We start from the raw sequence: 71,771 nt of genomic DNA, 5'->3' as shown, positions 1-71,771 counted from the left end.
TGCTCTCTCTCTTTCTCCCTCTCTCATGAATAATGTCATGGTCTGTTCGGAACATAACGGTCTACAGATAAGGTTGGTTTGTTGGTCTGTGAGCCGCAGATCAAAGTTGTACTGCAGTACAGAGACGGTTGTGAGTTCATGTTTCATATTTTATAACACACACGTCACTTTATGTATATTTTAATGAGCAGAGATGAGTACTCCCGTGTGTACTGGGTAGTACTTTACTAGTTAATGTGCAGATAGTGAAAGGATGGGGAGAAGCCATTTAAATATAACAGTGTGGAGTAGCTGTCATCTCTATCTCCAGTAGTTTTTCTTCTCTATCTCTGGTAGTTTGTCATCTTTATCGCTGGTAGTTTGCCATCTCTATCTCTAGTAGTTTGTCCTCTTTCTCTCTAGTAGTTTGTCATCAGTATCTATCTCTGGTAGTTTGTCATCTCTATTTCTGGTAGTTTGTCATCATTATCTATCTCTGGTAGTTTGTCATCTCTATGGTAGTTTGTCTTCTCTATCTCTCTAGTAGTCTGTCACCTCTATCTCTAGTAGTTTGTCATCTCTATCTCTAGTTGTCTTTCATCTCTATCTTTAGTAGTTTGTCATCTCTATCTCTGGTAGTTTGTCATCTCTATCTCTGGTAGTTTCTTTGTCACCTCTATCTCTAATAGTTTGTCATCTCTATCTTTGTTAGTTTGTCATCTCTATCTCTAGTTGTTGGTCATCTCTATGGTAGTTTGTCATCTCTATCTATATCTAGTAGTTTCTCATTTCTATCACTAGTAGTTTGGGTTCTTCATATCTATTAGTTTGTCATCTCTATCTCTTGTAGTTTGTCTTCTCTATCTCTCGTTGTCTAATCTCTTTACTAGTCCTTTCATAAATGTGTTCAATGTGTTTTGGATATAATACCCAGAAGGCAAGCACAAAGCCACTATATTAATACAAATATATCTTCAATTTAATTTCATAATGGAGCTACATCTTAAACTCTGTCACCATTCACAGAGACACTGTCTACCAGACTTTCAGGTATCCTGTGTAATATATCGACACAAACGCAACATAATGATTTAGTTTCATGATACCCTGCAGCATTCAAATCTCATTCAATTCAGTTTGAGTGTAATTCAAACTAACGGCCAGAGAAATACCAGAGGGGCCTTATTTGATAACTAAACAGCTGCTCTCACGCTATAAAGCCAATAAGCCATACTTTAATTTCATTCATAAAGTACTTAAACCTAAACACGGTATTAAACCTCAGTCAGACACTTTAAACTGTATTTTAGGTTATATTACATATACACTGTGTATGGATATACTGTGCTGAGTAGGACTGAGTTAGCTTGATGACGCCATCTTATGCTAGCACCGTAGCATAGCAATATATCATCTCACAGCAGTCTAGCCATACATCAGAACAATATTAACCCAAATATGAGCACAGCAAGGAAGTTCATTAAGATATTGCTTGGCACCGCGTATCCCAGAATATGCATCACCGTTGCCAACAAATATTCATAGAAGTGTATTTATAGAGCAATGTTAAGTATTACAGAAGTACTTGTATATTTATATACCATGTGGTCAGGTGGGTGGGGATGGGGGAGGGGGGGAGGGTTGACCGTGATTGGACGTCACCAGGCAGTTCAGCAAAGTCACGCGGAGGTCGCGGCGTGCTTTATGACCTCATAAATCATAACCCTATTGGCAGAGCCTCATCTCCATGACGACGGGAGGCGGAGGCACCCTATTGGAGGAAGAGAATGTGAATGAGTCACGACGGTTGAGTGATTTAGCAAGCGGTGCACGAATTTTCCTCTGATTAGCGTCTGTGTGTATTTAGCATGTATAGCATGTAATGCTAACATTGGAGCATTGCTAATTGCCAACTTCTGATGTTTTAGAGTTGATCAAGGAGAATATCTTATCTGCAACAACATTTTATCCCTTTAAAACTCTAAAACCATTATATAACATACACTACTTAGATACTTTAAGTGTGCTGTACTGTGTACTATGTATGTACTGTACCATGTAGATTCTTACACATTTAGTTAATTCAGCGCTAGCGATGAGATGATGAGGAACCCATCAGCTAGTGGGCGGAGTTACGTTATGATGCACTGTGTTCATTGGGTGGTGTCTAACGGCATTATTTAAATTTGAGAACTAAGGCCTTCCAGCTCCAGCTCCAGAGCCCATTGTGAAAGTCCTTTAGATTAATCTGAAATTCAACCAATTACACGACGGCAACGAGAGCCTGAGCCGTCTGTGATCCCCAAGCAATTACCGGCGATTACGTTACAAACACTCTGCTCGGAAACAATACATTCACACAGCTGTGTTGTGTTGTGTTCGCCAGAGGAATACACACAAATACAGCCTTAACCATCCAGAGTTAGCTCCACATTAGCCCAATGTAACTCTCATTATAGCCTAGCATAAGCCTGGGTGTTAGCATGGCAATAGTGTGGCATTAGCCTTGATGTTAGCCTATCGCTTCCCAGGAGGTTAGCCTGGAAGTTAGCAGGGCATAAGCCTTGAAGTCAGACAAGCGCTTCCCGGGAGGTTAGCCTGGAAGTTAGCAGGGCATAAGCCTTGACGTCAGCCAAGCGCTTCCCGGGAGGTTAGCCTAGACGTTAGCATGGCGTTAGCGAGAGGACAGACGCTTCGCGGGAGAAGTAGAACAAACTTTATTGAACTTTCCTGAAGTCTTAACCTTCGTGACCTTAATGACATTAGTACATTTTCATTTTACATTTAGGGCACAGATTACATTTGTCAGAAGAAAGACAAACGGGGGGAGGGTATACAGAGTCTAGTCTGGTTCAGAGTCTGAACAAGTGAGTCTTGAGTCTTTTGCGGACACAGGTGACATTACACCTGTTCACCTGTAACCACCTGTATAAAATAGCATTTGACCAGAAGTTTAAAGACCTGGTGGCGTCCCGGGTTAAAGCTCAAACCATATAGGCACAGTCCTGAACGCAGCAACCCGGGTTCAAATCCTGCCCGTGATCATTTGGTGGATGTCCTCTCCTGTCCTGTCTCCCATACCTTCCACTCTATCTCTCTCTATAATAAAGCATAAAAAATGCAAAAAAATAAAACATATAAAGACCTCTCATAAACTATCTATAAGAGTAGCTCAAAGAGCAGCAACTGTAGCAGGACTACAACAACAACTACCTCTGAACTACAACTCCCAGCCACCCAGTTTCACTGCTAGTGCAACCTGAGATATTTCTCTATGCTCAACGAGGAGTGAGGAGAGGTGGGAGAGAGGGGAATCATCAGACGTCAGGACCTCCTCTTGTGAGGAGACAGATGCTCTGCTGATGAGACGACCTCATTATACCGATCCTGCATAACATCCTACCGCTTCTGCCGCTCCTCACTTGCTCAAAAACACACACACACACCCCTCAATCCAGGAGGACACATTGAAGGCATCACTTCTCAAAACTATCATTAAAACCATGAAATCATATAAACCATGACATCATTAAAGCAACGACATCACTCCTCAAACCATGACATCATTAAAACCATGTCATCATTAAAACCATGACATCAGTCCTCAAACCATGACATCATTAAAAACACAACATCATTAAAAAATGACATCATTAAAACCATGACATCACTCCTCACAATCTCACTTGACTGCTTAAGCGCTGCTGTTGTAGCGCACCCAATGGGCTATCTAACTAGCAGCTAGCCTCAGCGGCGGGCTAGCTAAATAGCTGCTAGCCTCAGCGGCGGGCTAGCTAAATAGCTGCTAGCCTCAGCTGCGGCTAGCTACAGCTAACGGTGTCGTCTGTTTCAAAGAGTGGAGAGGAAGAGGAGTGTGAGGAGAGGTGGGAGTGAGGAGCGGGCAGGTCCTCCTCTGATGAGGTTCAGATGTTCTGCTGGTGTGTTGTACCGCCACTAACTCCGCCCCCCGCCCCCTTCCCCTCCCCCGCAGACCGGCCGCGTGTCCTTCATCGGCCACCAGCTGGGGGGCGTGTCCTTCTCGCCCAACAGCCGCGACCAGCAGGTGAAGTTTGCGCGCGCCGTCCAGATCACCTACTACCTCCGCAACCATGGCCCGCCCGTGCAGGACGCCATCGCCGAGCGCTGGGAGAGTGAGTTCTGCGCCCTGGTGCGGCGCCTGGCCCGCCTGCCGCCCCCCCACGCCACCGACCAGCTGCAGGTGCAGTCGCTCACCTCAGGGAGCCTGTGGCGGGACTTCCACCGCACCGGCGTGCTGGCCAAGGGGGAGGTGCTGGTGAGCCTGGGGCTGGTGCTGCTAGCCGCCACCGTGTCCTCCTCCATGCGGGACTGCCTCCGGGGGAAGCCCTTCCTGGGGCTGCTGGGCGTGCTGACCATCTGCATCGCCAGCGTCACCGCCGCCGGCATCTTCGTCATCTCCGACGGGAAGTTCAACGCCACGCTGCTGGGGGTCCCCTTCTTCGCCATGGGTGAGTCAGGGAGGGTGTGTGTAGGTGTGTGGGTCTGTGAAGGGGTGTGTGTGTGTTTGTGTTGGGGTGTGGTGTGTGTGTGTGTGTGAAGGTATGTGCACGCGTGCGTGTGTACACTAATTATCTGGCTGTGTTTCCTGCGAGCGTGATCACAGCGCCACGTGGTCATCATCGTCCGTTACTATGACAACCAGGCACGTTGTTAGCATGTTGGGGCGGTAGCCGAGGGTTGTCTTGACGATGGTGACCGTAGTAAGGTCTGGGAGGAAGAAGGTCAGACTCAAAGTGGAACTGACAACACCGGTCTCCAGTGGCAACGGGCTGACACCGCGACAGGGGGGGGAGGGGGGCTGGGGGATCACCATGGTAACGGTCGACGAGGGTACCAAGAGGTTAAAGGTGGCGACGGCGAATCATCACAGTTCAGTAGCGGGCCCGTGTCCGTGGCGACGGCGAATCATGACAGACAGTTCAATAGCATGCTGGTTTCCATGGCGACGCTGAATAATGACAGCTCAGCGGCACGCCTGTCTCCATGGGGACGGCGAATCATGACAGCTCAAGTAGCGTGCTGGTCTCCGCGGCGACAAGGAACAACCCTCAGAAGCTCCCTGGGAGGGGTTCCTTCGAGGGGGGGGGGATTCATGATTGAAGGATGGGGATTAGTACCATGGCTGGGGAGAGCCCAGATCAGACTGACGGACAGCTAGGAGTCTACCGTAGAGGAACACACTGTCTACCCAAAGAGGGTAGACAGTACAGAGACAGGTCATTAAGGAGCAGGTAGGGGTTAGACAGTACAGAGACAGGTCATTACGGAGCAGGTAGGGGTTAGACAGTACAGAGACAGGTCATTAAGGAGAAGGGAGGGTTAGACAGTACAGAGACAGGTCATTAAGGAGCAGGTAGGGGTTAGACAGTACAGAGACAGGTCATTAAGGAGCAGGTAGGGGTTAGACATTACAGAGACAGGCCATTAAGGAGCAGGTAGGGGTTAGACAGTACAGAGACAGGTCATTAAGGAGCAGGTAGGGGTTAGACAGTACAGAGACAGCTCCTTTAGTGGGTTAGACAGTATACACTCTAACACGCATACACACTCTGCTGTACGAGGGGGCGGTGTGTGTGTGTGTTAGTGTGTGTGTGTTTGTGTTTTTCTCTCTCCATTTCATTCTGCCATCACCAGCTGCTCTTTTCTATACTTTCCCAAATAAAGGAAAGAAAATGTTGCTTCATTGAATGTTGCAATATTGATCATTGACGAACAAAGCCAAGCATTCATTTCATACGTCTGTCTCCTTCTCTCTCTCTCTCTGCCAATCAGCTGACAGCCTAATACAACTAAAAGCTTTCCACTCGTTATATTGGCCTAATCTATTTATTGGCCTTTAGAGTTGATTAACTCATTAACTTATCTACTTCCTTCCCTTACCTTTATAGTTAATTCACTTTGTACATCCAGGAAATTAACAACAGTGTAGCAGAGGGTAGAAGCTATGGAATATTTTTGTAAGTGTAAGGATACCCTGCCTGGAAACATGTGAACTCTGATTCTGACAATTGAATGTTGTCAGTTGTCTGTTAGTTTATTGGGTTGTGAACTCACATCCCGATCTTTACAGACAATGTCCAAACCCAGAGAAACCTGTAGTTGAATCCCGGTAACAGCTCTTTACACACACGTTAAATACGCCCTTTAACCCAGAACATCCTAGGAAACTTGCAGAAACAGAAATCCAGTAGAGAACTCATCTATTGTAGATTAGATGTACCTGACCATCGGTCCAGTGTTCTACGATGTGCTGCCTTGACCAGAGGCTCAGGCCAGCAGCCAGGCTAATGCAGAGCTCCACTCACATCGACTTCCCTCGGGCGGTCGTTTCATCATCCCCCCGATCGATAGCGTTTCCCATACATTGACTACTTTTTAAAAAGTCAGTAATATGTCATTTCATTGTAGAGCTACATTCAACACATTAATTCACTCTCTCTAGCTGACCCAATGACAGAGGGCCGTCTCTTAATCCCCCCCCTCTCTGTGAAGACTCAGAAGGAACGTTGTTTGATTCTTTTACAGTGACCATTGTAGCGGATAGGCATTCCAAATTAGCCACGAGGGACTGAACGTGTGAGAAGACACTATACATGACGCGCATAGCCAAAATAACTCTGTTCCACTTCTTGGATACGTTTGATCCTTTATTCTTTCTTAGGTCACGGTCACACCTTTTGACTGAAACTGTGTACGAGCGTGACCTAATATGGTCACTGTAAAATAATCCAACAACGTTCCTTCCGAGTGTGCAAGGAACCCCTAACGACCTCTGACCTCCGACCTCCCTGTGTTCCAGGTCACGGGACTAAAGGCGTGTTCGAGTTGCTGGCGGGCTGGAGGCGGACCCGGGAGAACCTGCCCTTCAAGGAGCGCGTGGCGGACGCCTTCGCCGACGTGATGGTGTGCTACACCATGACCAGCTCGCTCTACATCATCACCTTCGGCATGGGCGCCAGCCCCTTCACCAACATCGAGTCCGTGAAGATCTTCTGCCAGAGCATGTGCGTGGCCGTCCTGGTCAACTACTTCTACGTCTTCTCCTTCTACGGCTCCTGCCTGGTGTTCGCTGGCCAGCTGGAGCAGAACCGCTACCACAGCGTGTTCTGCTGCAAGATCCCGTCGGTGGAGTACCTGGCCCGCCAGCCCACCTGGTTCAAGACCATGATGAGCGACGGCCACGATCTGTCCACGCACCACGACAGCGTTCCCTACCAGAACCACTTCATCCAGCACTTCCTGCGGGAGCACTACACCGAGTGGATCACCAACACCTACGTCAAGCCCTTCGTGGTCATCCTGTACCTCATCTACGCCTCCTTCTCCTTCATGGGCTGTTTGCAGATCAGCGACGGCTCCAACGTGGTCAACCTGCTGGCCAGTAACTCGCCCAGCGTCTCGTACGCGCTGACGCAGCAGAAGTACTTCAGCAACTACAGCCCCGTCATCGGCTTCTACATCTACGAGCCCATCGAGTACTGGAACTCCACAGTGCAGGAGCACCTAAAGACGCTGAGCAACGGCTTCAACAAGATCTCCTGGATGGACAACTTCTACCACTACCTGCGCGTGGCCAACGTCAGCGCGTCCACCAAGAACGAGTTCATCCACATCCTCAAGGGCTCCTTCCTGCGCAGCCCGGAGTACCAGCACTTCACAGAGGACATCATCTTCTCCAAGAACCGCGAGAGCGACGAGTACGACATCATCGCCTCACGCATGTACTTGGTGGCGCGGACCGCGGAGAAGAAGCGCGAGGAGGTGGTGGAGCTGCTGGAGAAGCTGCGACCGCTGATGCTCATCAACAGCATCAAGTTCATCGCCTTCAACCCCACCTTCGTGTTCATGGACCGCTACAGCTCCTCCGTCATCTCGCCCATCCTCACCTCAGGGTTCAGCGTGCTCACCATCCTCATCCTCACCTTCTTCCTGGTCATCAACCCGCTGGGGAACCTGTGGCTGATCCTCACCGTGACCTCGGTGGAGCTGGGCGTCCTGGGCCTGATGACGCTGTGGAACGTGGGCATGGACGGCATCTCCATCCTGTGCCTTATTTATACTCTCAACTTCGCCGTGGACCACTGTGCGCCGCACCTGTACACCTTCGTCCTGGCCACCGAGCACACGCGGACGCAGTGCATCAAGCTGGCGCTGGAGGAGCACGGCGCGGCCATCCTGCAGAACGCGTCCTGCTTCGTGATCGGGATGGTGCCGCTGGTGTTTGTGCCTTCCAACCTGACCTACACGCTGTTCAAGTGCTCCCTGCTGACGGCCGGCTGCACCGTGCTGCACTGCTTCGTCATCCTGCCCGTCTTCCTCACCTTCTTCCCGCCGTCCAAGAAGAGGCACAAGAAGAAGAAAAGAGCCAAACGGAAGGAGCGGGAGAGGGAGCGCGAGAGGGAGCGGGAGAGGGAGGAGATCGAGTGCATCGAAGTGCGGGAAAACCCTGATCACGTGACCAACGTCTGATCTTGTCAAGCGGGCGAGGGATCCGTCAGTGATCGGGAAGGCTGAGAGGCGTTGGCCCCTCCCAGGGCCCGGAAACGTCCCATGACGTCACAGGGGCGGGCACCACTGTGGGCCCCCAGGCAATAGGAGTCAGGCTGGTCAAAGCGAGGGGCCTCATTGGCCAGTCCTTCGGTACAGAGGGTGCATCTCATTGGCACAAACCTCCGACTTGCTCGCGGTTCACAGGCTGAAGACCGAGCGACGATCCACATGGAAATATTAGCTTCAGCATCGTAGAAAACAAAAACATATGTTAAACCAAATAATCACAAGCAATTCATAGCCAGCCTCTGACAGAACGACGGTCAGACACGCCTCCGAAGGGGACGGACAGCCTCGTCAAACTCTTCCTCAGACATCGATAGAGGATACCATCTTGTTGTGGAAGGTGATGCTAAAGCCTGTGATGGAGGAGAGAGCGGCACACACCAACCCGCCCATGTCAGTGCTAGGTCCAGGGGTCACTTTTGGTTTTCCAAAGAGAGACGGTGTGGGTGAGCTCCCTTCGCAGGCCACCAGCGAGGGGGAAGCGGTGTCTGTTATTCAGGGCATGGAGTGGAGTCTCCAGACGAGGAACACCGCCGTGTCCCCCGAGGTGGAAGGGAACAGCCGGCTGGTTCTGTCACACGATAAACGCATGACCTACCTAGATGAACATATAACCCTTTGTGTTTCCCCGCTGGGTTCCCTGTCAGGATCAGCTCTGTTGTGACCGGTGAGAGGACTGGACTCTTCGTCTCCTGAGACGAGCGGCGGGATGTCTGAGCGCATGAACGTTAGCCTCCTCCCGGACTGGCTCTGACCTGAACTCATGAAGGACTGCGTGGATAACCTGAAGAAGCTGGCTTCAGCAGAGAGACTCATTGACGGACATTAGTGCCAACTGTGTAGGATTTCTGTGACCATTTGTGCATCCATTCATTATGCAGAATGATTTCAAACCAAACCTTGATCTAAAATCATCATTAAGGGGGGTGAACTGTTCACACCAGGGGGGACAACGCACGGGGCAAGCAGCAGCCATTAGGATCCCATTGTAAAATTGGTTAAGGTCTAGAGGCTCATAAAACGAAAAATATGGCGAACCAGCTTGTTGCTAGCTCCTAGTTAGCATATAGCTAGCTTCTCCATCTTAAGTTTGAAACACTGTATCCCAGCATCCAGTGCTCCTCATTATAAGTGACCAAAGCAGTCCTAGATGGAGTCCCCGCCCTAGAGGGTTAACAGTATAAGCAAGGACAGCTGACGGCGGATAAGACAGTAAAGGCTGCTCAGTGGCGGTGCCCGGCAGATAGCGACACAGAGCTGACGTCTGGAGAGCTCCGCTGGGAGACGACGATAGTGGTGATCAGATTGGTGGGGCAGGGTCTGTCCTGGACCTCCCTATTGGTCAGTGGGGATGGGGAGGGGCGGAGCTGACATGTCAGAGCTGGGGGGGCGGAGCTTTGGACTGAATCTCAGTGGAGAGCAAATGAAAGGGGTTCATTCCGTCCTGATAGGAACGGTTTAGGGGATCACTGCCCAGATGAGAGGAACCATCTCTTCCCATTGTGGTCCACTGAAGCAGGAGGCATCTCAGTCTTTAGATAGGTTGAGACAGCGGTTCTGTCCACAGCACTCCCTCATCCCGTACAGATTCTGTTTCCGACGTTGGAGATGTCCTAGCATTCTCCAGCCCAAATAGACCAGATGCTCTCTATAGAGGAGGCTAGGCTAAGATAGGCTAGGCTAAGCTAAGATCAGCTAGGCCAAAATAGGCTAGGCTAGGACAAGATAGGCCTGGCTAGGCTAGGCCAAGATAGGCTAGGCTAGGCTACACCATGATAGGCTAGGCTAGGCTAGAGCATCACGTAGACCCCTGCCAAGTATGTACAGCGAGAAGGCATGACAAATCTCAATTAAAAGGAAAGACGTGCGAAGGTACCAGCTAATGTACTTTGCCCTAAGTGGACTGTGTATGCATGGCACTGTATCGTATGTATGCATGTATTTGAGTTTTTTGTACGGAGTCTGCGTATTTCCTTGGTTCCTTGCTACGGTGTAGTGACCTATATCTGTTGTTTTGATGCATACCCTGTAACACCACATGTATGTTCCACGACAAAGCCAGAGCACTCTCCCGTGTATTATAAATGTACATTATTCTTTTATATATTTTCTAAGAAAAACTCCAAATTATAACGTTTTCTATCACATAGTTTTCTTACAAAAAGCAATAAAAAAACAGAGCCAGTTGAGCACAGTAGGCCAGTAATAAAGAGTGGACTGTGAACATTAAATTCAAGATGGTCGCCTTGCACACCCCGTGTCCCTTTGTTGACGTTGAGGACAGAGAACGTTTGGATTCTCACGTCTTTTATTTATGTCTCTATTTAACTCGTTCTCCGACTGCCACCCGGTCGGTATAATACAGGGAAATACTTCACAGCCTCTTTTTTAACCAGACGTGTAAATCAGGCTTGGTGATCGTTTTTATTGGCGGAAGGCTGCAGAACTATAAATATCAATAAAATATACATTTTGAAGTCTTTAAGAGTGTAAGCAAAGCGTTGATATCGTCACAGCTCTGTACTGTCCTGTTCCTCATGAGCAGGTCTGCTCTCCTCCTCCACCTCCACCTCCTCCACCTCTCTCCTCCACCTCCTCCCTCCTCATGGAGGACCCCTCAGTTCCCAGTACCCCAGCCATGGAAGACCATGGTGGTGGTGGTTTGGGTGGGGGTTGTATGGCTCTGGAGTCACATGGTCCTCCTGGGTTCTCCTACCCATGTGGAGCAGGAGGAACCCAGTGGATTAAGTCGTACTCTCAGACGCGGAACATCCTGAGATGCCCTGGGTCATGTTCCACGGTCCCTCTTCTGGTTCTAATGTTCTCCCCCCCCCCCCCTCCCCTCCCCCCAGTCCACAGAAGTGTCCACCAAATCAACATCTCAGATGTAGAAGCGGGCCGGAACTGAAGCTGAAGGATTTTTATTTTGGGAGCCAGGAGCTTTCCACCACGGCCCATTCATGCGCAGGAAGGTTTTCCATGCAACTGTAAAAATAAAAGCCCCCTGGACAATACATTTAGGCAATTCCCGCATGGTGTGTTGAATAACCTGCTCCATAACAACAGCCCGGAGGAAAGTTTTACAGAGATATTGTTTCCCATCTCTCCTGCACGTCCGCCAGCCAGCGGAGAGGAGCCATCGCTCACTGTCTCCCTCTAGCGGCAGCACCAGGTAATGAACGTAACTAACATCAGTGGAGGTAACGGGAAGGCCCGCCGAACGACTTCGGCTCCGTCGTGTTTCTGTCTCCAATGCAATATTACCTCCCTCTCTCTTTGATTCCTCTGTATTAAATACAAATGAGAAAATCATTTGTTCTTCGTTGAAACATAAAAATATACAAATATATATACTCTGAGCCTTCTCTTCCTCCGCCCATGTTGAGATACTTTTGAAATAGTATTTTATCTTAACCATCTATGTGAGCCTGATATCAGAGATTATTTTGAGAGGTTTATTGGGATGTTAATGAGGATGCGTCAGTGTGTCACAGTAATACAGATCTGTCCCAGCGTTTTGTGTTGACATTCCATCTGCTCTCTATGAAAACCATAAAGCTGGGTTTGGATGGAAGAGTTAAGGTAGCAGGTTTAGCTGACAGTCTTTAGCTAGTAGGTTTAGCGAGCAGGATTAACCAGCGATGATTAGTTAGCATGTTTAGCTGCCGCTGTCTTATTAATAGGTAGGCTATAGTTGGCGGTGTTAAGCTAGCAGGTTTTACTGGCAGTGTTTAAGTCGTGTTGTAGGACCAACGTACACCTTCCTCGATTGGCTTACTCAGATCAGGAAAGGATTCCGGAGGTTGTGAGGTCACAGGTTCGGGCAGGGTGTGTGTGTGTGTGTGTGTGTGTGTGTGTGTGTGGGGGGGGGGGGGGGGGGGGGGGGGGGGGGGCGGTTGCGTTACTAGTCAGAGTCATTGACTTAGTGCCGCGCGATGCAGCGTGACCCCAGGGCTCAGGGGTCACCTGGTCCAGAGGTGAGTCCACCTGGCCAGCAGGTCAGTCCAAGTCAAAGAGAGCAGAATTCTGAGGCTAATCATGTCATCAATACCCATCAACCAAAGTCTCATCACTACACAAACATAGACCTAAAACTAGAACGACTTAACTAAACAACACACACACACACCTTTTAAACCGGACTACAAAATAGGCAGAAACCATCGCCAAAACAGGTGGTGAAGGATACAATTGTGATATAAAATAAGCATCATTATGCAAACAAGACAGCATTTCTATAAATCCTCCCAGGCCGGTACTACTGATCTCTGCATCACTCTGCCAAATAAGGAGCTGAGGCGCCCCCTGGCGGCAGAGCGAGGTGACGCACCAAACTAAAGTTAAAGTGCTACAGCAACTTACAGCTAAGATCCAAAGGTTCACAAATCATCTCCTTAACGCTCTCCGGTGATTCAATATATAAAGGACGTTTTTTATTGTTTCAGCACAGAACGGTAAGACACAGGTACACACAAGATTCTCCCGGCCGGGTCCACACACTAACCCGCTCACACACCCATTTAGATTGACTTACTTGTTCATGTCGTCTGCGGGAACACAACTTCCACCCGTTCACCTATCGCATGTGTTCCGGATTCACTTCCCTGGGATAAATCCTGTGATCTTTTCGGATGATACGATAATGTTCACATTGTTGATCTTGTGCTGTTCGTATCCGTCTGTCCACCGCAGACCATCAGACATGTCAGTCCTTTTGTTAACCAAGAATATGCCTTCCACATTAATGAGATCGAACCTCAAATTACGAGTGAATCTGAATATTTACCCAGGTAAAGTCATGAGCAAATCCTAAATGCACTTTATATCTATTTATTTCCCAATGATACACTAATGCAATGAATCCCTGAACGGATGTTGATATAAATTCCCACCCGTGTTCCATATTCCTACCACAAGAGGGCGCCAGAGGCCTGAGCCGGCATAAGGCCGACCATCACCCGTGTCTTCTCCTTTATTTGATTTATTATATGTATACGTTGCAGTTCCGATTGTGCAGTAGTGCAAGAAACAAAGAGTTCATTATTTGTTATAAATACTAGTGTCTAGAGGCTATCGCAGTTGTGTTCAAATGTCAATAGTGGTGAAGCGGTGAAGTAACGGGCACATAATTGCAGTTCCACTCAAGGGGAAGGAAAACTACGCCACCCAGCGTATGTTCCGGTTATTGCAGTTCATTCACCATCTTCCAAGACTTCCACTGACTTCGTACATATTGCAATAGTTCATCCCTCAGAAGCTCGGCGGCAGGTTGGGGTCTGAGATGAGAAACCATCATCCACTACAAACTAAAGCCTAAGGCCGTGTTCACATCGCAGAAGCGCAGAGAGCGTTTTTTCTATCGCCTAGCAACGAACCCATTCTAGACCCGACGTTACTCGCCTACTACGTATCCAGGCTAGAGCCCATTAGACATGTCGTAGATCTCGACATGTTCTGTTATTTTCTTTCACGTTTAAGGACTATTAACCGCTCCACCGGCACTTTCCCGAGTGATTTGTCCGCCATTGTTTCTTGTTTTGACAGTTGAGAGTTTCCTTCGTGACGAAGTGTCAATGTTCCGCTTGTGATTGGTCAGTTGCCAAAAAGACGCCTGACGTCGGCCGCTTTCTTCCTGAAAGTTGAACTTTTTTCAACACTCCGTACGGCAGAAAAAAACGCTGGGAGAGGCGTTTAAAAAACGGCCCTGACTTTTTCCAGAAACGCTCTGCTCCATAGGAATATAATGTAAAACAAGCACTGGCAGATTTAAAAAAACGCTAGATGTGAACACGGCCTTAACCGTGAACCTTGAAACCTGAACCTTAACACTCACCTGAACTCTGACCCTTGACCTGCAGCCTGCGATGAGGCTGTCGTTGAAACGTCCGCCCCACCTTAACTTGACCACCAGGGGGCAGGCTTTGTGCTAAAGTGTCTGTTTGTGCAGATATATCCTGGGCGTCTCCTGGGGTGTAGTCAATCACATTTAACAAAAGTTTTATTCTGATCTTCGAACTTGGAGCAGTCGAACGAACACAAGAGGTTTAAATGCCTCCTCAAGAGTCCCGCTTCAAAACAGGCCTTGAGCCGATCCGTCACATGACCTTGAAAAGAGCATTCTGGGTAGAGAGGACTGGCAGTGGGAGGAGCCAAGAAGAGACTCGCTGCTGATTCGCTGCTGGTGTGAATAGGCAGTTTGTGTGTGTGTGTGTGTGTGTATTTGTGTGTGTGATGGTGTGTGTGTGTGTGTGTTTGTGTATGTGGTGATGTGATCAAGGTGTCTGGTCCGTAGTCACGCCTCCAGTGGCGTTTCATTGGCTGGGGTTCGGCCTTTCAGGGAGCAGGACACAGCATACAGCCTGGGGAGAGAGGGCGGAGTCAGGACTCACAGACCACTGAGAACCCTCAGACCACTGAGAACCTACAGACCACTGAGAACCTACAGACCACTGAGAACCCTCAGACCACTGAGAACCCACAGACCACTGAGAACCTACAGACCACTGAGAACCCTCAGACCACTGAGAACCCTCAGACCACTGAGAACCCACAGACCACTGAGAACCCTCAGACGACTGAGAACCCTCAGACGACTGAGAACCTACAGACCACTGAGAACCCTCAGACCACTGAGAACCTACAGACCACTGAGAACCTACAGACCACTGAGAACCCTCAGACCACTGAGAACCTACAGACCACTGAGAACCCTCAGACCACTGAGAACCCTCAGACCACTGAGAACCTACAGACCACTGAGAACCCACAGACCACTGAGAACCCTCAGACCACTGAGAACCCTCAGACCACTGAGAACCTACAGACCACTGAGAACCTACAGACCACTGAGAACCCTCAGACCACTGAGAACCTACAGACCACTGAGAACCCTCAGACCACTGAGAACCCTCAGACCACTGAGAACCTACAGACCACTGAGAACCCTCAGACCACTGAGAACCCTCAGACCACTGAGAACCTACAGACCACTGAGAACCCTCAGACCACTGAGAACCTACAGACCACTGAGAACCCTCAGACCACTGAGAACCCTCAGACCACTGAGAACCTACAGACCACTGAGAACCCTCAGACCACTGAGAACCCTCAGACCACTGAGAACCCTCAGACCACTGAGAACCTACAGACCACTGAGAACCCTCAGACCACTGAGAACCTACAGGCCACTCAAACATGAGGCTTCCCATCTCAGGAGGCTTCAGGACCAGTGAGTTCTCCCAAAGAGCTGAACCAGGAGGTTTAACCGGTGTTTGACTGAAGGCCTGTGGTTCTTCATGGTTCTTCAACCATCAAACTATATAACCAGCTTACTACCTAACCAGCTAACTCTCTAACCAGCAGCTAAACCTTGGGGAGGAGTTAGGGAGGAGGTACCTGGAGGTGTTGAAGTGCGTCCTCTTCTTGACGTTCTGGAAGCAGGACAGCTTCTTGCAGGAGATCTTCAGGTCCATCACCTGGTAGATCATGGGGTTGTACATGGCCGAGGACTTGGCCAGCAGGGTGGGGATGACAGAGACGGCGATGGGGATGGAGTCCGGCTGTCCGAACGCCGACACCACCGACACCACGGCGTAGGGGATCCAGGTGACCAGGAACGCGGCGCAGATCAGCATCGCCACCTGGTGGAGAGACGGAGCAGCAGCACACAGTCACACTGCTCTGCACTGAACACCACCCTGAACTCAGGCTGAACACCACCCTGACCTCCCACCTTCAATGCGAAGGATTAAAGAGAACCTATTGTGCTTTTTCGACTTTTATGACCTTTAAACGTTGTTACAATGATTTATAGTCATGTTTAACCTACTAAAGTGTTAAATAATGACATACATGCATTTAGACGTGTTCCCTGCTGGCCGTCTGGGTCGGCTGTGCTGAGCGCTAAACACTAGGGACGCCGGTCGCCATTCACATGGTCAAATTTCCGGGATCTATCCACGTAGAACAATCCGGATTTTCCATGTATGGTAATGCTGCAACCTGCTCTTCCGGAGGGTAACCAATCACAACGGAGTGGGGTTGGCAGGAGGGGGGCGAGGGGGCGGAGGAGGACGAAGCCGAGTGTCGACGGAGAACGCTGAAAGCGCCAAGGTGAGAGGAAGAGTTTCCCGAAAATCGACATCGTTTTTTGTGCTGTGATTCGTGTCAGGTTGCTCTATAGGAGTCATTAATAAGAAATTAAGACCAGAAAAGTAGTATAATAGGAGATCTTAAGTTAACCCTTTAACCCTTAATATTGATTCTATAATATCAATTCCTCAACCTTTAATTAAATATTGATTATATATATTGATTCCTTGTCCCTTTATATAATATGCATTATATAATATTGATTTCTCAACCTTGAATATAATATTGCTTACATAATATCGATCCCCCGTCCCTTTTGTGTTGTGATTGTATCATATTGATCCTCAGACCCCAGAGGACCTCCGTGTTGCAGTTCCTTCAGAAGCCCCTGACCCTCACCTTGGTCAGCTTCATCTCAAGGACGTTGCTGGACTTGATGCGGGCGTCGAAGCTGGACACCTCCTTGATGGACGCCTTGACCTTGATGATGATGTTGACGTAGGAGAAGACGATGATGGCGGTGGGCAGGACCAGGCAGAAGAAGAGGATGAACAGGACGAAGGTCTGGCCGGACAGCGAGGCCTGGGCCAGCCACCAGTCCAGGGTGCAGGAGGTACCGAAGGGTTCCGGGGCGTAGCTCCCCCAGCCCAGCAGGGGCATGGAGGCCCAGAAGGCCGCGTAGAACCACACCGCCACCAGGACCAGGAAGGTGTGCTGGCGCTTCAGCCACGCGCCTGAGGGAGGGACCGGGTGAGGACTAGATCTAGAACCTGAGGAACCAGGACTACATCTCGAACCCTACATCTAGAACCCCTAGCATGGACTAGATCTAGAACCTGAGGAACCAGGACTACATCTAGAACCCTACATCTAGAACCCCTAGCATGGACTAGATCTAGAACCTGAGGAACCAGGACAACATCTAGAACCCTACATCTAGAACCCCTAGCATGGACTAAATCTAGAACCTGAGGAACCAGGTCTACATCTAGAACCCCTAGTATGGACTACATCTAGAACCTGAGGAACCAGGACTACATCTAGAACCTGAGGAACCAGGACTACAGATCTGAATCCAGAAAGTGAAAGAAAATTCTGAAACAATTCTAAGTATAGCGCTTAGATCCTTCAGTCAGGGCACTGAACCGTGCTCCTAGGGTCCAGGCTGACCGTAGGACAGGGTACAGTGGTACTATGGACCTGCTGACCGTAGGACAGGGACCAATGGTACTATGGACCTGCTGACCGTAGGACAGGGTACAGTGGTACTATGGTCCAGGCTGACCGTAGGACAGGGACCAATGGTACTATGGACCTGCTGACCGTAGGACAGGGTACAGTGGTACTATGGTTCAGGCTGACCGTAGGACAGGGTACAGTGGTACTATGGTCCAGGCTGACCGTAGGACAGGGTACAGTGGTACTATGGACCTGCTGACCGTAGGACAGGTGGCAGATCTTCAGGTAGCGGTCCAGGCTGACGACCGTCAGGGTGATGAGGCTCCCGCAGCCGAAGAAGAACCCTGCCCAGCCGTAGCACCAGCAGCCCTGCCACCCGAAGATCCAGCGGTGGGAGAAGCTGGACACCATGAAGAACGGCTTGCTGAACACTATGGGGTCAAAGGTCAGGGGTCAAAGGTCAAGACACCATGAAGAACGGCTTTCTGAACACTTTGGGGTCAAAGGTCAGGGGTCAAAGGTCAAGACACCATGAAGAACGGCTTGCTGAACACTGGGGTCAAAGGTCAGGGGTCAAAGGTCAAGACACCATGGAGAACAGCTTGCTTGTCACTATGGAGACGGGTCAGGGGTCAAAGGTCAAACATCAAGACTAATGTAATTATTATAAATCATGCTCGTTCTACTCTTATAAAGCAGATAGGTGTGTTTAGTTACCTGTACAGGAAGGTGTTGTTAGTGTTAATGTGTTTAGTAACCTGAGATGCCGAAGTCAAAGACGGCGAGGTTAACAGTCATCATCTCTGGGGGCTTCAGCTTGCTCTTGCGTCTGAAGGACTGGTAGATAACGTAACCGTTACCTGTAGCTGACAGGATACCTGGTGGAAAGAGAGAGAGAGACAGAGAGAGAATTAGCTGTCTCTGTACCCCCTGTCTGCTCCTTAATTACAATTACAATTACAATTACAATTAGGGTATTTGGCAGACGCTTTTATCCAAAGCGACTTACATCGGTTAATTAATGACCTGAGGTTCTGCTCACTGAGAGGTCAAAGCTCAACAGGATGTTGATGGATTCTCTGGGTTCGTTAGTCACCTTCAACTCATCCCTGGTCCACTCTGAGCCGTTTCCTCAGTGACCAATCAGCCAATCAGGGGCCATTAAGTAACGATTTGCTGGAGGCAATCGTTACCGTGGTGATTCATGATGAGAGTCAGCCGGGGATTCCTGAAGAGGCCACAGGCCTATCATAGCTACCTGTGTGTGTGTGTGTGTGTGTGTGTGTGTGTGTGTGTGTGTGTGTGTGTGTGTGTGTGTGTGTGTGTGTGTGTGTGTGTGTGTGTGTGTTGTGGCAACCCGGCCCGGGCCAATTAAGGACATGCAGAGCACCTGAGGAACAGGTGAAGAAGCAGGGCTTGAATAGCCTGCTTCTCCACTCATTCGGGGCTCTCTTAGCCATGTGGCTCGGGCAAGGAGAGGGATACGACCGTCGATTCCTCCCAGGTTTTCCGTTCTTTGTGTTTTTTCAGTGGGAGACTTTGTTTGATTTTGTGTTCTTAAAACGTGCCTTTTTGGTTTTTGCCCAGCGAAGTTGTGTCCTGTTTGGAAGGAGGTTGTTCGCTCACCGTGCCAGGGTACCACAGTGTGTGCATGTGCTTGAGCTTGTGTGTGTGTGAGTGTGTATAAGGATTCAGGAAGCAAGCTATTTGGGGTAAACAGTGATATTGTCTGCTCCCCGTTCATCACGTGTGTGTGCGTGTGTGTGTGTGTGTGTTTGATATCGCCATGGTAACCCTGAAGAGCTTGCTTCCTCCATCCTTCTACGGAGCAACAGCTTCGACCCCCGCCCCCCCGATGATGATGATGGTGAGGATGATGATGATGATGATGATGATGGTTATAATGATGATGATGATGGTGATGATGATGATGATGATGATGATGATGATGGTGAGGATAATGATGATGATGATGATGATGTTGATGATGATGATGATGATGATGCTGTCTTGATGTTGCGTCATGATCAAGGTGATGATGCAATGCAAACTTAAACGGGCAAAACATCTCGGAACAACAGACCATAACACAGAGAAGCCTCTGGCCTAGTAGCAACATCGTCATAGCAACCGACACAACATCTCATAATCACACCGAGAGGTCATCAAGATAAAAGCCTAGATATACCCACACACACACATTATCCCCCAACACACACACACACACACACACACACACACACACACACACACACACACACACACACACACATCCTGTGTGTTACAGTGCTGAGCCGTGTGTGGAATGCCATAGCATGTGACCTGTGTTGACATTTGACCTCTTATGGCCACCGTCTCTAGAGCGCTGTAGGGCTCCGCAAACAAACACACGCATGCACGCACACACACACACACACACTACACACCATACATGCAGACATCTGGATATGTAGCTCATATATCATGAGTGTTGTGTTGAGTAGACTCGGCCCCACTGAGACCACGCTGCGAGACGCTCCGGGCTGGGGGAGGAGTCACCATTAACGGGATGGCCATCTTAACGAGGAGCAGGGGGGGGGGGAGGAGCAGCACATGGTCAATGAGGCCAGGTTCTCATGCTCCTATTCTTCTTAATTAAATTATGAACTGATAATCACACAATTAACAAATTATTGTTATTAATATTCTATCTTTCCATCCACCCTCCATTCATCGTCCATCTCTCTATTATCCATCCATCCATCCATGACTCGTCAGTCTCCACAGGCCAATAGCCTGAGCTCTGACTCCCTTCAGAAATAACATCCTGATCCATACCCGTGGCCCTGTGTGATGGAGTGGTGGTTGAGTTATGAAGTGGTGGTTGTGTGATGAAGTGGTGATTGTGTGATGGAGTGGTGGTTGTGTGATGAGGTGGTGATTGAGTTATGAAGTGGTGGTTGTGTGATGAAGTGGTGATTGTGTGATGGAGTGGTGATTGAGTTATGAAGTGGTGGTTGTGTGATGAAGTGGTGATTGTGTGATGGAGTGGTGGTTGTGTGATGGAGTGGTGATTGTGTGATGGAGTGGTGGTTGTGTGATGGAGTGGTGATTGTGTGTTGAAGTTGTGATTGTGTGATGGAGTGGTGATTGTGTGATGAGGTGGTGATTGAGTTATGAAGTGGTGGTTGTGTGATGAAGTGGTGATTGTGTGATGGAGTGGTGATTGGGTGATGGAGTGGTGATTATGTGTTGAAGTTGTGATTGTGTGATTAAGTGGTGATTGTGTGATGGAGTGGTGATTGTGTGATGAAGTGGTGGTTGTGTGATGAGGTGGTGATTGAGTTATGAAGTGGTGGTTGAGTTATGAAGTGGTGGTTGAGTGATGAAGTGGTGGTTGAGTTATGAAGTGGTGGTTGAGTGATGAAGTGGTGGTTAAGTGATGAAGTGGTGGTTGAGTTATGAAGTGGTGGTTGAGTTATGAAGTGGTGGTTGAGTTATGAAGTGATGGTTGAGTTATGAAGTGGTGGTTGAGTGATGAAGTGGTGGTTGAGTTATGAAGTGATGGTTGAGTTATGAAGTGGTGGTTGAGTGATGAAGTGGTGGTTGAGTTATGAAGTGGTGGTTGAGTGATGAAGTGGTGGTTGAGTTATGAAGTGGTGGTTGAGTTATGAAGTGGTGGTTGTGTCTGAGGACCTGAACCTTGGAAGACCTCGGCTGAGGCCCTTGAGGATCTGGAGCTAACCAGCGTGGGCGTTAGTTTTACTGGTGGAGCGTGATGCTAGGAGATCACGAGGCAGTCAGCTCCTCTCCCCGCCCCCGGAGGCTGGGACCACCACTGCCATCACTCATTCAGCATCAAACACACATACATTATTCACTATCAAACACACATCACTCATTCACTGCCAAACACATATACCTTATTGACTATGAAAATATCAAACACACACACATCACTCATTCACTATGGATCACACACACATCACTCATTCACCATCAAACACACATCACTCATTTACTATGGAACACACATCAATCATTCACTATCAACACACATCACTTATTCACTTTGAAACGCACATTACTTATTCACTATCAAACCCACATCACTCATTCACTATGGATCACACATCACTCATTCACTATGGATCACACATCACTCATTCACTATTAAACACACATCCCTCTCTGTGAGGAACGTCTGAGAGGAACGTGTCTGTAGAACGTGTCTGTAGAACGTGTCTGTAGAACGTGTCTGTAGAACGTGTTTGTAGAACCGCCAGGGGCCAGGAGCTCTACAGCTGAACCAGAGCCAGCATGGCCTCCATCAGGTCCTCATGAGTCTGAGCCTACAGAGGAACCGTTCTACCGCATGTTCTCCCTGAACCGGAGCATGAGCCTGTTCTCTTGTTCAATTACTCCTCCTCCTCCTCTAGACCTCCACCTCTTCTAGACCTCCTCTTCCTCCACCTCCTCTAGACCTCCTACTCCTCCACCTCCTCTAGACCTCCTCCTCCTCCTCCTCCTCCACCTCCTCTAGACCTCCTCCTCCTCCACCTCCTCTAGACCTCCTCCTCCTCTAGACCTCCTGCTCCTCCTCTACACCTCCTCTAGACCTCCTCCTCCTCCTCCTCCTAGACCTCCTGCTCCTCCACCTCCTCTAGACCTCCTGCTCCTCCTCCTCCTCCTCTAGACCTCCTGCTCCTCCTCCTCCTCCACCTCCTCTAGACATCCTCCTCCTCCACCTCCTCTAGACCTCCACCTCCTCTAGACCTCCTCCTCCACCTCCTCCTCCTCTAGACCTCCTCCTCCTCCTCCTCCACCTCCTCTAGACCTCCTCCTCCTGTAGACCTCCTCCTCCTCCTCTAGACCTCCTCCTCCACCTCTAGACCTCCACCTCCTCCTCCTCCACCTCCTCTAGACCTCCTCCTCCTCCTCCACCTCCTCTAGACCTCCTCCTCCTGTAGACCTCCTCCTCCTCCTCTAGACCTCCTCCTCCACCTCTAGACCTCCACCTCCTCCTCCTCAACCTCCTCTAGACCTCCTCCTCCTCTAGACCTCCTACTCCTCCTCTAGACCTCCACCTCCTCTAGACCTCCTCCTCCTCCACCTCCTCTAGACCTCCTGCTCCTCCACCTCCTCTAGACCTCCACCTCCTCTAGACCTCCTCCACCTCCTATAGTTCTCCACCTCCTCTAGACCTCCTCCTCCTCCTCATCCTCTAGACCTCCTCCTCCTCCACCTCCTCTAGACCTCCTCCTCCTCTAGACCTCCTCCTCTAGACCTCCTCCTCCTCCTCCTCCTCCTCCACCTCCTCTAGACCTCCTGCTCCTCCTCCTCCTCTAGACCTCCTCCTCCTCCTCCCCCTCCTCCTCCTCCTCCACCTCCTCTAGACCTCCTGCTCCTCCACCTCCTCTAGACCTCCTGCTCCTCCTCCTCATCCACCTCCTCTAGACCTCCTGCTCCTCCTCCTCCACCTCTTCTAGACCTCCTCCTCCTCCACCTCCTCTAGACCTCCTCCTCCTCCACGTCCTCTAGACCTCCACCTCCTCTAGACCTCCTCCTCCCCCTCCTCCTCCTCCACCTCCTCTAGACCTCCTCCTCCACCTCCTCCTCCTCTAGACCTCCTCCTCCTCCTCCACCTCCTCTAGACCTCCTCCTCCTCTAGACCTCCTCCTCCTCCTCTTGACCTCCTCCTCCACCTCTAGACCTCCACCTCCTCCTCCTCTAGACCTCCTCCTCCTCCTCTAGACCTCCACCTCCTCTAGACCTCCTCCTCCTCACCTCCTCTAGACCTCCTCCTCCTCTAGACCTCCTCCTCTAGACCTCCTGCTCCTCCACCTCCTCTAGACCTCCTGCTCCTCCTCCTCCTCCACCTCCTCTAGACCTCCACCTCCTCTAGACCTCCTGCTCCTCCACCTCCTCTAGACCTCCTCCTCTAGACCTCCTGCTCCTCCTCCTCCTCCACCTCCTCTAGACCTCCTCCTCTAGACCTCCTCCTCCTCCACCTCCTCTAGACCTCCTCCTCCTCTAGACCTCCTCCTCCCCCTCCTCCTCCTCCACCTCCTCTAGACCTCCTGCTCCTCCAACTCCTCTAGACCTCCTCCTCCTCTAGACCTCCTGCTCCTCCTCCTCCTCCACCTCCTCTAGACCTCCTCCTCTAGACCTCCTCCTCTTCCACCTCCTCTAGACCTCCACCTCCTCTAGACCTCCTCCTGCTCCTCCTCCTCCTCCTCCACCTCCTCTAGACCTCCTCCTCCTCCTCCACCTCCTCTAGACCTCCTCCTCCTCTAGACCTCCTGCTCCTCCTCTACACCTCCTCTAGACCTCCTCCTCTTACCTATGATGCCGATGTAGAGGGCCGCCGTGATGTCGGCCAGGGGGGAGAGGCGGGAGGCGAAGGGGTCTCCCCGCAGCAGGTGGTGGGGGAGGTACTCCGGGCCCAGGCTCTCGTTCCCCATGCTGGGGTGCGGGGGGGGAGAGTCAGGGCCTCCTGCTGGGAGGGAGGGAGGAGAGGTCACATGACGCGGTCACCTGACGGCCCCTGGAGACTGAGGAGCAGACGCAGCTCTGGCTGCGGGCTCCCCAGTGACCCTCCCGCCTGCGTGAGGGCCCCCATGTGCGCGGACACGGGGCCCTGCGGTGGTGTGTGCAGGCCGGCGTGTGCGCTCGTGGGAGCGTGTGTCCAGCGCGTGGCAGGTGTGTGTTTGCTACCGCGTGTTTGCGCGAGTATTGGCACGCTTCTGCCGGTATGTGCTTGTGCTGGTGTCGACACGCCCGCCAGCTTGTGCGTGTATACCAGTGTTATGGAAGAAATGAATGACTATATTCTAAGGCAAACCATGATTATTATTAGGCCTATATATCTAATGGTAGAAAGCAGCTAGAAGCGCCTCTGAACTCTCATCTAGGACTTGGCACGGCGCCAGGGAGTCTGGGATCAGAGCTGAGTTGGCTTCTCAGAGCTGAGAGCTGAGAAGCCAACACAATACCAAAGGTTATGGGGTCAAAGTGTACTGACCCCATGCCAGGGGTATTGATCAATGTCGCCGGCCACTCGTGGGAAGGAAGGTATGATTGATCGGCCATGGGGGGCCGTGGGCGGACCCCTCACAAGAAACAGCGTTGTACGTGAGGATAAAAAAGAGGCCGGGATCTGTTGACCGGCAGTGCTTTGCAAACTACTCGGCTTTGTTGTTGTCTTTTTAACGATCAAGTCTTTTTTGTCATACTTGCTCCGGACCCCTCGATTTCTTTTGCTCTCTTAATTAGTTGAAGTGATAGAACGCGGTTATTTTCTACCACAGTGTCTGCGTGCGTCGTGCGTAAGTGTGTACATAAACATGCGTGCGTGCGTGTATGCGTGTGTGTGTGTGTGTGTACGTAATCGATTGTGTGCGTGTGTACGTAAGCCTGCGTGCGCGTGTGTACGTAAGCATGTATGTGTGCGTCGAACTCGTGTGGGTGCGTGCGCTCGTGCTCGCTGCATCTACTTGGCATCCCAGAGGACGCGGTGCGCGGCTGACAGGAGGCTGGCGCAGGCTTCGGATCACACAGGAAGCCCGCGCTGGTCCTCCACAAAGCCCCCGTGTGATCCGCACCGCTGTCAGCCGGCTGAGACCCATTCAGGTTTACCCTCATGGCTGCAGCAGAATAAATAGGGCGGTTGGAGAAGCACCAGGGTTGGCCATGTCGGAGGCAGCAGCTTAGAGGGCCAATACATATTCATATTCATACCCGCACGCCTCGCACACACAGCCAAGCTACGGTGTTGATGCTCTAATGCGATTGGCTAAACCATGCGGTTCAGCCATTTTGGATAGGGTATTATCGGGGCCTAGCCCTGACCTAACCCAGGGCTCCTCGTAATGAACCAGGCCAGAGCTGGTATGTAACTCATGTTCCTCATCCCACCCAGACAAGAAGATCAGATAGTGCGGATGACATCATGCGAACAATCAAACAGCAGTAATCCTGTTGCAGTCAGGTGGAGTTAATCCTGGCTTACAGAGAGAGAGACATAAAGGGAGAGAGAGAGAGAGAGAGAGAGAGAGCGAGAGAGAAAGAGAGAGAGAGACTGTGAGAGAGAGAGAGAGAGAGAGAGTTGAGAGAAAGATGGAGGGGGGAGAAAGAGAGAGAGAGTCAGGGAGGTAAGAGAGAGAGAGAAAGGAGAGAGAGAGAAAGACTGTCATTAGTATGATTTAATCTTTATTGATGCTGTAAATCTATTCCTACATCTTTTAGAAGAAACGAAACATAGTACCTAAAATTGAAGGCAAAACCTCACACGGTTCTCGTTACACAATGCAGCGTCTGTTGTGCGCAACCGGAAAATGGAAGGATGGGTTCCCTGAGAACATACGTCGCTCATTAGGCGCTCTGACCTAAACTTTGAGTTTGAGTTTGCGGCTCCCGCTACCGAAAACCTCTTCCCACGCACGCCGGGATTGGCGTAAATTAACGGAATAAATGACAGTTAATAAAAACAAACTCCTTCAAACTCTTCAGGAAACTCACTAGGATAAGTGGTGGTTGAGACTCAATACACATGATGCCACTCAGCCAATGAGGGGGGAGGGGAGGGGAGGGGAGGAGAGAGGAGGAGAGGAGGAGAGGGGGAGAGGAGGAGAGGGGAAGGAGAGGAGGAGTGGGGAGAGGAGAGGGGAGAGGAGGAGAGGAGAGGGGAGGGGAGAGGAGGGGAGGAGAGGAGGAGAGAGGAGAGGAGGAGAGGGGAAGGAGAGGAGGAGTGGGGAGAGGAGAGGAGAGGAGGAGAGGGGAGGGCGGAGAGGAGAGGAGAGAGGAGGGGAGAGGAGAGGAGAGGAGAGAGGAGGGGAGAGGAGCTGTCGCCTACCCATCCTAAACTGAGTTTAACTTTGAGACGCAGATTTGAATGAACCTGGTGTCGTTCACGCTCATGTTATTCAATCCATCAGTGTGTCCTTGGTAAACCCGGTGTAACCTACAGCACAGTTACTCTTCGAGTCCGTTATGAGATTAGCTGGTCGATCACCATGTAGTATATATGCAAGCAGATAGTTATATCTGCATGCATATAATAGATTGTGACCTTTCAACTTCCTAAACCTTATTCTGGTCACATCACCATGACGTTGTAGGGTCTCTGAAAATGTCGCGTCTCCGAGATTTCGTGAGTTCAAAGACCCCTTAATCAGGGACGAGCTCATGCTTTTGAATCAGCGGAAGTTCGTTCATGTATTTATTTTAATCAACATCTGTTTTGGCTTCAAACTGTTTCCCTGCAGCCCTTACCAATGATCCGATTAGACGCTACATCAAACCCAAGACGCACGCATGGCCACAGGCAGACAAAACAATCCATAAAGAATCGAACCCAATTATTATCATCAATCTAAGTCAAACCGCAGTTCATCAGAGCGCAGGTATCGCTCACCTCCATCAGCGGGTTTAATGATCACCTGCGGGAGACCAACAAGTGGGATCGACTCTGGGATCAATCCACGGATCTCTCGGGTTTATGACGGGATGGTTACGAGGCAGGCACTCACCAGCACGGAGGGGTCAAACGGCAGAACACATAACAGTCCTCCAGTAGTCCCCAATACAGGCTTTAAAGGTCCCCCGGTAGTTCCCAACACAGTGCGTGTTACTCGCCTTCTCAGCGAAGATCTCCTCTCATCGGGTCGGTTCAGCGGACCTCGTGCCGGGTGGAGAGTCTCTAGAAGACGAAGGAAATGTCCTCCCGGTGAGAAGAAACACGTGAACATGCAAACAGTGACGGAGGTCTTCCCGGCGAGCAGGATGCGTTCCGAGCGCAGCGCTGCGCGAGACTGGAGCGCAGGATTGCCGCGCTCAGGAGGCGGTGCCCACTTCTACTGGTGATGACCCGTCTTTCTACTTGAACCTTGAAGTTGTTTTTTTTTATAACTGAATATGAGTAGGCCTATTAGATGTAAATCGCCCCGCAAGAGACAGGGAGTCAAATGCAGATCAGCCAATCAGGTTCTCGCACGGGGAGAGTTGGACCGAGAGGTACAGTCATCAAAATCACGCCCATCACATTAAAAGAGGGATTAGTAGTGGTCTGGATTAGTCTTGGGTTGGTAGTATGGGTTAGGAGTCTGGGTTAGACTGTTCTCTGGGGTTAGAAGTCTGGGTTAGTATGGTCACTGGGGTTAGAAGTCTGGTCTCTGGGGATATATGGGTTAGTAGTCTGGTCACTTGGGTTAGTAGTCCGGGTTAGTCTGGGCTCTGGAGTTAGTTGTCTGGTCACTGGGTTTAGTAGTCTGGGTAAGTCAGTGGATAGTCGTGTTCACACTCACCAAGGCTGGCGTGGAATTTAAACGACTTGCTGGGAGATACGAATAGAATAATTAAATGTTGATTCAGCATTTTAATTATCTCACCACACAGAGCCGAGTGTGTGTGTGAGTGCGGATGTGTTTTATATTAACACATGCTCGCATAAACACAGACGCCTGTTTGTTTATTCATTGGGAATCGTAATTGGGATAAAATAGCGTCGGAGCGGGGAGATGGCGAGACCTCTCCGTCTCTCTCTCTCTCCCACGAAACAGCACATCGCTACATTCTGATGAACTTAATAGTTCCGACCTGAAGATGGTTGTTAAGGACAATTGTTGCAACCTCCATGTCACATGCATGTGCACATGCCCTCTCCAGACACTCACACACCTAATGTAGCATGAAATAGAGGCAAGACAGCAGGTGGTCCTGACGGCAGGGAGAGAGAGAGAGAGAGAGAGAGAGAGAGAGAGAGAGAGAGAGAGAGAGAGAGAGAGAAGGGGAGGAGAGGGAAGGGGAGAGGGGGCAGGAAAATGAAAGAGAGTGAGGAGAGAGAAATAGAAAGAGAGAGACAGAGAGAGAGGCTGTCATTAGTGTCTGGGAGCTGCGAGAAAGGGAGGAGAGAGAGCAGACAGCCAGGTAAAGATATGTTCACCAATATATGATAGAACTGTACTGATCCCAGGTGGGGCATTATGAATATAACCTATTTAATTTTATACTGAGCTATGAGTGAATGAGGAGTCCTGTACTAATTTAGTAGTGAGGACGATAACAACCGAAGAAGACATAATCAGGCTGAACTTTATGAATTATTAAGTGAGTCTGAATGTCGTACCTCAGGGTCTGTGTCTCACTCCATCCCTCCCTGTGTCTCACTCCGTCTCTCCCTGTGTCTCACTCCGTCTCTCCCTGTGTCTCACTCCGTCTCTCACTCTGTCTCTCCCTGTGTCTCACTCCGTCTCTCACTCCGTCTCTCCCTGTGTCTCACTCCGTCTCTCCCTGTCTCACTCCGTCTCTCCATGTGTCTCACTCCGTCTCTCCCTGTGTCTCACTCCGTCTCTCCGTGTCTCACTCCGTCTCTACCTGTCTCTCCCTGTGTCTCACTCCGTCTCTCCCTGTGTCTCACTCCGTCTCTCCCTGTGTCTCACTCCGTCTCTACCTGTCTCTCCCTGTGTCTCACTCCATCTCTCCCTGTCTCACTCCGTCTCTCCGTGTCTCACTCCGTCTCTCACTCTGTCTCTCCCTGTGTCTCACTCCATCTCTCCCTGTGTCTCACTCCATCTCTCCCTGTGTCTCACTCCGTCTCTCACTCTGTCTCTCCGTGTCTCACTCCGTCTCTCCGTGTCTCACTCCATCTCTCACTCCGTCTCTCCCTGTGTCTCACTCCGTCTCTCCCTGTGTCTCACTCCGTCTCTCCCTGTGTCTCACTCCGTCTCTCCGTGTGTCTCACTCCGTCTCTCCCTGTGTCTCACTCCGTCTCTCCCTGTGTCTCACTCCGTCTCTCCCTGTGTCTCACTCCGTCTCTCCCTGTGTCTCACTCCGTCTCTCCCTGTCTCACTCCGTCTCTCCCTGTGTCTCACTCCGTCTCTCCGTGTCTCACTCCGTCTCTCCCTGTCTCACTCCGTCTCTCCGTCTCACTCCGTCTCTCCCTGTGTCTCACTCCGTCTCTCCCTGTGTCTCACTCCCTCAGTCTGTAGCTTGCTCTTCCATTATTAAATGCTTCAAGTATACCCACACACACGAGAGACCAAGCCGTGACATTACATAAAGATGTCATTTATTGTTGAAACCATCTGCTCATGCAATAACAGGAATGAGGATAATACGGCCGCCGATGGGGGGGGGGGGGTCTGAGTTCAAAGGTGTGCAGAGGAAGATGAGACAGAAGGGAGATGAAGGCGTCCACTCAAACAGGTGGAGATGATGAGGAGGAGAAGACAGACGTCCTGGGGGCAGCTCATCTGATGCTCCACAGAGCACCACAACGCACCGTCTATTCAGACGGCGGAGACTTGGGATGGAGGCGGACAGGGGGTGTGCATGAGGGGGAACCCACTGAGGAAGGAGTAATGAGGAGGAGGAGGAGGCGGAGATGAGGGGATGAAGGACCAGCCCAGCTTTAGAGGCGACTCTCAGGTGATGTCTCGGTCACTTAGTCTCAGCTGGGTCTCGGAGGAATGTTTCAAATCGGCGCACCCCCCAAAACAACTCAATAAAAACAGAGAAGAAGATGGTCCAAACTTGGAGTAGGAATGTCAGAAGACTCTTTAAAAATATAGATATACATTTATATAGCTTTATATAGGACTTCCAGAAGACATGAAGATACTTGAATCTAAACTCCCAATACATGTGATGTGGATTCTTTACAACAGGCACAGTAGTGTTGGTAGAAAACACAGACAATACAAAAAACAAGACACCCAATCGTATTGTCGCCCACTGTAGCGTCGCAACTTGGCTAGTAGTGTTAGCCAAGCTAGCAGTGTTAGCCAGGCTAGCAGTTTTAGCCAGGCCAGAAGTGTTAGCCAAGCAGGCCGTGTTGGCCAAGCAGGCCGTGTTAGCCAAGCTAGCCGTGTTAGCCAAGCTAGCCGTGTTAGCCAAGCTAGCCGTTTTAGCCAAGCTAGCCGTGTTAGCCAAGCTGGCCTTGTTAGCCAGGCTGGCCGTTTTAGCCAGGCTGGCCGTGTTAGCCAAGCTAAGTGTGTCAGACAGGCTAACCATGCTAACCAAGCTAGCCATGCTCGTTGCATCAGACAGGCTAGCAGCAGTAGAGGAGCTAGGCCTGCTAGGCCCTAGCCCCACCCCCCACTGGAGTCGTGTCGTGTGATTATCTTAGAGGCTAACGACATCTCATTTCATTTTTTATAAAAATGCGCCCCCAAAATATACAAGCTAATCTGTCAGTAGTATGGAGACTCCGCCCCCTGCCTCACACCCGGAGCATTCCCATGGTTACGGGCCGAGCATCTCTTTTAGGAATGGCAGAAAGAGGAAATCCATCTTGAAGCTCTAGTTAGAAAAAACAACTATATGTGCAAAAGGTAATTGTTACAGATGTGGGAGAATAATTCATATTTATATAGAAACACCAATCACAGAGGGCCTCCCGCGGGTTGGTCACCACCCTCCTCCTCCTTGATTGGTTAAAAGGCTAGCAGGTGACCTGGAAGCTGGATGCTGATTGGAGGCTGACTTCACGTCAACTGGACCGCCCGCTTTAGCTTCTCTATTTCCATCTGAGACAGACAGACAGACAGACAGACAATTCAGCCATTATGTTTCTAATAATAAATAACACTAGCGCACTATGCATTAAGGCAACTTCAGCGTGTTTAGCTAGCTCCTGCTACATTAAGGTAGCTCATGCTGCATTAAAGGGTAATTCCGGTGTAAAATGGATTTGGGATATGTTTTGTATGATAACGAGTTGATAAGTTCGTTTTGGAGCACAAAAACCGTACATAGACGCTTTCTTCAGTTGGTTGTTTTTAGCAGATTCTATCAAAACGCTATAAACTTGGAACAATGGGGGCACTGGTTATGGTAAAAACTAAATCGCTATTTTAAACCACATAAAAGGCTAAAAGTAGCCCGACACTTCTTTGGTAGAATAATAAGGGTCATGACATATAAAACGAGGCATTGAGAACTTTGTAAGTGTACAGATTGTTTATTAAAAATGACATTTTATACACACAATACCATCAGTAGATCACTCGTCAACGCCATTTTGTTTTTAAGACTCGATAAGTAGATTGACGAACACAGAGCTTGCGTGTTGCTGACGGATGTCACAATCTCTGTGTTCGTCAATCTACCTATCGAGTCTTAAAAACAAAATGGCGTCGACGGGTGATCTACTGATGGTATTGTGTGTATAAAATGTCCTTTTCAATAAACAATCTGTACACTTACAAAGTTCTCAATGCCTCGTTTTATATGTCAAGACCCTTATTATTTTACCAAAGAAGTGTCGGGCTACTTTTAGCCTTTTAAGTGGTTTAAAATAGCGATTTAGTTTTTACCATAACCAGTGCCCCCATCGTTCCAAGCTTATAGCGTTTTGATAGAATCGGCTAAAAACAGCCAACTGAAGAAAGCGTCTATATGCGTTTTTTGTGCTCCAAAATGAACGTTTCAACTCGTTATCATACAAAACATATCCCAAATCCATTTTACACCGGAATTACCCTTTAAGCTAGCTCAAGGCCCTGCAGCTAGCATACTCGCTAGCGTTTATCTAGTTACATGATGCTAGCGTCTAGGAGGTTGTTACCATGGAGATCATTGTTACCATGGTGACGGAGATCATTGTTACCATGGTGACGGAGGTTTTTGTTACCATGGGGATGTTTGTTACCTGAGTGATGGAGAGGCACGATACCATGATGATGGTTGTTACGGTGATGGAGATGTATGCTACCATGGTGATGGAGATGTATGTTACCATGGTGATGGAGATGTATGTTACCATGGTGACGGAGATGTTTGTTACCATGGCGATGGAGACGTTTGTTACCTGCAGTGTCAGCCTCTTCAACCTCTCCTCGTCGAGCTCAGCTCGGAGCAACGCCATCTCCTTCCTACACACACACACTTAGTTCAAAACATCATGCAAGGTAAGATCCTCTTAACATGTAGCATGTCCTTCACTCTAGACCTTAACTCTGGGCTTTTAGTCACTCTAGACCTTCCAGGCCTTCACTCTAGACCTTCTAGTCACTCTAGACCTTCTAGTCCCTCTAGACCTTCACTCTAGACCTTCACTCTAGACCTTCTAGTCCCTCTAGACCTTCACTCTAGACCTTCTAGTCCCTCTAGACCTTCTAGTCCCTCTAGACCTTCTAGTCACTCTAGACCTTCACTCTAGACCTTCTAGTCACTCTAGACCTTCTAGTCCCTCTAGACCTTCACTCTAGACCTTCTAGTCCCTCTACACCTTCTAGTCCCTCTAGACCTTCACTCTAGACCTTCTAGTCACTCTAGACCTTCTAGTCCCTCTAGACCTTCTAGTCACTCTAGACCTTCTAGTCCCTCTAGACCTTCTAGTCACTCTAGACCTTCACTCTAGACCTTCTAGTCCCTCTAGACCTTCTAGTCCCTCTAGACCTTCACTCTAGACCTTCTAGTCCCTCTAGACCTTCTAGTCCCTCTAGACCTTCACTCTAGACCTTCTAGTCCCTCTAGACCTTCACTCTAGTCCCTCTAGACCAGTTCTCCTTACGTCTGCTGGTTCTTGATGAGGTCCACGGACATCAGCAGGTCCCTCATCTGGTTCCTCATTTCCTCCATCTGGGAGCCCAGGTCCTCAGCCTCCAGCCGGCCCCTTGGGGGGGCCTCACCCCTGGGGGGGGCCAGGGAGGGGGCATCGGCCCAGGGAGAGGACCCCCCAACCCCCCTGGACTCTGTAGTGGCCGGGCTGGGCTTCAGGAACCCCGCTGGGGGGCCGGCGATGGAGCTCATGGAAGGCTGTGTGGAGAGAGAGAGAGACAGAGAGACACAGAGAGAGAGAGAGACAGAGAGAAAGAGAGAGACAGAGAGAGGGAGACAGAGAGAGAGAGAAAGACAGAGAGAGAGAGAGAGACAGAGAAAGAGACAGAGACAGAGACAGAGAGAGAGAGAGAGAGAGAGAGAGAGAGAGAGAGAGAGAGAGAGAGAGAGAGAGAGAGAGAGACACAGACAGACAGACATACAGACAGAGAGAGAGAGAGAGCTCATTGTCATGGATCATAAAAATCTAAATTGCCAGAGCAGTTTAAAAACAAAACAAAATGTAAAGCACAAAGTTAGCCGTTAATATTAAAAGTGAGGCAAGGAAGGAGCAGAGAGGAGGCATCATGGAGGAGAGGAGGAGAGAGGAGGCATCATGGAGGAGAGGAGGAGAGAGGAGGCATCATGGAGGAGAGGAGATGAGGAGAGAGGAGACATCTGGGAGGAGAGGAGAGGAGGAGAGAGGAGAGAGGAGGCATCATGGAGGAGAGGAGAAGAGGAGAGAGGAGGCATCTGGGAGGAGAGGAGGGGAGGAGGGAGGAGGCATCTGGGAGGAGAGGAGGGGAGGAGGGAGGAGACATCTGGGAGGAGAGGAGAAGAGGAGAGAGGAGTTATCTGGGAGGAGAGGAGTTGAGGAGGAGGCATCTGGGAGGAGAGGAGGAGGAGGGAGGAGGCATCTGGGAGGAGAGGAGGAGGAGGGAGGAGGCATCTGTACCTTCTTGGTGTCCGATAGTTTCGGCTTGGTCTCCTCCTGCTCCTCCTCCACCTCCTTATTGGCCTGAGGAGAACACACACACACACACACACACACACACACACACACACACACACCTTATTGTCTGATGGCATCTAGCGATAACAGGAGCCGATCACGTGCCTCCAAATCTGTTTTCCTCAGGCCTCCCCTAATGATGTTCCGTCAGGATAATTAAGGCCTTCCCTTCTTTCTTTGAACCGACCTCAGCAGAGGAAGGCTTCACTTCACTGTGAACACGGAGCCCGTTTCATTGGTCTCTGCAATAAGAGGAACCATAACATCTACATTTTACATTGAGGGGATTTTGCTGATGCCTTTATCCAAAGTGGCTGACCACCATTCAATCCCCCACCGACGGCGGAGTCAGCCCCGCAGGGCGACAGCCAGCTCGTTGGGAGCAGTCGGGGGGGCGTCTCACTCAGGGACACCTCCACACTCAGGAGGAGCCAGGGGTCGAACCGGCGACCTTCCGGTGACCACATGAGCCACATGCCGCCACGTGTCTCGTGATTCATTGATCTCAGCTGAAGGAATAACCATAACATGTCGCACGTTTTATTGATCCCGGGTATAGGCATAACCATAACCTTGTCGACCCTGGGATTACTGGGATTACCCAGCCTGACCTCCTGCAGGATGGGGTTCACCCCCCCCCCCCCCCCCCCCCCACGGTGGTCATAACCACTGAAGAACCGACGTCCCCTTCAGCCAGAGGGAAGAGACCTACTAGGCTTTACCACAGCACCGGACCTCAGGGCTGAGGTTGCCATGGAAAACTTGTGACTGTGTTCGCTCACTGGGCAAACTGGTTATTTATGTGGTTGTTTTTTGGCTCTAGTTATTTGACCCGATGATGCACTGATCAACGTTTCCGTGTGCAAAACTCCTTAAATAAATCAATACCAGTAATGGAGTAAAGGTATCTGCTAGCGTTGGTTAACAGGTGCACGGGCAGGGGTGGTCAAAGTGAAGACATTCTGAGCTTTTTGGAGATAAAAACAAGCAGCTGGACTCAAAACTTCGTAATCAGCGTTTTAACAGCTCTGTTTTAATTGAGTGTGAGTTGAATTGAGTGGTTTGAGTTATCAGTGAATGCTTGTCCTGTGTGGGTCCCTGGGCGGTTGCAGAACGGTGTTGGACCCTACATTGTGTTTTTGTTCTTACTGACTTTCCTAATTTACATATAGCATATAAGCAATTAATTTGTGATAAATTAATTGCGGTTCAATATCGTGACGATGGACAGCCCTAATACATACATAAATACATGTGTGAGTGAGTGAAGTTGTGTATGAGTGAGTGAGTGATTGTAGTTGTCTGTGTGAGTGTAGCTGTATGTGTTTGTGTGTGTTGAGGGTGAGTGAGTGCAGTTGAGTGTGTAAGTGAGCGGTTGAAGTTGTATTTGTGCGTCGCTGTGTGTGTGTGTGTGTGTGTGTGTGTGTGTGCACACCTGTCCTCCAGCGTGCCCTGGGAGCCTGCGACCGGGCATCTTGGGCCTGTTGGCTGTCAGGTGAGAGAGCTTCTCTGAAGAGGCCGAGAGAGCATCAAAACTCATCAGATCTGGAGGGGGACGGGGAGGGAGGGAGGAATGAGGGAGGGAGGGAGGGAGATGGGGAGAGACGGATTGAGAGAGAGTAAGAGACAGAATACTGATAAGACGATGGGAAGGTGAAGATGAATGATTGCATCATCCATTCCAACCATCTCTCTCTTAACCTCCAACCCTCTCTCTCTAAAAACCTCCAGCTCTCTCTCTCTAAACCTCCAGCTCTCTCTCTCTAAACCTCCAACCCTCTCTCTCTAAAAACCTCCAGCTCTCTCTCTCTAAACCTCCAGCTCTCTCTCTCTTAACCTCCAGCTCTCTCTCTCTAAACCTCCAACTCTCTCTCTCTAAACCTCCAACTCTCTCTCTCTAAACCTCCAACTCTCTCTCTCTTAACCTCCAACTCTCTCTCTCTTAACCTCCAACCCTCTCTCTCTAAACCTCCAACTCTCTCTCTCTTAACCTCCAACTCTCTCTAAACCTCCAACCCGCTCTCTCTAAACCTCCAACCCTCTCTCTCTAAACCTCCAACCCTCTCTCTCTTAACCTCCAACTCTCTCTCTAAACCTCCAACTCTCTCTCTCTAAACCTCCAACTCTCTCTCTCTAAACCTCCAACTCTCTCTCTTAACCTCCAACCCTCTCTCTCTAAACCTCCAACTCTCTCTCTCTAAACCTCCAACTCTCTCTCTTAACCTCCAGCTCTCTCTCTCTAAACCTCCAACCCTCTCTCTCTAAAAACCTCCAGCTCTCTCTCTCTTAACCTCCAACCCTCTCTCTCTAAAAACCTCCAGCTCTCTCTCTCTTAACCTCCAACTCTCTCTCTCTTAACCTCCAGCTCTCTCTCTCTTAACCTCCAGCTCTCTCTCTCTTAACCTCCAGCTCTCTCTCTCTAAACCTCCAGCTCTCTCTCTTAACCTCCAACTCTCTCTCTCTAAACCTCCAACTCTCTCTCTCTAAACCTCCAACTCTCTCTCTCTAAACCTCCAACTCTCTCTCTCTCTAAACCTCCAACTCTCTCTCTCTAAACCTCCAACTCTCTCTCTCTTAACCTCCAACTCTCTCTCTCTTAACCTCCAACTCTCTCTCTAAACCTCCAACCCGCTCTCTCTAAACCTCCAACCCGCTCTCTCTAAACCTCCAACCCTCTCTCTCTTAACCTCCAACTCTCTCTCTAAACCTCCAACTCTCTCTCTAAACCTCCAACTCTCTCTCTCTAAACCTCCAACTCTCTCTCTCTTAACCTCCAACCCTCTCTCTCTAAACCTCCAACTCTCTCTCTCTTAACCTCCAACTCTCTCTCTAAACCTCCAACCCGCTCTCTCTAAACCTCCAACCCGCTCTCTCTAAACCTCCAGCTCTCTCTTTCTTAAACTCCAACTCTCTCTCTCTAAACCTCCAACTGACTCTCTACCTCCATCTCTCTCTGGAACTAGCTGGAGGCTAGCTGGAGGTTAGCTGGAGGCTAGCGGGTGGCTAGCTGGAGACTAGTTGTAGGTTGGCTAGAGGCTAGTTGGAGGCTAGCTGTAGGCTAGTTGGAGTCTAGCTGGAGGCTAGCTGGAGGCTAGTTGGAGGCTAGCTGGAGGCTGGTTGGAGGCTAGTTGGAGGCTAGTTGGAGGCTAGTTGGAGGCTAGCTGGAGGCTAGCTGGAGGCTGGCTAGAGGCTAGCTGGAGGCTAGCTGGAAACTAGCCAAAGGCTGGTTGGAACAGAGTGGTTGGAACAGTTTAACTGTGATTTAATCATGGTGTGATACCATGCGTTACATGCATTACATGCATGATTATGCTGCACTGGGACCAGTGATCCCAGTCCTCGTCCAGAGTGCCTGTCGGCCCTTCCTTTACCCACAACCCCCTGCTGCGGGGATCTGAGCGAGTCAGGCAGTGGAGTGCGCCGCGGGCGGCGGCTACCAGCCCCCCTGCTGAATCCCCCGCTGCCCCCCCCCCCCCCACTCAGGACGTCACATGACAGCAGCCCGGAGAACGCTCGCCTGTTCCGGGAGTGCGTGTGCGCGAGCGGGAGTGCAGATGAGGAGCAGATAAGAGGCCAGAGGGGGACGTAGGGAGGCACAGCCTGGGCCAGCTGACGCCTTTACCCCGGGGCCAAGCGACATTCAGAGCATGCCATTGGCCGAGAATAAACCAACTCTTCAACCCGACCCTCACAAGCAGAGGTTTCAGAGGAGCGCAACAGAACATTAATCAGTGATGTTTACGCAATTTTTGAGAAATCAAATGGCCTCCAGAAAACCCATTATAATCAGCACAGCGCCAAGTAAATCTGTCGCTCTGTGGAGAGTATGTGATGTTAGAGGTCATCTCCAGTTTGTAGAAGGTATTTGATGTTGGAGGTTATCTCTACATTCTGTAGAAAGTATGTGATGCTAGATGTTATCTCCAGTCTGTATACAGTATGTGATGCTAGATGTTATCTCCAGTCTGTATACAGTATGTGATGCTAGATGTTATCTCCGGTATGTGATGCTAGATGTTATCTCCAGTATGTAATGCTAGATGTTATCTACAGTCTGTGTACAGTACGTGATGCAAGATGTTTCCTCTCCAGTCTGTAGACCCTATCAGATGCTAGATGTTATCTCCAGTCTGTGATGCTAGATGTTAGCTCTAGTCTGTGATGCTAGATGTTAGCTCTAGTCTGTGATGCTAGATGTTATCTCCAGTCTGTGATGCTAGATGTTATCTCCAGTCTGTGATGCTAGATGTTAGCTCTAGTCTGTGATTCTAGATGTTATCTCCAGACTGTGATGCTAGATGTTATCTCCAGTCTGTGATGCTAGATGTTATCTCCAGTCTGTGATGCTAGATGTTATCTCTAGTCTGTGATTCTAGATGTTAGCTCTAGTCTGTGATGCTAGATGTTAGCTCTAGTCTGTGATGCTAGATGTTAGCTGTAGTCTGTGATGCTAGATGTTAGCTCTAGTCTGTGATGCTAGATGTTAGCTCTAGTCTGTGATGCTAGATGTTAGCTCTAGTCTGTGATGCTCGATGTCTCCTCTCCATACCGCTCTCGGGACTCTTCTCAGCCCAGTCTCCAGAGGAGGTCCTGGGCTTGGGGAAGACCAGAGGCTCCAGGTCTGACTTGGGCCTCAGGGAACCGACCTCTCCATTGTGTCTGCAGAAGAGAAGAGACCTTGGTACCATATCTAACCATCTGTAACCTGCTCACTAACCACCTGCACTCTACTAACTAACCACCTGTACCCTACTAACTAACCACCTGTAGCCTACTAACTAACCACCTGTAACCTACTAACTAACCAGCCCTAACCTGAGCACTGTTCCCATGCAGGGCTCTGGTGGGGGTCACTGGTTTGAACTGGTTTGAGGTCCATGTCTTCCTGTAGTGGGGGTCTTACTTGGTGACGGTGGGGGGAGGGGTTCCAGGGGTCACGCTGGGGGTCAGCGCGGGGCTGGAGGTCACGGAGGTCAGGGGTTTGTCCGGTCTCTTGGGGGGCACCCCACTCAGACGGTGCTTCAGGGGCAGGGGGAGGGGCTTCTTGGAGACCAGGGGGGCGGCGGGCTTGGAGGGCTTGAGGTCCACTGGAGAACACACACACACACACACACACACACACACACACACACACACACACACGCGTTGGTCAAAAGGCCTATTGTGATGAGCGATGGTTACAGTAACCCTGCTATATAATAAACAAATGAGTCAAACTTCTTGGTTACTCAAGGAAAATACACAGATTAATGATGATTTTGAAATGTTTATTTCTCAACTCAAACATTCAAACTTCAAGCAAAAACTAAAAAATGTGTACAGTAATGTTGCAAAATAACAAAATTTTACCAAATGAAATAAATATATAGACTGTCTTTTTCAAAATAAAGGCATTTCTGCCATTCAAACTTGTTTGACTTTCACAACAGTACACCTGAATAAAATAAACAGAACAATAAAAAAAACCCAAAGAAGGCGTTCTGAAGGCCTGAGCTCCCAGGCGGGCGAGCCCTCCTCCCAGCACGTGCTATGTTCCGGTCTGATCCTCGTCAACAACCCGCTCTGTGAATCTGAAGGACGGCTCAGTCATCTGCTTGACCACAGGCCCCTTTGCTCTGAATGGAACGCCAGTTCAAGGGGAAACGGCTCCCGCCTCCACGTCAGCCTCGTCACGGCGTTTGTTGTCGAGGTCCGGGAGATTGACCTGAGAGACTGGTCCCTGACAGCAGCCGATTCCCCCGGGGTGTGGATCATCGTCTGAAACCCCTCGCTGGTGACGGTGTTTATGGGCGCAGTGTCTCGTACCAAGTCGTCTGTTAAGGAGTCCGATTTATTTTTTTAAAGATTTATTTTTGCATTTTTATGCTTTAGTATAGAGTGAGATAGAGAGGAAGGTATGGGAGATGGAGGGGCGGACATGCAGCAAATGACCATGGGCAGGTTTCGAACTCGGTTTGCTAAGGAGTCTGATTTCTTGAGGACTTCTTAGTGGCGTTACACTTACAAACACATCTGTAATTCCTTTATTTCGGTCACAGGGTGTTTCAGCTGCTGTCTCTTTACTGGTGGGGGCTTTCGGTTTCATGCGTTCAACATACTTTTCTCTGTGCCGTTTAAGGCAGTGATGTAAATTTGTCGTGTTGCTGCGTGAAGTAGCAACTTTCAACTAGCATGTTTTACACCATGTGATTGACGTTGTGTTTCTTCCGGCCACCAGCTCATCAGCCTCCATGTTGCCGGTGGCAGCCATTTCTTCCACCTACTAGTCCAAGCCGGTAATGTGCTTTTTAGGGACACGATTCGATAGGTTGATTTCATGACTATGAGCATGAAAAAGTGTGATACCGACTAGTCCGCACACCGGACATGTGACAGTCGTTTTCTAATGAACTAATACCTGAAGTGTGTAATAATGCTGTCTAAACAACGAATAGGCTACATTAAATGTTTTAAATGAACGTCTTATAAGCTTTGAATAAATGTCTACTACCCATGTAGTGAATATCGAATAAAAGCTCTAAGAAATGGCTTAAACACATCTGATTAAGATCTAATGTACATCTAAAAAGCGTGTGATAGACGAACACATGAACGATGTGTTTTGAGTGTGTCCAACTCAGAATCAATTTCCTTCCGAGGAAAGATTGCATCGAATGTTGTGCCTCTCAGGACAGAGAGTCTTTTACTTTAATCTACTGGGATGCACACACTGGCGCTATGGCTCCTTGCCTTCTGGACCCAGATAGGATCAGGATGTCGTGTGAACATTTAGATATCGATCTGAAAACACGCTTGGAATACCTGCAATGTATGACTCATGGAATAACCAGGTCCATATACGTCTGCAAACACTCCAATACATGCAACAACCGGGTCAATATACGTCTGAAAACAGTCCAATACATGCAACAACCGGGTCAATATACGTCTGAAAACAGCCCCTTCGAACCCCCGTTAAATATGAATCGGTACCCCACTCAGCTCTCCTCTGAGACTCAAAGCGACCGCACACATTGTATAACGGCAGATTCAGAGGTTCAACTCAATGTTTAAAGCAGGCATGGGGAGGGTGAGACAGCTGAGGGGTGAGACAGGGGAGGGCTGAGGGGGGAGACGTACCTCTGTCTTCTGACCGGGAAAACTGCGGTTTCCGGTCGGTGTTGGGAATGTCGGGTCGGAGCGCTGAGGAGCCAAACATTTATAAACGGGATTTAGGATCAGATCGAAGCCAGAGACAATTATGGCTGACTCTAGTCACCTGGTCTGACTCTACAGTGACCGGAGCAAGACACACACACACACACACACACACCACACACACACACACACACACACACACACACACACACACACACACACACACACACACACACACACACACACACACACACACACACACACACACAGCGATCTTTGAGGCTGCTCTCTGTGGTGTGAAGTGATTTAGATTGAAACTTTATTTAACATTATGAAAGATAACATCTTAAGCTGGTTTCCTTATGGAAGGTTTCCTTATGGAACAGGCGAGCATGAGGCCCCCATAGATAGAAAGCAATCAAGAGGCCATTTTGCAGGTTCACAAGCAAAGCGTTTGATCAATACTGTCCCTCTGCGTCGCTTAGCAACAGGATCATTGTGAAAAGAAAAGAGAATTGATGGTTGTGTTTCTAGACCAGCAAAAAAAGACTCACCAGTGTGTTTAGACGGGGGGGGCGGCTTCTTCGGCTTCTGAGAGAGAGAGAGAGAGAGAGAGAGAGAGAGAGAGAGAGAGAGAGAGAGAGAGAGAGAGACAGAGACAGAGCGAGAGACAGGCAGACAGACAGAGAGAGATGCACTCATTAAAGCAGTAGGCAGTAAGTGGAGAGGGCTGACTGAGCGGTCTGGGGTCATCCTGGGGTCATCTTGGGGTCATCCTGGGGTCATCCTGACCTCCAGCTCCTCCCATGGGGTAGTTAAACATGCCCTGGTGCCCTTGGGCAAGGCAGTAACAGAACACCATGTTGAGGTCATCTTTGAGGACCGGGGGCGGGGACTCACCTCCTCTGGCTCCTGCTTGGATGATGACGACGATGATGAAGATGTCATCGACGCCCTCACCGCGGGGTCCTGGGGATTAGAACCATACCGCCATGGATGAGGCGGGATTAGAGCTCAGGCGGGCCATCAGATCGAAGAAATTTATTTTTCCCGTGAGGGAACTTCATTTGTGGTCAGGCACATACAAACAAGACATACCTAAGCAATAAATAGTTAGTAACCATGTACGAGAATAAATCAATTCTTAAAATCTAAAAACACCCTGCGGGTACGGGTATGGGTAGGGAGAATCGATTGTTAGTTGGTGGAAGGTGAATAGGTTGAAGTCCGAGGTGATGGGTTGGGTTGGGCAGGTTGGGGGGGGGGGCTTACTGTCTTGTTTTAGACAGGGCTGTGATCATCCCACCTGTCCTACCATGCCTCTTCCACACACTCACTGTGCTCGTTGCTCATGAGAAGAGTCTTCTACAAGGCTAGGCAGAGCAACCGCTAAAGCTAGCGAGCTAGTCTCCCGATTTTTTGGGGGCGTGGTTTTGGAGGGAGGGCGGAAGAGAGGCGTGGCCTAATCGAGATACTCTAACTTAATTACCCTAACTTTAATTAGGTATGGATCATGATCATTAAAAAAAAGCCTGCGCCCCTCATGCTTGAAACACCATAGCAAGCCGCCGGATTGGCTCACCTCCTTGTCGGCGTCGGTAACCATGGCTACAAAGTTGTCCGGGAACACGCCCGATTTCCCGTTGATCTCTCCTCGCCACCAGCCGGGCTCGCCAGTGTCCTGGAGGAGGAGGAGGAGGAGGAGGAGGAGGAAGAGGAGGAGGAGGAGAGAGACAGGCAGAAGATGAGGAGGAGCACAGAGAAAGGAGTATGGCAGGAGGAGAATTAATTAGGAGATAAGAGATGAGAAGAGTTTCTTCAGGAAATGTGTAGCATGGTGTTGTTTTTTTATTTATTCTAACCGAGACATTGTCTGTTTACTGACGCTAACATGCTAATTCTAACCTTTGTTCTTGTGTGCATTAACATCAGCTAACATTTAAACCAAGCTGTACTAACTGTACTTTACTGTATGTGTGTGCTATACCAGGTGGCCACCAGGGGGGGCACCACCTGCCGCTGGTTCCAGTCAGCGTACATTAGGGATGGGAAAAGAGATTATTTTCCGGGAAACAGTTCTTTCAGTTCCGTTCACTATCAGGATTCGTTTGTTTGATTCGTTCGTTGAGTCAGATGGTCTGTTACTTCATTTGGCAGGGAATCGGAAATGATGGAATAAATGTTAATCAACATGCATGTAGTCTACTACTTTCTAATGTTCTAGCGAAATTACCAAGGTTAAGTGTAAATATTAAGCATATATATAAAGCACATACATGCCTTTTTTCATAAATATCCTTAATACATAATGGGGTGCAGTAAGAATTAAATGGCGTCTTCCAAGTAGCGCTAAGAAGCAGTGAATCACCATTGTGCGAATTCCCTACTAGACCAAACGAGACTCGTAATGGTAGGTAAGACAATACTTTATTAAAGCATGCAATTGTGTTGTAGAACAAAATAAAAAGAAAACGTATAAAGTGCTTGCATGATATTGAAGCCTACAGCGATCGTTAGTTAACTTGTGTGGCGGTACCTTGTCATTTGTTTACCCGTGGGCCATGGCAACGCGATTGCTACCAGCTGTAGTATTGTCATTGGCTGAAACTTTGAGAACGTTTTAGACTCAATCAATACAAGGTCGCGGGGAGACGGAGCTCTGTTCGTTTGTATATTTTATTTACATGACCATATTTTTGGTTTATGTTACAAAAAAATAAAGAATCAAAGAATCATTTCTCTTGTATTTGGAATCAGTTCTCGTCGTTCACCTTCGGGATTCGTTCGTTGTGAACGAATCGTTCGCGACCGACCCCTAGCGTACACCTTCATGTCACAACTGTAGTTGTACAGACCACGATTAAAGGCCGTGTTGCAGGGTAAATTTTCCAACGAATTTGTGCAATTTGCTTGTTGGTAATAAAGATTTAAACTGTTATCCATTGTATTTAATGTTGTTAGGTATCACAAAACGGAATGTAACACGAAAAGTAGGTACTACTTTAGCGGTTTGCTATTGATTCTCATTTCCCCCAGAATGCATTGCATGACGTCACGTTGGGGAGGCACGGACAAAAGCCGCATTGAGACCCTTGAGAGTAGAGACTAGTAAGAGAGTGTTCAGCAGATTATACAGATACATAGATATTATATGTAGTTAGTATATGCTACACGTGAACCTCCTAAGATGGCGCAATTTGATTGGTTTGCAAAATGTCCGCTAATAAAAACAAAAAAAACGCTAATAAAAACAAATAAATCTCGGCAAAAAGTGTAATCTTGTTTATTTTTGGACAGTTCACGTGTAGTATATACTAAAACATTTAATTAACAATTATTCACCTAAGGCTCCCTGAATCCTTCGGCCTCGGGGTCTATTCCCCACTACTCACTTCGCCTTCGGCGAATAATTGTTAATTAAAAGCCAAGATAGATAGATAGCCTAGTCAAGTCTTTATTAATACCAAACGACACAAATCGTCGGGAATTCATGTAGGTGATTCGGCTCACACAGTATAGCCTACAAGACCACACAGAACAAGGGAGACAACAAGTCTGACATCACATTAAAACTAGACACATGCGCAGACAGAGAGACAGACAGACAGACAGACAGACAGACAGACAGACAGACGATAATTAAATATGTTCTATTATTTGCCTTGCGGAGCCAGCCAGTCCTGTGAGAGTAATGTTGAGAAGTCATACTAAAAACGGATAGCAAGCGAAAGCTAAACCAGACTGTATCAATCACACACTTTGGGTCCATTCTAACTTATGGTAAGAGGCTGTTCTTTAAATCTTTGCAGTGACTGAATGTTGAGGATAAAACAGATTGTTTTGCATAAGATGAGTGTGTGCGACTGTGCGTGTGTCCTTTCCGGCCTCGGCATACTGCATGGTTATGAAGGCCTTGTGGTTAGTTGTGGTCTTAGTGAAGCAGCCTAGCCTTGGAGTTGGATAAGTTGGAGTGATTGTGTACGGGCGTGCGAGAGTGAGAGAAAAGCACACCCGCCGTGGTGATGTTTGGCTTGTTGTGGGCTGTCTGTCAGCATCCGCCGGGTTGGATGAATGTGCTTTGTGTATAATGTGTTCAATGTACATCTGTCTGGTCGTATTTGCGGTAGATTGATGGTTAAAAAATGTCAAACCACGATCGGTCATACTTGCAGGCACTCATTTGCAAGTGCACTGATTGCGTGTCCGATAGGCTATACCTGGCATTTATTCGGTTGATTGCTAATCTAATTGCCAGATTGGTGCCAATCATTGTCGTGTTTGCATTGTAATGCACAACATTTCCTCTCCTTGTTATAAATCAACGTGCATCCAAACAACTTTAGCCAATGCAGCCTCCTATGTCAGTGTTGCTTAACAATATTACAGCATATCGGATTATCAAAATTGTTAAGTGTGTGCTTGTGTGTGTTGTCATGTTGGTTAAATACTGATTGTCTTGGCTTGGATCCATGAAATATTGTAATGTAATTTAATTTGCATTTAATTGGTTTTGACCGCCATCAGCTCTCTGCAATTCCTCATTCACTCTCTCACATCTGACAGGTTTGAAATTATACGGCTGTGGGCCATCATACATGCTATTTGTGGTTCTTGCCACCTTAGACGCCATAGTTCTAGTACTAGGCTGAGGCTACCTTCCACCATGTCTCCCCAACGTGACGTCATCGCCGAATGGTGTTAGAAAACACCCGTAACTGCCAAAAACGACCAAAAACTGGACTTTAACACTATTTTGGAGACATTTTATAAATGATATACATATTTTGAGTGCTTTATGTACCCATTAATCAAAACTTCCGGTTAACCTGCAACACAGCCTTTAAGGCCCTACGATTTACATGATGCGGAAATCTGTACTAGAAATTGAGTCGAACGTGGAATATGCATAATTTGCATACATTTCCATAATTTGGCAGAATTTATAAAAATAATAATCATCAAAGGAAGGCCTGATTATTGTAGTAACCTAGATGATTTAATAAGTGTAATCTGACAGAAGAGTAACAGGGCAATACCGGGAATATAATGCGTCAGGGATGAACTGTCTCTTTCCATCCTACAGCCCTGACATACTATATACTATAGATCCGACGCGTAACAATGGATGTGACGACCACTTAAAGTCTGCAGCCTGTGTGAAGAACTAGGAACAGCTCCGTGTTACCACAGCATTCCTACTCAAGCCACAGTTTATTGCAAGCACATGCGCAAATTCAAGACAAGACCTCATCCAGGGCTTTGTGGCAGTGGGCAGTGCAGCTGGTCTGACATCCTTTAGCAGAGATCAGATGCTCTCCTCTAGTGAAGCATTTCAAACAGGCGAGCGTGTTGCCTGAATATGAGAGCAACCTCCGGCAGACTCAACTCACCGGCGTGCTCGACCGACCGATGTCGGCCGTTTGACAGAAGATTGTTCTGAACATCGTCATTTGCTGGGCTGTCCGCTTTTAAATCGTGATATTCCAAAAGACGAGCTGTCTCCGTCTAATTAGCCATCGTTCCATAGTTCTAAATCGTGCATCATTAAAAATGTACCATTGTATATTATTAAACTGTTGACGTAAATAAAACAGATTTCATAAGGATCTGCATTATACTTCGGCCTTGAGATCCATTCTTCGCGTTGCTATGGGAACAAGAAGCCTGGTTTGTTTTTAACACCATTATGAGCTTGACCTTTGACCCCAGGGCGTACCTTGCTCAGGATGTGAATGATGTCATCCTCCTTCAGACTTAGCTCGTCCTCATTGGTCGAGTCAAACGCGTAGGTCACCTTGCAGTATTCTGGGGGGGGACGAGAGAAGGAGAAAGAGAAAGAGAAATAAAGAGGGAGGAAGACAGAAAGAAAGAGAAAGAGAAGACGACGAAGAGAAAGAGAAAGAGTGAGAGAATTGAAAATTGAAAATTGACTAATTAATGAGATCACTTGCTAGCAGATATAACCTATAACTTTAGCTAATTACTATAACTGATCCTAAGGAACGTGCTCATTGGGCTACATGTGTTGGCTCATCTCTGCAGAGTATAACCGGTTAGCTGGCATCAGAGGTAGCCCAATATACACAGTGCCGAAAATAGTGCGGAATCATCCACGAGTGTGTAGACAAACTATAATCCTGCTGTATTGTTACCGACACTACCGAAATCTTTGTTCAGTATTTCTTAGTGTATTTCCCCTCACAGAGAGGAGCAAGGCTTCTGTAACTCCGCAAGTCGATGGAAGCGGCTAACGGAAAGCCAATGCTAACCCAGGGGACCCTGTACCCCCCAAAGAAGAGTTTGGTATTCAACAACTGGCTTGAAACCAGGTAGGACAGGCAAACGGATTTAGGGATATCTGGGCGTAACACGTTAAGGTCATGGAAGACTTGGATCTTAAACTCTATTCAAAAACAGATATCTATAAAAATAAATACATATATACACAGTGTACTGTACGGACAACATGACGGAGACGACAGCGTCTCTTCTCTGGTTGCCACGGTTACCTTGAGCTCTGCTGTCTGCTTGCGCGGTCGGGGCAGCGGGGGCGGAGCCTGGCTTGCCAGCGGATGGTAAGGATGGGATTGGCTGGAATGAAGCAAACCACACAGATGGAGATGATATCCTCATTTATGATTGGATGTTGGCGGGGGGGGGGGGATTGGAGGATTCCCTGGCTCTAGGATATGTTCTATGTGGACCGGTTCTATGTGGATATGTTCTATGTGGACCGGTTCTATGTTGACCGGTTCTATATGGATATGTTCTATGTGGACCGGTTCTATGTATACATGTTCTATGTGCAATGGTTCTATATGACCAGACTCGATGTGAACTGGTTCCATGTTTATGGGCTCTTTAAGGACCTGTTCTGTAGGGTCAGGTTCTATGTTGGCGGTTCTATAAAGACAGATTCTATAAGGAAGAAGGTAAACCAAACAGCAGGTGGGAGGGGAGCACATTAACGAGGAGGTGGAGGTGGAGTGGAAGGAGGTGGAGGAGGAGGTGGGGGTGAAGGTGAGGGGAGGAGAGGGGGGAGGAGGTGATGGAGGAGGTGGGGGTAGGAGAGGGGGAGGTGATGGAGGAGGTGGGGGGAGGAGAGGGAGGAGGAGGTGATGGAGGAGGTGGGGGGAGGAGGTGGGGGGGGTGATGGAGGCGGTGGGGGTAGGAGAGGGAGGAGGTGATGGAGGCGGTGGGGGTAGGAGAGGGAGGAGGTGATGGAGGAGGTGGAGGGGAGACGCAGGAGGGGAGGGGGGAGAGACGGGTGGGAGGGAAGTGATGGAAGGAGGTGGTGGGAGGAGAGAGGGAGCCCGGGAGGAGGTGGGGTTTGGGTGTTGAGATGAGAGCGGAGGTGATGGAGGAGGTGGGGCAAAGGCTAGGAGGAGCAGATAGACGAGGTGGGCGGAGGTGTGGCAGGAGTTGGGGAGGAGGTGATAAAAGGAGCTGAGGGTGACGGGGGAGGTGAGGGTGGAGGTGAGGGTGGAGGGGAGGGTGGAGGTGAGGGTGGAGGTGAGGGGGGAGGTGAGGGTGGAGGGGGGAGGGTCAGCAGTGTGTAAGTGCTGTGGGGGAGGAGAGAGGAGGACACTCAGAACAGTACTGTCATGCTGCTGCTGTTAGCCTATAGCATCCAACGCTAGGTAAGCAGCTACAGAAAACAAAGCTACGGTTAGTATATAGCAGGGATAAGGTAGCTAGCCTACAGCACAGTATGCTAGGGAAGGAGCTAGCATATATACACAGCACACATTATACACGAAAGAGCCATTTTACAGAAAACAACACTAAACATGGAGATAGCATATTAGCATGTAGCACATAGCGTCAATGAACCAGCTAGCCTATGGCACCTCATGGCACCTTCAGGACTACCTAATCTGTAACGGATTGACCTCCAGGACGATCTGATCTGGACCAGCCCCCCAGGACCCACCTTGTCGCGGCGCTCCTCCTTGTCCGGGCTGGGGGGGCGGGGGCGGAGCTTCACGGACCCCTCCCTGAAGATGTCTCCGAAGCCGAACCCAAGGACCTTCTTAGGAGGAACAACGACCCCGTTACCTGGTCCAGGGGAGGTCGGGTCCAGCACCTCCTTACCATCTGGGGGGGGGGGGGGGGGAGAGAGAGAGGAGAGGGAGGGGAGGGAGAGAGAGGAGAAGAGAGAGGGGAGGGTAGGGAGGGGAGAGAGGAGTAGGAGAGAGAGAGGAGGTGAGGAGAAGGAGGGAGAAATAGAAGGAGGGAGAGAGGGAGGGAGAAAGAGAGGAAGAAGCTTTGTCAAGGGACCCATAAACTAACAACACACACCTGTCTACCTGCGTGTTCTACCTGTTCTCTGAGGACCTCCAGCACACTAATAAAACATACTGTTGACACATGGAGAAAACGCGCTGCATGCTAATAAACAAACAAACGGCTCAGACAGAGGAAGACACCGTTAACACACTCTGCAGGCAAATAGAAACTCAATTATGTAAATACCAAGAGAGGCCTTGGAACAGTTGTAAAGCACGGGCGGGGGACGGGGTTGGAGGTGAACCGTTGCTGGATCAACAGAATGCGGATGGAACGGATCAACATGCTAGCACAGGCAGCCTAGCCTTGAGGAACGAGCCTGCATCCAAACACCAGCTTAGCTTTGATGTTCCCTCTGCTGTCCCTGCCTCACCTGGTCTGTGTCCAGGTGTGTGTTGTGTGTGTGTGTGTGTGTGTGTGTGCGTCTCACCTATCTCGTCCGTTGCCGTAGCAACTTCGCCAGTCTCCTCGTCCTCCAGCTCTTTGACGAAGTTGGAGGGAAACAGACCGGACCTGCCGTTCACAGAGCCACTCCACCAGCCCTCCTCCACCTAACAGACAGACAGACAGAGACACACACAGACAGAAAGACAGAAAGACAGAGAGACACAGACAGACAGACAGACAGACAGACAGACAGACAGACAGACAGACAGACAGACAGAGGTTTACAGGTAGTTCGTGGAGGCTAGGCTACGAGGCTAAGCAGCTCCGTGGCTAAAGGGGGCAGGGTGCTAGGAGTGAGGTGCGTCCTCGGGGGGGGTCCTACCTCCTCGTTGATGTCCACCAGCTCCCCCACCGTCAGCTCCAGCTCGTCCTGGTTCTGGGGCACGTAGTCGTACAGGACCTTGCACTGTCGCGGCCGGGGCTCTGCGGAAACAACACCAGCGCTAAGACGCCTGCTCCACCCCTTCTCCACACAGCTCCGCAACCTGCTCCACCACTTCAGCCCCGCACGGGCGTGTTTCACATTCACCGCAGTGCATTGTGGGGCTTTTACAAGGTGAAGTACACTGAGGACCAACCCCACTGAGCCAAACTATAATTATAATACTGAATAATACTACTGCAGGCAGACTAACGTCCTGCTCCTTAATAACCTGTCTTACCCCTACCCGCTCCTTAATGACCTGTCTCTGTACTGTCTAACCCCTACCTGCTCCTTAATGACCTGTCTCTGTACTGTCTAACCCCTACCTGCTCCTTAATGACCTGTCTCTGTACTGTCTAACCCCTACCTGCTCCTTAATGACCTGTCCCTGTACTGTCTAACCCCTACCTGCTCCTTAATGACCTGTCTCTGTACTGTCTAACCCCTACCTGCTCCTTAATGACCTGTCTCTGTACTGTCTAACCCATACCTGCTCCTTAATGACCTGTCCCTGTACTGTCTAACCCCTACCTGCTCCTTAATGACCTGTCTCTGTACTGTCTAACCCCTACCTGCTCCTTAATGACCTGTCTCTGTACTGTCTAACCCCTACCTGCTCCTTAATGACCTGTCTCTGTACTGTCTAACCCCTACCTGCTCCTTAATGACCTGTCTCTGTACTGTCTAACCCCTACCTGCTCCTTAATGACCTGTCTCTACAGTCTAACCCCTACCTGCTCCTTACTGACCTGTCTCTGTACTGTCTAACCCCTACCTGCTCCTTAATGACCTGTCTCTGTACTGTCTAACCCCTACCTGCTCCTTAAAGACCTGTCTCTGTACTGTCTAACCCCTACCTGCTCCTTAATGACCTGTCTCTGTACTGTCTAACCCCTACCTGCTCCTTAATGACCTGTCTCTGTACTGTCTAACCCCTACCTGCTCCTTAATGACCTGTCCCTGTACTGCCTAACCCCTACCTGCTCCTTAATGACCTGTCTCTGTACTGTCTAACCCCTACCTGCTCCTTAATGACCTGTCTCTGTACTGTCTAACCCCTACCTGCTCCTTAATGACCTGTCCCTGTACTGTCTAACCCCTACCTGCTCCTTAATGACCTGTCTCTGTACTGTCTAACCCCTACCTGCTCCTTAATGACCTGTCTCTGTACTGTCTAACCCATACCTGCTCCTTAATGACCTGTCCCTGTACTGTCTAACCCCTACCTGCTCCTTAATGACCTGTCTCTGTACTGTCTAACCCCTACCTGCTCCTTAATGACCTGTCTCTGTACTGTCTAACCCCTACCTGCTCCTTAATGACCTGTCTCTGTACTGTCTAACCCCTACCTGCTCCTTAATGACCTGTCTCTGTACTGTCTAACCCCTACCTGCTCCTTAATGACCTGTCTCTGTACTGTCTAACCCCTACCTGCTCCTTAATGACCTGTCTCTGTACTGTCTAACCCCTACCTGCTCCTTAATGACCTGTCTCTGTACTGTCTAACCCCTACCTGCTCCTTAATGACCTGTCTCTGTACTGTCTAACCCCTACCTGCTCCTTAATGACCTGTCTCTGTACTGCCTAACCCCTACCTGCTCCTTAATGACCTGTCTCTGTACTGCCTAACCCCTACCTGCTCCTTAAAGACCTGTCTCTGTACTGTCTAACCCCTACCTGCTCCTTAATGACCTGTCTCTGTACTGCCTAACCCCTACCTGCTCCTTAATGACCTGTCTCTGTACTGTCTAACCCCTACCTGCTCCTTAATGACCTGTCCCTGTACTGCCTAACCCCTACCTGCTCCTTAATGACCTGTCTCTGTACTGTCTAACCCCTACCTGCTCCTTAATGACCTGTCTCTGTACTGCCTAACCCCTCCCTGCCACTTCCTCATATTGCGGTGTGTTGTAATGCTTGTGGTAATGCAGCAGCCTCCACCAGGGGGCAGTATGGGATAGGTTTATTCTCGGGGTCAGGGAGATTCCAAGAGATTCCATGACTCAACAGTGCTGTCTTCGTTGTAATACTCCCACTCTATTAAGCGCTCTAAGACACTGAGACATACCATTCCAACATTAGTGCAGAGTGTTGTGTGGTCATGCCCTGCGCAGCTATTTCTGTGCTCTAGGTTTGAAGCCATGATAATGGATTCCTTTCACTGACCGGTTACTCTGCATGTTGACAGCCTCTATTCATGAACACATTATGGTACTGAAGCACACGCACACACACACACACACATACGTGTGTGTGTGTGTGATGAGGTGGATGTCTGGCTAGGAGTAGAGGTCGGATGAGGGTGGGGGTGTGGTTAGAGGTGGAGGGGGTTAGGGTGGTGTAACCTACTCTTCTTGGAGGTGGAGGGGGTGAGGGTGGTGTAACCTACTCTTCTTGGAGGTGGAGGGGGTGAGGGTGGTGTAACCTACTCTTCTTGGGGGTGGAGGGGGTGAGGGTGGTGTAACCTACTCTTCTTGGAGGTGGAGGGGGTGAGGGTGGTGTAACCTACTCTTCTTGGAGGTCTGGCCGTGGGGCTGGAACCCCCCTGTGGGGACGAGAATGTGGCTCATCCTCTGGACCATGTTGGCCACCGTCCCCGGCTGCTTCTCCCGCCGCCGCGCCTGGCACACCTCCGCCTTGACCTCCGCCTTGGCCTCCGCCTTGGCCTCCGCCTTGGCCTCCGCCTTGGCCTCCGCCTTGGCCTCCGCCTTCTCCTCCTTGATTTCCTTCTTCAGCTCCTAGGAACGGCCGACAGGTCAAAGGTCAGACAGATGATCAGAGAGTTCAAAACCTGGCTGTACTTGAAGTCCTGAGGGGGCGGAGTCAGAGTGGCATGGGGCGGGGTCAGAGTGACAGGGGGCGGAGTCAGAGTGACATGGGGCGGAGTCACAGTCAACTACAAATCTAAGCAAGGGTTTGCAACTTCGTGTACATTTTCAGGGCTGTAGTTTGATGTGGAATGTACGCCACATGGTGCCTTGTCTCCGTTGTCCTGGTAATGATCTTTGAATATGGCGCCACACCCCTGCTCAAAACGTACAGGGAAAAGTCTGTTCCCTGTACTTAAGTCGCCTGTGAGTAAAAAAGTCCTTCATTGAGCGCATGAAGAGAAGCAGTACAAACTGACGCACAAATGCTGACTCTGCTCTCGCACTCGCGTTGTTTTCTCTTGCACGCCTTGATATTCTTTCTCCTCGCACAGTGATTCATTATGGTACTAGGTGGACGGTGTATAACATTCAGACACTTTTTGCCAAAGCGACATACAACCATTCATACATATATACGGCCGAGTCAACCATGCCAGTACGTGCGCAAGTACGCACGTACGCAAGTACACACACACACACACACACAGCGAAAGCCAGCTCGTCTGGAGCAGTCAGGGTAAGGTGTCGTGCTCAGGAACACCTCAAGAATCATCTTGGAGGAGCCGGGGATCAAACTAGCAACCTTCTGATTGTAAGTCGACCGGCTCTGCCTCCTGGGCTGAGCCCAACTTCTGTTGTATCCCTGATTGTGATTGATAACAAGCGGCCCGACAAGTCCAAACACCTCTTTGATTTCTAGGGTAACACCAAGCTCACATTAACCAAGACTGCCCCAGAGCAGACGTCTCAGAACACGCGGTGGAGAACGATAAAGCCCAGCGTTACACCACAGACCACTAGCGGTTCTTGATAAAACATGTTACTATGCGTTAATGAAAGCAGGATTATCAGGGGCAGTGAACCATAGCCAGCCTTGAAGACGAGCAGTACTTGAGTAAATAGAACATCAGACCAGTTATATTATGAAGTTATAATAATATAACAGACCAGGAATTATAAATATTAGAAATGTAGGATGCATCAAAAAAATGAATACTGCACTAGCCCGCTGTAGCCAGTGTACCGTAGCTATTTGGTGTAATGATGACAGCAATCATCTATTAAAATCTAATTAATCAGTGCTATCTGTGTTTATGTATATTGTAGTAAAAACTAAATAGAACAATCAAACTAAATTCTCGGGAATCAGAGAAATCAATGTCTAATAGTGATCGGTAACAGCAGCGACCAATGAAGTTTAGAGATACAGCGGCTGGCTCCGCCCACTTGGGGCCAAAAAAATAACCACCGCGAGAGCAGAAATAGTATCAGAGCGAGCAGCAAAACACTTTATGTGCTGGCACAACAGATCGTTTCCTCCTCAGTCTTTATTGCTGCTCTTGAGAGCAGAGAAATATAGCCTCTCAGGAGGGCAGTCAAGGTGCTCGTAATAATGATGTGTGCCCGGATGTGTGAGACGTTTTTGCTCCTGAATTTTGGTAGGGATATGCCGCCAATACTACAACCAACCCTTGTTGGTTTATGATAATTCCTGATTCGTCTGAGGGTACGGACGCAAGATGAAAGGCTATTTGAACTACCTGACGTGATTGACAGCTAAACTACCCTACTTGATTGACAGCTCAACTACCCTACGTGATCGACAGCCCAACTACCCTACGGGATTCACAGCTCAACTACCCTACGTGATTGACAGCCCAACTACCCTACGGGATTCACAGCTCAACTACCCTACGTGATCGACAGCCCAACTATCCTACGGGATTCACAGCTCAACTACCCTACGTGATCGACAGCCCAACTACCCTACGGGATTCACAGCTCAACTACCCTACGTGATTGACAGCTCAACTACCCTACGTGATCGACAGCCCAACTACCCTACGTGATTGACAGCTCAACTACCCTACGTGATCGACAGCCCAACTACCCTACGTGATTGACAGCTCAACTACCCTACGTGATCGACAGCCCAACTACCCTACGGGATTCACAGCTCATGCTTTGTAAAGGAGTTTCAGTCAGCGGTTATACAGATTTCGGTTAATACCAAACCTAAGTTAAGTTAACTTAAACGACACCAATAGACCTCTGAAGAGTAAGTCCCTCCTCCGAGGCTCCGGTTCCCTCGGTGAGATGTCTATGCGTAATAACACGGGGTTTAGAATGATCGTACATAACAAACTATGTAATAATAAAAATAATAATAATAATAATAGATCTGTTTTTTATAGCGCTTTTCTAAATACTCAAAGACCACACTCAGAGAACACATACAGACAGTACAGACAATCAAACAAAAGGGGAAAAAAATAAACAACACCACAACAACAGGCAACACACTAGGAGAGCTGGAGAGAGTGGAAGATGGCGGAGGAGGATTTGTCAACTCTGTAGGTGGCACAGAAGTAAAAGCTGCGTCACGTTTTGAACTACACACTTCTGTTTCTATCTAGTTCCGACTGGGTTTTTTCATTGTCGGTGCCGTTAAAGTAGCTTTAATAATCGTTTACTACTTTAACGGCACCGACAATCCAAAAACCCAGTGGAAATTAGATAAAAAGGTGTGTAGTTCAAAACGTGAGCAGCTTTTACTTCTTCTTCGCCGCCTACAGAGTTGGTTATGTACGACCATTCTAACCCCCGTGTTATTTCCCGTAGACGTCTGACCGAGGGAACGGGAGCCTCGGAGGAGGGACTGGTTCTTCAGAGGTCTACGGTATCTCGACCAGTGGACGGACACGTCTCTCCTGTGTTCCCAGGTTCTGGAACTCCTGACCGGGAATGTGGGCCAAGTCCGTTCTTGGATTCAACGACTCCCGTCCCACCACCCCTCTCCCACCCAAAGCAAACAGTAACCCTGGCAACTCGCTGCCCAACAAGGCCGGCTCCACATGACTCATCACGTGTCACCGTGACAACGGCTCAAAGTCCAGACTCCCAGAGGTGAGGTCAGGTGGGCGGGACCGCAGATGAAAACACGCAAGTTACTATAAACAATACAGAACAGTACTAAACTAACAATACTCTACAGAACAGTACTAAACTAACAATACTCTACAGAACAGTACTAAACTAACAATACTCTACAGAACAGTACTAAACTAACAATACTCTACAGAACAGTACTAAACTAACAATACTCTACAGAACCGTAGTAAAATAACAATACTCTACAGAACAGTACTAAAATAACAATACTCTACAGAACAGTACTAAACTAACAATACTCTACAGAACAGTAGTGAAATAACAATACTCTTCAGAACAGTACTAAACTAACAATACTCTACAGAACAGTACTAAACTAACAATACTCGATGCAATACTAAACAAGCCTCAATACCAAACTAATGATAAACTAGTACACAAAACAATATCAAACTAACAATACTCAATACTATACAAAACTCAACACCAGAACAATACTTAACTAGCAATACTCCCTTGCTGAAAAGAACACACATTCTATGCATATCACACACACACGAACACACACATAAAGTGTTCTCACACATTAACCCAGACACACATCACCCTTAACCACAGAATCCAAGACACACAGCGCAGAAAGACACGGGACACAACACAACACAACACAACACAACATAACACACCTGTTCATCCGCTGCAATGAGGCCGGGACATTTCAGCCCTAAATACAAGAGGTCGTCTTCAGACATTATCCAACGATACCAGACAAAACACACACACACGTATATACAGAGAGCCAGAGAGCCAGGGAGATAACAAAAGAGAGAGAAGAAGAATGTCCGGGAGCAAAGAGCAGCTATGACATCACAGCCAGAAGTTCATGGATAAGCGATGAGGATCACCAAGAACAGGCCCAATAGTGGAGTACCTATCCCACTGGAGGGAGGGAGGAAGGGGCATAGACGGAAAGAAGGAACAAACAATATAAATGTTTCTGACTCCATCAAGATGACAGCGACAAGGAGAGGAAAGGACTCTTCAGTCGTGACTCTTGACTGAAGATGATCAGTGAAATGTTCCCCAGATCCACAGATAAAGCCATCCAATCACCAGACTGACGCTCTCCAATATGCAGACTGAACAACCCACACGCTAACCCTGCAGTCGTCTTCAGAACACCTCACTATTCATCTGGTCCTCAGACAGAACGACAGACTCATGTTCTTAAACAGACAGACGGACTGACAGACAAGTTCTTTATCAGACAGACACACACACTTTATCACACAGACAGACAGATCCATGTTCTTTAGCAGACAGACAGGCTGACAGACGCACATTCCTTATCACACAGACAGACTGATCCATATTCCTTAGCAGACAGACAGACAGACCCATGTTCTTTATCAGACAGACAGGCCTATGTTCTTTATCAGACAGACAGACTGGCAGACATGTTCTTTATCTATGAAGGTATTATTGGAACAAAAGTCTTTAGCACCTGTAACTGCAGATTTTGAATGTGTACACTAAAGTCACAATAAATTTGAAGTCGTGAGCGAGCACAAGTCCATCAATACAACTGCTCGAATCTGCTGCTACGAGTCTCAGCTGTTGTTTTTTGCAGGTAGTTTTGCAGCACGTCTATGTGGTACAAGTGTAGCAAAAGTGATTCGTATCCGTATGAAGCAGTGTCCGTGGGCGGGACAAAATTGCAGCATTAACCAATGAAAGTTGCCGGCAGGGGGTGCATTTGGTCCCAAACTACATTGGGACCATCCAAGCATTTCATTGGTTAATGCTGCAATTTTGTCCCGCCAACGGACACTCTGCCTCATACGGATATATATGACTTTTGCTCTACATGTACCACCTAGAAGTGTTGCAAAACTACCTGCAAAAAAACCCACAGCTGTGACTTGCAGGAGCAGATTCGAGCAGTTGTAACGATGGGCTTGCACTCGCTCATTAAAATGCTGAATCAACATAGCGTTCTATATCATTTTATTTATGAGGACAATTTTCACAGATGTGCAACTTCTGATGCATTAGTTCACATTTGGGTTTACGAATGCACACATTTTGGGCATGTTCTCAGATTATGAAACACGGGTGAACGAATATATTTTGCACCAACTGCGCTGCAATGATTGTAGCAAAAGGATTTGTGCACCTGTAACACAGACTTGTGAACTCGTAGACCCTATTTTGTGTTTACAATGGTAGAAAAAATATTTACGACTTCAATTGTACTGTTACACATTTGTGACTTTAGAGTACACATGCAAAATAAATATATACGACTTCAAATTTACTGTGACTTTAGTGTACGCATTAAAAACCTGCAGTTACAGGTGCTAAAGACTTTTGCTCCAATAATACCTTCATAGATAAAGAACATGTCTGCCAGTCTGTCTGTCTGATAAAAAACATGAGTCTGCCAGTCTGTCTGTCTGATGAAGAACATAGGGCTGTCTGTCTGCCTGTCTGTCTGTTAAAGAACATAGGCCTGTCTGACAGACAGGCCTATGATCTTTATCAGACAGACAGACTGGCAGACATGTTCTTTAACAGACAGACCTATGGTCTTTATCAGACAGACAGACTGACGGACATGTTCTTTATCAGACAGACAGACATGTTCTTTGACAGACAGACATGTTCTTTGACAGACAGACAGAGGTTCAGACAGACAGACAGACAGAACCCCCCCACCTTGACGAAGTTGTCGGGGAAGAGCCCCCGGCGTCCGTCCAGCTCCCCCTCCATCCAGCCCCCCTCCTCCTCCACCCGGCGCACGCCCACGATGACATCACCGGGGCGGAGCGTCAGCTCGTCCTCGTGGAGCGCCTCGTACTCATACTCCACCAACACCTCTGCACCCGCAGGAAGTGGGCCACCGCACGCAGGAAGTGACCCGGGAAGGAGAGAGAGAGAGAGAGAGGGAGAGGGGGGGGGAGAGAGAGAGAGAGAAGAGAAAGAGAGAGAGGGGGAGGGAGAGAGAGAGAGAGAGAGAGAGAGAGAGAGAGAGAGGGGGGGGGAGGGAGAGAGAGAGAGAGAGAGAGAGAGAGAGAGAGAGAGAGAGAGAGAGAGATGAGAGAGAGAGAGAGAGAGAGAGAGAGAGGAGAAAGAGAGAGAGGAGGAGGGAGAGAGAGAGAGAGAGAGAGAGAGAGAGAGAGGAGAGAGAGAGAGAGAGAGGAGAAGAGAGAGAGAGAGAGAGAGAAAAGAGAGGGGGGAGGAGAGAGAGAGAGAAGAGAAAGAGAGAGAGGGGGAGGAGAGAGAGAGAGAGAGAGAGAGAGAGAGAGAGAGAGAGAGAGAGAGAGAGAGAGAGAGAGAGAGAGAGAGAGAGAGAGAGAGAGAGAGAGAGAGGAGAAAGAGAGAGAGGGGGAGGGAGAGAGAGAGAGAGAGAGAGAGAGAGAGAGAGAGAGAGAGAGAGAGAGGAGAGAGAGAGAGAGAGAGAGAGAGAGGAGAGAGAGAGAGAGGAGAAAGAGAGAGAGGGGGAGGGAGAGAGAGAGAGAGAGAAAGAGAGGGGGAGAGAGAGAGAGAAGAGAAAGAAAGAGAGAGAAGAGAAAGAGAGAGAGAGAGAAAAGAAGAGAAAGAGAGAGAGAAAGAGAGAGAGAGAGAGAGAGAGAGAGAGAGAGAGTAAGAGGAATGGGGAACAGGAGAGATGAGGATGGCAGGGAATGAGAGACAAAAAGGAGGAGAAATGTCAGAGAGAAAGAACAGATGATTTGGTTAGGAACATGGACCATCTTCATCATCAACAACCACCCAATGTCCAATACAATAATAACACTTCTATCTAAAGGTACAGGAACGACCCTGAACCCAAGTGTCACGATGCTGGACTTTCTAACGTAGGATACAAACATGGAGACAATACCTTGAAAAATATTGATATTAGATACCATTGATGATACCACTGGGGTACCATTGAGGGTAATATGTTTTGATTTTTATTAGAAGATAAATGTAAGGCTATAACATGATGACGACAGCAAAATGACAAGCGATTACTGCGAGAGACTGCAAAGTGATTGAATAAGAGGAGGGGGGGCTATATGGCCACAGTGCTGTGTGTCAGAGAAACACACACACACACACACACACACACACACACACACACACACACACACACACACACACACACACACACACACACACACACACACACACTCCGGTGCATTGATACTGCGTGGAAATTAGTACTGGAACCGTTTCATATATATTCATTATTGATATTATCTACTTTTTGACAACACTAGAATCAAGAAACTAATTCTCTTCACTTGACACTTAGCCGAAGCTGCTGTAGATGAAGACATCATGTCAAGGTACCGTCTTCCCCCTAACAAGGCCAGCCCGGTCCAGTGTAGCTCCTCCAACGTGGTGGGGACGGATGAGGACTTTAGAGGGTATTCAGACTTCAGAGGGGGTATTCAGTTGGCTGCAATCTGCAACCTCACCACTAGATGCCCCCAAAACCCTTCACACTGCACCTTTGAAATCACCCAATAACATGACGCGAGAACCGCTGCATTAGAGGGTGATGAAGAATCTGTATGACTGCCACACACACGTCCTACAGACCTCCATCCTTTAAAAAAATGTTGTTTACCGTAGCCCCAAACAGGCCTGAACTCCACAAACAGGCCTGAACTCAACAAACAGGCCTGAACCTAACAGGCCTGAACTCAACAAACAGGCCTGAACTTAACAAACAGGCCTGAACTTAACAAACAGGCCTGAACTTAACAAACAGGCCTCAACCTAACAGGCCTAAACTCAACAAACAGGCCTGAACCTAACAGGCCTGAACTCAACAAACAGGCCTGAACCTAACAAACAGGCCTGAACTCAAAAACAGGCTAGAACTTAACAAACAGGCCTGAACCTAACAAACAGGCCGGAACTTAACAAACACTCCTGCCAACAATGCTAACAGGCTAACAGACTCCAAAATAAACACGCTAACCAGCCAACAGGCTCACATGCCAACAGGCTCACATGCTTAAAAGCAGACAGGCTAACAAGCTAACAGGCTTGTGGCGTTCTATCAGCGGACCTGAGTGTTGTCATGGAAACATCTGGTCGATGGTTGCTTTTGACCGTTGTTCATTTTGGATTTGTAGTGCATTGACTGTTTACATGCAGATGTGTCTCGTTATTGATAAATAATGCACACACACACACACACACACAGGGAAGGTAACTGACCAATCAGAACAGGGTATTCAAGCACATTGTGTTATAAATGGTTAATGTGTTTTGTGGAGCTCTGCTACTGGTGTAGAGCGGCTCGCTCTGCGACAGGTGCAGAGCGATTCAGGAGCAGGATGTCAACCCAGTACACACACCGGGTCAAGGTGTGCTGCTGGGTCACGGGTTGGTGACAAACACACACAAGGTAAAACCCATATCAGAACAAGGTAACACAAACAAACACAAGGTAAAACCCATATCAGAACAAGGTAACACAAACAAGGTAAACCCCCCCCACCCAAGGTAAAACCCATATCAGAACAAGGTAACACACATCCCCAAGGTAAAACCCATATCAGAACAAGGTAACACACATCCCCAAGGTAAAACCCATATCAGAACAAGGTAACACACAAACAAACACACACACACACACCCCATATCAGAACAAGGTAACACACACACACACACCAGGGTAAAACCAATATCAGAACAAGGTAACACACACACACACATCAGAACAGGGTAACCCACACACACCAAGAGACTGAACAGTGCACGGCGCTACTCAGACCGTACACGCCCATTCTGCTGCTCAAGACGTCGGCGGGCGCCCAGACGTGCGGCCCCCCCAGGTCTCAGCAGCGCGGCACCCTGGCAACTCGTCTCTGATTGGTCGAGCAGGGAGCATGCGCTGCGTTTGGTTTTGTTTCAGCCAGATACCAGAATAAAGTGAACGCACCGCCGGGTGGGAAACACCAACTGATCCCCGGCGGTGGAGGAGGACCCCGGGGTCGGACATCTTGCCTTGCCCCCCCACCCCACCCGTCCGTATCTCTCCCAGTAAGGTTCTACCCGACAGGAAGCCGAAGGAGCAGAACTTCCAGGTCAGCACTTCCTATCTCCTTACACAGCACTTCCTCTTAATGGGCGGGGTCAGAGACGGCCTCCCTTAACCCTCAGGGGGGTGTTGGTGGGTTACCACAGAGACTGGGGAGGGGGGGGGGGCATGCAGGTAAACAACAAACACTGACTAGCGCGCACACACACACACACTGACTAGCACTAATACACCTGCAGTCCTGCACCTGCTTGTGGTGCAATAAGAACCAACCAGAGAAGGTTCAAACCCTTCATCATGGGAAAGAACATCAGCAGCCAAAACCTTGCTTTGTATAAAGGTGTAGCATGATGTCCTAGCACAGTCCCCTAGCATACAACCTTAGCAAGTCGGCCTAGCACAAAACCCTAGCATGTAGCCCTAGCATACAACCTTAGCAGCTAGCCCTTGCATACAACCTTAGCACGTTGCCCTATCACACAACCTTAGCGCGAAGCTACACTTGTAGGTAGAAGACTATGGGCTGAGGCTAGCACCGCGGGCGTGTTGGGACACAGCGCTACGTTCCACTGGAGGCTAGCTCTGACAGAGAGAATTCCTTAGTGAGTGCTTAGCCCACCTCAATGCGTCCCCCTCCGGAGCCCGGGGGCAACATCCACTAATATCAGAGCCGTTAATCATCCCAGAAGGGGGATCTGGTTGCCAAAGCAGGACAGTAATACAATAGAATTATATGAAAGAATAATGAATAAAACTATATGAACATACGACGACTAGATCTATTTTTAAGTATTCGTCTTCATTAAGCTGTGACTGACAGCAGTAATTAAGGCGCAGGTCTGTGTCAGAGTGGCCCCGGGACCAGGAGAGGACAGTACAGCGGCCACACACTGCTCATAAGCACTGCAGTAGACTTGGGCGTCAAACCCAAAACCTTACCGATGGGGTCCGACACCCAAAACCACTACACCACCCAGCCCCCACCTTAACTGCCACCCTCGATGTAAGAGGAGAACCAGGAGGGAAAAGTGGATTTAGAACCGGATGAGCATGCGGTTTCGAAAGATTGTTTGAAAGCTGTTTGGAGGCGTACTTTCTGTATCCGCCTAGTGTTGAGACAGCGATTCATACTGCTTTAGTCCTTAACTCCTCGTCATTACTGTCCTCGCTGAAGCACCATCATCTTTAGAAGAAACCCTGCATGCCTGGCTGCGCATAGACGTAGGAACTACAGAAGTGGCGTAGATTGAATCTATAACCCGTTTCACAGCATAGCAAGGAAGCTGAATAACAGGCTAGTCACTCTAAAAACACTCAGGGAGCTGGGGGGGACACCGGGCTGGGAGATTGCCGAGACCAACGGGTTATACCCCTCCATGCCTTCACACAGGACACACGCACAGAGATGAAACCCCATCAGCAGCACCACCATACTGCGCTGCTCCTCATTTTACAGCATCACTCATCACAGGCACACGACCCCTGGCTGGGAGACACACAGGCAGGTCAGCCAGGCTGTAGGGCAGGCCCTGCGTCCAGCTCTAAGCCCTGACTGGGCTGAACGGAGTGAGGGGGAGGCTAGGCCCTGATGCAAGGGGGCATAACAGGTCCCAGTCTTCTGGGTCGGGAGGGGGGGGGGGGGGGGAGACGTGATGGAAGGAAAGATGTGATGGATCGTAGGGAGGGGGAAAGCTACATCACACACGGTTAGAATCAAAGCACAGGCTGACCGCACACCAACGCTCGTGGCACAGTTTAAATGACTGTGCGTGTGCGGTGCACCCAAGTGTCACACTTGGAGAGCCGGTGTGAACCAAGAATAATGTCATCACAGTTCACACCACAATCTGACTCGGTTCTGAGCGCCTCGGAAACGTTGAAGCTCTGTAGGCAGAGGAGACGAACATTGAGTCCACGGCCACGTCAACAGAGACTAAACCCACCATGGCTGTGAGTGACAGCCAGGCAACCTACCACAACAACTACTGTTGTTTTTAAAGTGCATGTGTGACACACTGAGGCACAGAAGTGACTTGTCCCAGGTTCTAGTGTCCTGTAAATACGCTCCCATGCAGACGACGTGCTGCTCTTTCTACTCAACACTCGGCTGAGCGAGGGAGCATTCCAGTTCATTTAAAAGGGAGCAGTGAATGTTTGTACATCAGGAAGCCAATAAGTGAGCTTTAACCCAGAACTGTGGGAACGGGTGTGTGTGTTTGTGTGTGTGTGTTTGTGGGGGGACATACAGTCTACGTAGCAGACTGTATATCAGGAGGTGAAGGGAGGAGGGCGGGACTGTGGCCTGTATGGTGGAGCAGGGTGTGGGGACTTCGGCTGTCAAACGGAAAGTATGTCCTGTCCTCTATTCACTCACTCACAACCACATTCCCCCATTTACCTTCCCCGAGTGGATGAACTCACTCCTCAGATAGATGGGTATCTGCACACTTGAAGAATATGACTGGACTTCAGCAAATCACTAACTAATCTAATTTACTAACTAATGATTCAATCTGCAATCAATGGATGGATATATAGAGTTAACCTGCTGATCATCCACCCATGATCCATAATAGTCACCATGTCATTCATGTATAGACTAAAGATCATAGCATTGAGTGAAAAAAGGAATGCGGCCGGGCCAAACCTCTAGCAAACAGGCGAATTAGTTAACTTACTGATTAACAAACTGGTAAACTAGCTTACTAGACTAACTAGTCAGCTAGCCTGCTGGCTAACTAGCGGGCTCACCGAGCTAACTGGCTGTCAGACCGGGTGAATAGGTTAAGCAGCTAACTGTTGTGCTAACTTTATGCTACCAGACCCTGCGGTCAGGAGTGTATTTACACTGCGGCTCCACCGGTGGTGAACATCATGATGGGAAGGGAGAGCCTCACGCGCCACATCACTACACTGCTCACTACTCTGCTCACTACTCAGCTCACTACTCTCTGCTCACTACTCTCTGCTCACTACTCTCTGCTCACTACTCTCTGCTCACTACTCTCTACTCACTACTAGGTACTCTGTACTCACTACTAGGTACTCACTATTCTGTATTCGCGACTCACTATTCGGTACATGGTACTCGGATCTCAGTACTAGGGTCTCAGTATTCAATCATCAGTACTCAGTACTCACTAATCGGTACTAGGTACTCGGTATTAGTACTCGGTTTCAGTACTCACTACTCGGGTCTCAGTACTGACTAATCGGTAGTCGGGTCTCAGTACTCACTATTCGGGTCCCAGTACTGACTAATCGGTAGTCGGGGCTCAGTACTCACTACTCGTTACGGAGTACTCGGTACTCACCCATCCAGAGACTCCCAGATATCACAGGTCAGGAAGCTCCTCGTTATCTTGCTTCTTTGTCGACGTCCTCCGTCCGTTTCCTGCCCGCCGAGTCTGTGTTGATCCGCACGCCGTCGTATGTCCATCCGGCCCGGGCAGAGAGCGACGTCTCTCCCGCTGGAGGAAGTTCAGGAGTCTCCACCTTCACCGCTGCCACCAAAACACCACCTACCAGCGGGGAAACCTCGCGATGGTTCCCCCGAACACTCCCGCGAGAGGAATGTCCGGTGGAATGTGGAAGCAGTCCGTCCATGGAGTGGGAAGTGTGTGTGTGTGTGTGTGTGTGTTTGTGTGTGTGTGTGCGCGCGTGCGTGTGCGTGTGTGTCCATTAATAGCTATAATTAATAATAACTTGTATTATCTCTAAGTAGAATATATATCTACATCTATATTCGCGCTTGCGTACCATATACTTTCGGCTATATCATTTACTTTCGGCTATATATAATATATTTTAGGCTATATATAATATACCTTAGACTATATATACTTTCCTTTGGGCTATATATAATACACTTTAGGATATATATATATAATGCAGTAGAAGGCTGCCATGTCAGAAGCAGTGCTTCTGACTGCGCAGTGTGTATTTGCGTGTGTAATGTGTGCATTTGCGTGTTTAATGTGTGTATTTGCGTGTGTGATCTGTGTGTTTGTCAGTGCGGTTATTCAGTGCGTCTGGACGGAGGCCAGCGGGAAGTGTCTGAGAGGATAGCGGTCCTGACCGAGCCGCATGCAAATTACGGGAACCACAGACGCCGCAGGGTGTTTGAACCACTGGCAGCCGGACCCAGCCCAGGGGGGGGGTCGGATTACACACTGGTTATTAGTGAGGAAAACATCCGTAGTTTTGTTTTCTGTCCTGAAAGTTAAAGTTCAATTATTTTCATACACGTTAATTAAAGCGTGATGGAGAGGTGGGACAGTCCATATTTATCTTTACATCGTAAATATTACAAACCTCACAAACATGTCCAGGCCTAAACGTTTGTAATAAAAACGATTGTTGCTGTCTACGCCCACGTTTATAATTAGCCTACAGCTGGTGGAATTTATTTAATAAATCAAAACTATAATCAAACGTGTTCACTCAAAATGAAACCTGACAACACTTCTCCAGTGGTACTGCACTGCACAGATTTATTGCTAAATAGTGACAGAGTGCGGTGCTGTTGTGAAACGCATTGCAGTTTTTTCCATTTTGCAAGTTTCCATTACATAACCCGACTCGACTGCGGTTCTGCTGTCTATATTAATATTTATATAAATATAGATAAAAGTTATTAATTACATTTCTTGATTGCAATACTTGAGCAGCAATCTTCACTGACTGTCTTGTAATCTGAGTAATTTTCAATCGGAGTTTGGAGAACGTAATCCAATTTTGTAGGCCTAATCATTAAAGTAATCTGTTAAGAATAGACCGTTCTGTCTACGCTCATGCAGAAGAAGTGGCCCTTCTGTGTATGTTCATATACCGTATGTTGTGTTTCTGCACTTTCCTGTTGTGTTTATACAAGAAAAGTTTTATTGTTGTAATGAGCAACAATCACCGGCAGGGAGCAGACTTACCCCGCCGTCATCAGCGTCTGACTTATTATCTTATGCCTGCTTATGGATGTTTGATCGAGAGAGAGAGAGAGAGAGAGAGAGGGAGAGTTGGAGATGGTGTGTGTGTGTGTGTGTGTGTGAGAGAGAGAGAGAGAGAGAGAGAGAGAGAGAGAGAGATAGATAGATAGATAGAGATATAGAGAGTGAGAGAGAAAGAGGGAGAGGGAGAGTTGGGGGGGGATGTTTCAATAGGCCAATTACATACATTTTACAATTATGTTAATAAAACATACAAATATAAAAAACATCGTGTATATAACATACATGCTAATGTCGGATATTTATATACGTTAATACCACATATGGAGAGGACGCACACACGGACAGGGGAGAGGGTGCGCCATCAGCTGGCCCTATTTCCAGTAACATCTAAAACTATAAGCCTGTTGAATGACTGGCTGCCTGACTGCCTGTTGAATGACTGGCTGCCTGACTGCCTGTTGAATGACTAGCTGCCTAACTGTCCGAATGACTGTCTGACTGCCTGTTGAATGACTGGCTGCTTAACTGTCTGACTGATCGACTGACTGAGTAGCTGACTGACTGATTGGCCTACAGCCTTGTGTCTGGGGGTCAGGGTGCATGCCTAGCTCAGACAGCGCAGTCCCTAGCCCCTAGCCCTTATGGCCTAAACACTAGCCCCAAGCCAACAGCCCTTATGTCCTAAACACTAGCCCCTAGCCAATAGCCCTTGTGCTCTAAACACTAGCCCCTAGCCCTTACGTCCTAGCCACTATCGCCTAGCCCTTTTGTCCTAACGACTAGCCCCTATAGTCACTAGCCCCTATGTCCTAACCACTAGCCCCTATGACATAGGGACCAGTGGTTAGGACATAGGGCCTATGTCCTAACTACTGGTCCCTAGCCACTCGCCCCTTAGTCCTACCCTCTGGCCACTAGGTCGTAACCAATAGTACATATTAGATATATTTTATGGTTAGTCCAATGTGTGTAATAGATCGTTGGATAACTAATATGGTTCGTCATATGTGTGTAATAGATCATTAGATAACTGATAGGTTGAGTCCTATGTGCGTAATCACACATATCATTAGTAATCCTCATTGTAATAATAGATCATTGACAACTAATCACTTGTCGTGTTTGTCTCTCTTAATGTTCACGTGCGCGTCATCTCGCGCCCCGACGGGTAATTTGCGCGCAGGCGGAAGCGCATCCCGGGCGCAGGAGGGTCTTCGGCGGCAGTGACGCTCGTGTTCCGCAGCACCCCACCGACCAGAGAGCCGCACTGCACCGCACCGGGCGAGGCTGCCACCACACACTCTGTCTCCTCCCCATACCTCAGCCCCGTGATGGGACGCCCAGCTCGCATCCCTTACGACCCCCGACTGCGCCACCCTCTCCTCCACCTCCACCTCCACCTCCACCTCCTCGCTATAAAGAGCCGTCGGCCGGAGGTTGGGACGCAGTAGCAGACCGGGCGAGCGTACGACATGGACGGACATCCGCAGCACCGCGGCCGGGAGATGAGTCGGAACGCGGACTAACGTCCATGCGTGTTGTTCCAGAAGGGAGATGAACCGCGAGATGCGTGTCGCTACTGTTCTACTGGTGGTGAGTAGAAGAGACGGTTCTGTATTGGACATACATGTGTATGTTATATGATTATGTATGCATCATGGTTCTATACGTTCACACCGGCAGCTCTTTAAAGGCACAGTGCGTGTTTTTTACACTCCAACTCTTTGTTAGTTGGCCAACATTGGGGTATAAGAGTGAGAGAGAGACAGAGGGAGTGAGACATACAGAAAGAGAGACACAGAGATAGAGTGATATAGAGAGAAAGGGAGATAGATAGAGATAGAGAGGAACGTGATATGAGAGAGACAGAGAGAAAGATGGAGGGAGAGAAAGTGAGGGAGAGGGGTGGAGAGAGGGGGGAGATGGAGAGAGAGAGAGAGAGAAAGCAGAGAGAGAGAGAGAGGGAGAGAGAGAAAGCAGAGAGAGAGAGAGAGGGAGAGAGAGAGAGAGAGACAGCCTCCTTTGTGCTAAACATGTGCATGTTTCTCCAGCAGCTGACCAATAGAAACTCTTATCTTCTGTGGAGATAATCTGTGGATGGAAGTCACGACCGGCCTCCCTGCCTTGCAAGGGTCCTGGTGGCCAGCCTTCCACGGAGAGTTGACTCATTGTGTGGTCTCATCACGTGTGAGGGGAACTCAGTTAGGACAGAGGAGGGTGCCAGGGCCAAGACAATACCACAACGTGGGTCTGAATAATGCCCCATGTTGTTATTGTATGATCTGAATCCTTTGGGTGGAGGGAGGACAGAGACTCACCTTGTGAAGCAGGCCTCTGGTGTTACGTTTGAGATGTCAGAGAGACGGTAGCCTCTGGAGCGAAACAACAGGACGGAGGGCTCACCTTACCGCCTCTTTTACAGAAAGTAATTGAAAATAGTTGTGTGATTTCTTTGACCCTTTGTGCTCAGTTTCTGTATAATGAATGAAATGTAAGCAGAACGCTAGCAGAACATTAGCAGAACTCTAGCTGAACATTAGCAGATTGCTAGCGAGACATTAGCAGAATGCTAGCAAAACTGAGCAGAACACTAATTAACATTAGCGTAACGCAAGGAAAACAATAGCAGAACGCTAGCAGAACACTAATAGACATGAGCATACCATGAGCAAAACATTTTCAGGCTGCTAAACAAATGGTAGCAGAATGCCAGCAGAATATTAGCAGAATGCTAGCAGAAGATTAGCGGAACGCTAGCCAAACGTAAGCAGAATGCAATCAGAACATTAGCAGATCCTAGCCAAACGTAAGCAGAATGCTATCAGAACATTGGCGGAACGCTAGCCAAACGTAAGCAGAATGCTATCAGAACATTAGCAGAACGCAAGACAAATGTAAGAAGAATGCTAGCCGAACATCAGCAAAAGATGTCAGCAGAAAGTAAGCAGAACGCTAGCCAAATGTAAGCAGTATACTAGGCCGAACACTAGGAGAACGCTAGCCAAACGTAAGCCGAATGCTATCCGAACATTAGCAGAATGCTAGCCAAACGTAAGCAGAATGTTAGCAGAACGTTAGCAAAACATTAGCCAAGCATTAGCAGAACATTAGCAGAATGCTAGCCAAACGTAAGCAGAATGTTAGCAGAACGCTAGCCAAGCGTTAGCAGAACATTAGCAGAATGCCAGCCAAACGTAAGCAGAATGTTAGCAGAACGTTAGCAGAATCTTAGCAGAACGTTAGCAGAACGATAGCAGAACACTAGCAAAGCGTTAGCAGAACATTAGCAGAACACTAGCTAGAGGCATTGGCAGCAGTGATGTCCAATCGTCCCTGTTGGATGGGGGGGCTATTGTCAGGGGCGAGTTAGGCTTAATTAAACCCAAACAGGCTCTCTCTCTCTCTCCCTCTCCGGGATCCCCTGCAACAGGTGCACATGCCTTTGTGTGTGTGTGTGTGTGTGTGTGTGTATATGTGTATGTGTGTATATTTATGTGTGTGTGTGTCTGTTTGTGTATGTGTGTGTGTCAGACACATACGCCCACTCCACTCGTGTTAATATGCCATTTACACATCTGTAAATGGCTTGGCAGCGGGCGATGTGTTCACTAGCGGTGACTCCACAATACGCCCATCGAGAAGCTATTAGGTCACTTCCTGTATGACAGACACACACACACACAGAAACCAACAGACACACAGAGAAACACACACACACACACAAACAGACACAGAGAAACACACACACACACACATTCACACACAAAGAGATGCACACACACGCAGCCGCAGACACAGACACACACAGAAACATACACACGGGATGTCCAGAGCGTCCTGGTCACATTCCTCCTCTGATAAACAAGACACTTATTACCGCAAGATCTGACACCGCATCAAAGAACACACAAACACGCACATGCACACACACACACACACACACACACACACACAAACACAAATGTTAAGACACACATGAACACACGGAACTTGGCGTCGACAGCTTGTAGTTGGCGTGGAGACGCCCACCACGTCACACACACACAGAACACTCAGGACGCTGTGATGTCATCTGAAGTACGTCTGTGATGTCATCAGAAGGACGTCTGTGATGTCACCTGAAGTACGTCTGTGATGTCACCTGAAGTACGTCTGTGACATCACAGCAGGCAGGGCTGGCCCCAGGGCTTAGTGCCCTGGGGTCATTCTTCGTCAAACATGCTGCTGGTCTGGCTGAGTGCTGTTCTCCTGGTGGGGGTGAGTGTTCTCCTGGTGGGGGTGAGTGTTCTCCTGGTGGTGGTGAGTGTTCTTTGGGGGGGTGAGTGTTCTCTAGGTGGGGGTGAGC

General features: G+C 48.9%; 4 protein-coding genes across 4 annotated transcripts in view; 2 read left to right on the top strand and 2 right to left on the bottom strand.

The window, feature by feature from the left end:
* ptchd4 (patched domain containing 4) overlaps positions 1–8,487 on the top strand; it is a gene marked incomplete at both ends in the record, with an annotated part of 9,600 nt that extends 1,113 nt beyond the window's left edge. The window contains 2 exons of the mRNA XM_079753601.1: positions 3,971–4,466; positions 6,818–8,487. Coding sequence (XP_079609727.1) covers positions 3,971–4,466; positions 6,818–8,487 — 2,166 coding nt within the window. The remainder of the gene's footprint in view (positions 1–3,970; positions 4,467–6,817) is intronic.
* A 6,338-nt stretch (positions 8,488–14,825) lies between these two features.
* On the bottom strand, positions 14,826–24,287 carry opn5 (opsin 5; the record flags this gene model as incomplete). Its single annotated transcript, XM_079753605.1, has 6 exons — positions 14,826–14,933; positions 15,970–16,214; positions 17,065–17,399; positions 18,105–18,275; positions 18,603–18,722; positions 24,167–24,287. The coding sequence occupies 6 exons, from the start codon at positions 24,285–24,287 to the stop codon at positions 14,867–14,869; spliced, it is 1,059 nt and encodes a 352-aa protein (XP_079609731.1). The 3' UTR covers positions 14,826–14,866.
* A 5,581-nt stretch (positions 24,288–29,868) lies between these two features.
* On the bottom strand, positions 29,869–65,980 carry cd2ap (CD2-associated protein). The gene is made up of 19 exons (XM_079753874.1): positions 65,795–65,980; positions 59,153–59,313; positions 53,182–53,410; positions 50,571–50,671; positions 50,232–50,352; positions 49,446–49,609; positions 48,022–48,103; positions 47,229–47,317; positions 43,095–43,193; positions 42,413–42,481; positions 42,067–42,103; positions 41,495–41,557; positions 39,279–39,462; positions 38,925–39,034; positions 35,811–35,920; positions 34,319–34,381; positions 33,338–33,582; positions 32,633–32,696; positions 29,869–31,349 (listed from the first exon to the last, which is right to left on the bottom strand). Exons 1-19 carry the CDS (start codon positions 65,796–65,798, stop codon positions 31,308–31,310), a joined length of 2,037 nt encoding a protein of 678 aa, XP_079610000.1. The 5' UTR covers positions 65,799–65,980; the 3' UTR covers positions 29,869–31,307.
* A 5,664-nt stretch (positions 65,981–71,644) lies between these two features.
* The window catches only part of tnfrsf21 (tumor necrosis factor receptor superfamily, member 21), a gene marked incomplete at both ends in the record, with an annotated part of 1,611 nt that continues 1,484 nt past the window's right edge, over positions 71,645–71,771 (top strand). Inside the window, one exon of the mRNA XM_079754163.1 lies at positions 71,645–71,683. Within this exon, the coding sequence (XP_079610289.1) occupies positions 71,645–71,683 (39 nt within the window). The remainder of the gene's footprint in view (positions 71,684–71,771) is intronic.

The sequence above is a fragment of the Pollachius pollachius genome, assembly GCF_949987615.1.
Source record: "Pollachius pollachius genome assembly, chromosome: 16".
Taxonomy (NCBI): Eukaryota; Metazoa; Chordata; class Actinopteri; order Gadiformes; family Gadidae; genus Pollachius; species Pollachius pollachius.
Note: the sequence above shows the minus strand (reverse complement) of the source record. Positions and strands in the feature narration are given on the sequence as shown.

What these genes read in the sequence shown, in the direction of transcription:
- cd2ap (XM_079753874.1), bottom strand. An exon ending in TCCCCGACAACTTCGTCAAG is followed by an intron (nt 53,411 to 59,152) that starts GTGGGGGGGTTC and finishes GGCCGTTCCTAG; the next exon opens with GAGCTGAAGAAGGAAATCAA. An exon ending in TTCCCGGTCAGAAGACAGAG is followed by an intron (nt 39,463 to 41,494) that starts GTACGTCTCCCC and finishes TGTGTTCTCCAG; the next exon opens with TGGACCTCAAGCCCTCCAAG.